Source organism: Dendrobates tinctorius, unplaced genomic scaffold (genome assembly GCF_039654945.1).
Source record: "Dendrobates tinctorius isolate UK_male_01 unplaced genomic scaffold, ASM3965494v1 ptg000427l, whole genome shotgun sequence".
Lineage (NCBI taxonomy): Eukaryota > Metazoa > Chordata > Amphibia > Anura > Dendrobatidae > Dendrobates > Dendrobates tinctorius.
The window spans coordinates 323,246-395,043 of record NW_027362091.1 but is presented as its reverse complement, the minus strand read 5'-3'; the positions used below and the strand labels follow the sequence as shown (position 1 = coordinate 395,043).

General features: G+C 46.8%; 1 protein-coding gene across 3 annotated transcripts; it reads left to right on the top strand.

Annotated features, from left to right (window-relative positions):
- The first annotated feature begins 28,773 nt into the window (after positions 1 to 28,773).
- GTF2H1 (general transcription factor IIH subunit 1) lies at positions 28,774 to 67,125 on the top strand. 3 transcript variants are annotated; one of them, XM_073564093.1, is made up of 16 exons: positions 28,792 to 28,993; positions 31,665 to 31,788; positions 31,890 to 32,062; positions 32,354 to 32,546; positions 33,334 to 33,496; positions 34,163 to 34,256; positions 34,837 to 34,986; positions 35,728 to 35,807; positions 42,846 to 42,973; positions 60,412 to 60,499; positions 60,647 to 60,735; positions 61,003 to 61,120; positions 62,583 to 62,673; positions 63,397 to 63,512; positions 63,762 to 63,854; positions 65,761 to 67,125. In XM_073564093.1, exons 3-16 carry the CDS (start codon positions 31,909 to 31,911, stop codon positions 65,845 to 65,847), a joined length of 1,644 nt encoding a protein of 547 aa, XP_073420194.1. In that variant the 5' UTR covers positions 28,792 to 28,993; positions 31,665 to 31,788; positions 31,890 to 31,908; the 3' UTR covers positions 65,848 to 67,125. The 3 variants fall into 3 exon arrangements, with proteins under 3 accessions (XP_073420196.1, XP_073420194.1, XP_073420193.1); XM_073564095.1 differs by lacking the exon at positions 31,665 to 31,788 and having other exon boundaries at positions 28,774 to 28,913; XM_073564092.1 differs by lacking the exon at positions 31,665 to 31,788 and having other exon boundaries at positions 28,794 to 28,993.
- The last annotated feature ends 4,673 nt before the right edge of the window (positions 67,126 to 71,798 follow it).

Here is a 71,798-nt window from a genome sequence, read left to right as displayed (position 1 = left end):
CTGACCCCCAGCCGCGGCCCCCGCATAGTTACGTTGGGGTCTCGCGGCCGGGGGGGCAGATGGGCCAGCCCTCCTACCACCACTTGTGCCTGCACCCCCATTCGTCCTCCCACTCACTCTCCCATTCACTCTATTATTCCCACTCACCCCAGCATTCACTCCAGCACTTTCAGCCACATTCACTCCCTCATCCATGTCACTCACATCCCCATTCACGTCCACAAACAACTCCTCAAAAATATCAGTCACCCCGCTCTCACATTCACTCACGCACTCCTCATACTCCTCAGCACCAATTTTATTTATATTTACATTTTTATTTACATCAGCATTAACAGTTCCTTTGCCGCAATTTTCCCTCCCACCTGCTGGGGGCCCTAGCTGGCCAGGTGCTCCATGATTGCCTTTACTGGCCAAGAGTGCTGCTGCCCCTTTAAGTGCCTCAGCGCTGATGACATACTGCACATTTCCCTGGCTGTGCCTGGGAGCAGCAGCAGCTCTTGGTTTCTCCAGCACCATTTTTTTTTCTTTTTCAGAGTTTCTTTTGTTTTCCTTGCTCTGGGCAGGGACGGCCTCTGGCACAGCTCCCTGCCCTGCATCCTTCTTCACTTCCTCTGCCGGCTTGCCAGGGGGCGCCAGAGTCCCCGCACCCTCAGATGAAGGTAGGTGGGCTGGGGACCCCGACAACCCCCCGCCAGCTTTTGGGGGCAGCTTGCTTGCACTGCTTGGGTGGGTGGGTGGGACAGAGGGCAGCGGGCCTGCCGTGGCCATGCCCCTCCGCCAGTCACGGCCACCACGGGCAGAGCAGTGACCCCTTGCGAGGCCACGCCCCTCCCAGGTGACGCGGACGTAGCGAGTGGGACAGCGGCCGAAGAGGACACGCCCCCCGCATGCCACAGCCTTTGCAGGCCGGGCAACACTCGGGGAGGCCCCGCCCCCTCACAGACCACCGCCGCCACTCTGTGCCCACCACTCACCACGGGCAGGGCCGGCCACTCCCCCTCGTCGCCCAGTGGCGGCGGAGCCCCCCGCACGGACCCCCTTTTGGGTCGACGTGCCGGAGACCCCGCTCTTACCACGGGCGCCGCCATGGGAGCGACCAGCTCCCTGCACCGCTTCAGTTGTTGTTTGATTTTTTGCTCGCCCTTCCTAGACTTCTGGACCCCCACTAGCGATCCAGACTTAGCGGATCCGTACGTGGGGGATCCAGAAGCCCCAGCACTCGCCGCCGGAGGTGCGGCCCTGGCTGTACCAACTTTACCTGGTGCCAGGCCAGCCCCCCCTGCCACCGAGGGCTGAGCCTGGACACCACCACCAACACCACAACCAGCACCGACCTCCATGTCGCTGCCCTGGTCTGAACTGTCACCAGATGCGACAGTCAGGTCACAACAGTCATCTCTCTCCCCGCTCCCTCGCTGCGGACCCACCACAGGGCCAGAGCCGGGGTGGGTAGCGGGTTCCACACAGCGGGACAGAGGGGCCCCGGGAAGAGGAGCAAAAACCAGTTGTTCCTCCACGCCTTCAGAGGCCTTACGCCTGCGCCTCCTGTTTCTCCTCTTCCCGGTTGCCTCATCCTCCGGGCAGACTTCATCCCCAAACAACAGCGTGCCAAACCGTGCTGGGGATTCCATCTGCCGCACTTGCCTGAGGATGAGGCAGCCCCCCTCGGTATTACTCCCACTCCCTCCATCCTCCCCCTCGCTCCTGCTTTCCTCCGCGTTACTGGAGTCCAGCGGGAGGGCCAATTGCTCAGGGGCTATCCCGCTGCATGTTACCTGACTCCTGCTGGTGTCCGTCAGGTCTTCAGGTGGAGGCGGCCCGGGTGTAGCGTGGGCGCCATCTTGCTCTTCCTTCTCCTCACTTTCCTCCACCTGGGTGGGGCCTCCTGACCCCCCAGGAGACCCACCGGCCATGGCCCTGAACCGGTCCTCGTTCCGCAGCTTCTCCTGGAAGGGGCCGCTGCCAGCCATGATGACACTTCGCCGGCCCTCCAGGGCCCGAATCTCCTCTTCCAGCCGCTGGACTGTGGCGGCGACCTCCGCTTTCTTTGAGGTACGGAGCCTGTTTTTAGATATTATCTTGGCTCCATCCAACTCTCCCCGAAGTCTCCTCAGCTGCTTCCCGGCCTCCTCATATTCGGAGAGGTGGGCATGGATGCGGGAGGCGTAGGTGGTAGCCGGCTCTCCCGCAGCCTTTGAGCCCCAGATGTTAAGGGGGGGCCCCGCCTCACCTCTGCCGGCTGCTGCACCTCCGGGGGAAGGGCCCGCCACAGCCTTCACTTCAGGGGTCCCGGACCCTGGAGCCTTGCGGCCCCTTGGTGTCCGCTTTTTCCCCATCCCTGGGACTGGCTGGCTGTGCCTTGGGCCTCCTGGTGGTGGATGAGGCCCCCCACCCCCAGCTGGCTTGCCGGGGGGTGGGAGGCAGGGGCACAGCCCCGGCGCTCAGTCCCAGGGAGAGTCCTCTTTCCTGGGAAGGGGGCAGATGGAAAGTCCTTGCAGGAAAAAAAACCTCCCTTCCCAGGAGCTTAGCAAAATCCCAGCTTGCAGACGCTCAGCTGCGACGCTCCTCCTCTTCCTGGGCGTGTCCAGAGCTGCACTCACTATTCTGCTGGTGCAGTCACTGTGTACATACATTACATCACTGATCCTGAGTTACATCCTGTATTATACCCCAGAGCTGCACTCACTATTCTGCTGGTGCAGTCACTGTGTACATACATTACTGATCCTGAGTTACATCCTGTATTATACCCCAGAGCTGCACTCACTATTCTGCTGGTGCAGTCACTGTGTACATACATTACATTACTGATCCTGAGTTACATCCTGTATTATACCCCAGTGCTGCACTCACTATTCTGCTGGTGCAGTCACTGGGTACATACATTATATTACTGATCCTGTACTGATCTTGTAGGTGTGGCGCTCTTTCTAGAATAAAGCATGTTTTCCTAATCCGGGACATCCCCTTTAATAGCTATGCTCTGTATCACACTTATGATCTTGTGCCACTCGCAGACTATGTTGCTCTCATACATTATCCACTAAGCCTGGAAGCTCCTCAATAAAACATCATAATATTTCTCAGTAACCTAAACTCAGGCAAACAAGGAGGCTGAAGAGTCTGTAACAAGACCCAACACATCTCCACAAATGCCCCACAGATCCCTCCTCATTTTAGAAGGTTGCTCTGTGACTTCCCTTGTGGAATCGGCAGGTTACCTACTCATGCAGCAGATTTTATTTTTTACATGTCAGCGCCAACAATTTGTACAGAATTTTTGTTCCATGCTGTGGAAATCATATTTACACACGAAATATGCAAGTATAACAAGGATTCATGCTCACAGCCTGAACTGAAATCTTGGTGAAATCTGACGAGTGACTGTAGCGAAGATGTAAAGTAAAAAAAAAAATAACAAAAATAAGGTTTAAAAAAAAAAACAGACTAGACATCTAAAAACCAATTTACTATATAAATTATCTCAGTAAATAAAAAAGTCAGATGTTAGACTACCACAAGCGCAAAGTACAGAAGCATCTGGTCAAAACACTCCATCAAAATCTTATCTTGGCAGCTCAACCATTAAGTGCTCAGGAACAGCGCCACACATTTTGTTGTGGCTGTGTGTGGTACTGCAGCTCAATATAATTCTGCAGCCCTGCTCTACAGCTGCAAGGCAAGCTCTTGGCAAACCTACTTTATATAGTCCTAAATCACAGGAGCAGATAATATATCCTTGCAGGATCGGAGCTGGAATCCTCTGGATCTCACTCAAAATGGGACATGAACTTTGCTCAATCCCAACTACACACGCAAGCAACAAACTCAAAGTTCACTGATTAGCTGACCACGCAATCCAGACATGTAGCGTGTGTGTATATATATATATATACAGCTCTGTCAAAAATTCAGAGACCACTGCACAGTTTTATAAAAATCAGCTTCTTTACATGTCTGACAGTCATTCTGGGTCGCCCTCTCAGGGCTGTGGGGTACTCGGTACCGGGCCGGTGTCAGCGGGATGTGTCATAGCAGCGGTGACCCGGTCCGTGGCACTCGGCGCCCAATTAATAGGGGAAGTTTGAATGGTGCACTGTAGTTAATGGAATAGTTCGTGACGCCACCTGTGGTGTTCGGCAAGGGAGATGTTAAGCCGACGCTGCATGCAGATCCGCTGGGACTGATGGTAGGGTGCAGCAAAGATGTAAAAGCTCCCCACAGGTGAAGCTGTAGACCCAGGGCAGTGTAGATGTGACTTGGTAAGTGGATGTAGCAGTGCTGGAAGGGTAGGAAGCAGACAAAGACACAGCGGGGTGCAATTTCTGTACCTTTACTTGATAAATGCAGTCCAGGGTCCGGATTACAGATGGTACCGGGGCAGGCTAGCCTGGAAGCAGCTCAGGGATTCTCTCTCAGCAGATGGGCTGTGCAGTCTCCTTCTTAGCGCTTATTTGAGTGAAGTACTCCTAGTACTGAGTTACACTGAAGTTCCTCCTAATTCTCTTCTACTAGCACTCCTCATATGGCAGACAGCTGTAGCCGCTATTCCTCTCTTAGCTCACTCCGTGCTGTTTTGCCTCCGAGTCATAGATGGGGGTAGGGCATTTACAGCCTTCTACTCCTCTGGTGTCTGTTGCAGGACCATTAGTATCCGTACAACCGTGGAGACCAGGCTCCAGTTCATGCGCTCTCGCTGTGAGGGAGCTCTCTTTCCTCAGCTAAACCTCCAGCTTCTCTCCACACGTCTACACACGTGGCCCTCCTCACACTAACTTACTCCTTCCTCTTGGCCCTCAGAGAGCACTCCTCCCTTCAATTCCGGTTCAGAGTCCCCCCTGCTGGCCTGGAGTGGAACTGTGTTGCATGTATAGGTTAACTGCGAGAGAGACCCTTCACTGCTTCCAAGCCTGGCATTACCCTCCCTGGAGGAAGGCAAGCCATTGTGGCGGCCATACTCCTGGGGATGCCACAATTCCATTCCACTGTCAATTGAATTCCATCCAGAGTACACCTCATTCTACTTAATGTGCCTCTGATTAGGTGATCACCTGAACCAAATCCTATTTATCAAAGGAAAGTATAAAAAACCCTGCTGTAGTGTTCACAATCCTCTTGCAATAGGACAAGCTGGATGGCAAAACAAGTGCTAGTAATATCCCAAAAGTAATAGGAATGAAAAAATAACTTTTATCCATGCCAAAGGAGTTGAAAGGAAAAGTCTTGAGTGAGGAAAAGAAGGGCTCAATTCTGGCTTTACTAGCAGAAGGATAAAGTGAGCGTTATGTTGCCTCCATCCTTAAAATTTCTAAGACAGGAGTCCATTACAACGAGGTCAAGCAGCAGACATTGGGGACAACAAAGCTACAGATCGGCAGAGGGTGAAAATGATTGTCAACTGACCGGGATGACCGTCATCTTATTCGAATGTCGCTCAGCAACTGCAGGACAAGAACAGTTCGTAACAGGCTCCTAGAGGGCTCAAGTCATGTAAAACTAGAGAAAAGCCTTTCATCAATGCGAAGCAAAGGAGAGCCAGGCTGAAGTTTGCCAAAGACCATAAGGATTGGACCATAGAGGACTGGAGTAAGGTCATCTTCCCTGATGAGTCTAATTTTCAGCTTTGCCCAACAGCTGGTCTAATGGTTAGACGTAGACCTGGAGAGGCGTACAAGCCACAGTGTCTTGCAACCACTGTGAAATTTGGTGGAGGATCGGTGATGATCTGGGGATGCTTCAGCAAGGCTGGAACTGGGCAGGTTCATCTGTGCAAAGGACGTATGAATCAAGCCGCATACAAGGTTATCCTGGAAAAACAGTTGATTCCTTCTGCTCAGGCAATGTTCCCCAACTCTGAGGACTGTTTTTCCAGCAGAACAATGCGCCATGCCACACAGCTAGGTCAATCAGTGTGTGGATGAAGGACCACCAAATCAAATTCCTGTCATGGCCAGCCCGATCTCCAGACCTGAACCCCATTGAAAACCTCTGGAATGTAATCAGGAGGATGATGGATAGTCACAAGCCATCAAACAAAGAAGAACTGCTTACATATGTGTCCCAGGAGTGGCATAAGGTCACCCAAAAGCAGTGTGAAAGACTGGTGGAAAGCAGCCAAGACGCAGGAAAGCTGTGATTAAAAATCATGGTTACTCCACAAAATATTGATTTCTGAACTCTTCCTGAGTTAAAACATTAATATTCTTGTTTCTAAATGATTATGAACTTGTTTTCTTAGCATTATTTGGGGTCTGAAAGCACTGATTTTTTTTTTGTTCTTTTGAACATTTCTCATTTTCTGAAAATAATTACAAAATTTAAAGCTTGGAAATTCGAAGACATGTTGTCAGTAGTTTATAGCATAAAAGAGCAATTTACACTTTACTCAAAAATATAAAGAGAGAAATCAGACAAACTGAAAATTTTGCAGTGGTCTCTTAGTTTTTGCCAGAGCTGTATATGTATATGCAGTATGTGCAGAGGGTATACAGGTTGTCTATATAGTAACAATGTTTCTACACACAGGCAAAAGTTACAAGAAAATCTTTACATTTTTTAGATTGTTATTCTGTTTTTAGTGCATTTTTTTTCCTGGGGAAAGTTGGGTGATAACCCTTGTGGCGACTATTACAAAGGAATGTCACTCAGCTTTCCCAAACTCCTGAATGAGAGATCTATTAAAGTAGTATCAAAGTAAAACGGTTTAAGATTCCAAAGCTGATACTATGTTGCAATCCATGAAACTTGTGCCATAAAAGGTGTGTTAGTTGTAAGTGACCTTTGATTGTGTTTGTGAATTGGATGATCAGGTATCCACCATTTGTGGTGGTTGCCGCCATAGGGAAGGGAAAGCCCACTGGGCTGTCTAATATAATGCTGGTCCCTTTCATCTGGTATGGGTCAGCATTCCCTCTTTATCGTAGACTACTGATGTACAGTAAAAGGGAATATATCTGATATCCAGGTTTTTATCATCAGAATTAGGCCTGGATCACACATGCGAGAAACTCAGACGAGTCTCGCATCTTAATACCTTGCACTGCCGCCGGCACTTGGGAATGGAGCGTGCGGCTGCATCTTTTTCTATGCAGCCGCACGCTTCACTCCTGAGTGCCGGTGGCAGTGCAGGGTATTACGATGCCAGACTCGGCCGAGTTTCTCGCATGTGTGATCCGGGCCTCATACTGCAACTGCTGCCAAATTATGTCAAAACTGCACAATGGAGTAACTCGAAGCTTCAACTCAACGTAAAATCTGTAACAAGCTCCCACCTACCAACACGGGCCATTTATAATACTGGGGTCTGGCGCACTGGTACGGGATGCGATGTTGGACCAGTTGCTGTTGTGCTTGCGATGAGGGGATGCTTGGGGGGTGAAAATAAAGTCTAGTGCCCTTTGTGGCGAAGTAGATTTTGAGTGGCGCGGTGGGAGGGGGCTGGGGTGGATTGGACCTGATATCCGTGGGGGGCGGGGGGGGGGGGCGAAATATGATGCGGAGTGGCGCGGCTGGCGGGGATGGTTTTCCCGCTGAAATGAGGCACTGATGTATAATTTTGATTTTTGTTTATTTGTGGAGCCATGTTGTTTATAGGCTCAATTTTATGCAAATATCTGTGTTTTGAGATTTCTTCTTTTTATTTATTCTTACACAGGAAGAGTTTTACCCTTTAAATAATATCTGCTCTCAATGTAATTTTTACTAGCTATATAAGATGTCATATTCTTTCTGTATTGATTCCTGAATGTTTAATAAAAAAGATCTGATTCATAATACTGGGGTCTTCTTATGTGGTAGAGGGGACCTTGGGTATTTGATATAAGGTTCATACTGAACTGTGACTTTGTATCTGTTCTTGTTAATTCTTAAACACGTTACAAGAATCGTCATTGCTGTTTTCTTGTCCTCATTCTCGGTTGCTCCTCAGCAGATATGGAACCAAATCCCATATTATGAGGTCCAGCATCTGACCCAAGGAATCAGGGGCCGACCTATTCAAATTAGCCATGTGGTGCGCCAGGCCAAGGAGGAGAGGAGCCAGCCCTGAGGTGAGATGATATCAGTCAGTCACTGCTGTGCTGCAGCTGTGGGGGAGGAGAGGAGGAGACAGACTATCTCACTCACTGTGCCTGTGGCCCCAGCCGGATGGTGGCTGCAGCCGCAGGTTAGTCAGTCACTTGTATGTGTATATGAGTGTATGCATGTGTGTATGTCTGTGTGTATGTGTGTGTGCATGTCTGTGTGTGTGTCTGTGTGCGTGTATGTATGTGTGTGTGTCTGTGTGTATGTCTGTGTGTATGTCTGTGTGTGTTTGTATGTATGTCTGTGTGTGTGTATGTATGTGTGTATGTATGTGTGTGTGTCTGTGTGTGTGTGTAGGTGGAGCCTGGCCTTGGAGGAGATGCGGACATGAGGAGAAGACTGTGATGAGGAGAGAAGGCCATGATGCCCGGGGTGATGGGAGAAGGCCATGAGGGGTAATGGGAGAAGGCCATAAGGGCTGATGGAAAGAAGGCATTGATGGGATCATGGGAGTGATGGGGAGAAGGCAATGATGGGAGTGATGGAGAGAAGGGAGTGATGGGGAGAAGGCAATGATGGGAGTGATGGAGAGAAGGGAGTGATGGGGAGAAGGCAATGATGGGAGTGATGGGGTGATGGAGCAGGCAATGATTGGGAGAAGGCAATGATGGGAGTGATGGGGTGATGGAGCAGGCAATGATGGGGGTGATGGAGCAGGCAATGATGGATGTGATGGGGAGAAGGCAATGATAAATCTAGGAGTGATGGGGTGATGGAGCAGGCAATGATGGGAGTAGGCAATGATGGGAGTGATGGGGAGAAGGCAATGATAAGAGTGATGGGGTTGATGGAGCAGGCAATGATGGAAGTGATGGGGAGAAGGCAATGATAAGAGTGATGGGGTGATGGAGCAGGCAATGATGGGAGTAGGCAATGATGGGAGTGATGGGGTGATGGAGCAGGCAAAGATGGGAGTGATGGAGAAGGCAATGATGGGAGTGATGGGGAGAAGGCAATGATGGGGGTGATGGAGAGAAGGCAATGATGGGGTGATGGAGATGGCAATGATGGGGTGGTGAGGGAAAAAGAAATTATGATGGGGTGGTGGGGGAGAATGCACTGGTGGTGGTGGAAAGGGCAATAATGGGGGTGGTGGAGGAGGAAATGATGGAGGTGGTGGAATGGGCAATGATGGGAGTGGTGGGGAGAAAGCAAAGATAGTGGTGGGGGAGAAGAAAATGATGGAGGTGGTGAAGAGGGCAATGATGGGGTGGGGGAGAGGACAATAATGGGATGCAAGGGGAGGAGGACAATGAGGGGTGTGGGGGATTTGGATGTTAAGAAGGGGGACTTATAATGGCCTTAGGAACAGGGGGAGGTGGAGGAAGACGTTATCGCTTATTATGTATAACACAGTCCCTTAGTATATAGTGGACTCACTGATTCTGTATAACACCACCCTTAGTTACAAAGTTTCCTCTTTTATTATGTTTAACACGTCCCTTATTATGTACCATCCTCTCTAGTTATATATGGTGCCGTCCCTTATTATATAGCTTCCTCTGCTGTTATGTATAGTGCTGTCTCTTACATAGTGTATTCTTGTTAATTGTTATTTACAGCGCCCTCTTTTATTACACAGTCCCCTCTCTTGTTAGATATAAAATGACTGCTGATGGAGCAGCCGGTGACCAAACTACCAGTCCATCAGCTCCTCCATTAGAAAGGAAGCTTTCCCATGCTCCATCAGCCATCATTGCATTATACAGCTAACAAGACAGGACGGTATGTAATAAAAAACAGGGCTCTATATAATTCAGTATGTAAGGGACGGTACTGTACATAAGAGAGGGCACTGTGTAAGGGACAGCAATATACATAATAAAGGAGACTATGTAATATATATACATGTATGTGTGTGTGGCTATATAATTTCATATATATATATATATATACACACATGTAGCTTTGACGCCATAAAAGGCGGGGGGGGCCCAGACACATTTCTTGCACAGGGGCCCCAAGCTGTCAGTGTCCGCCCCTGCAAGGAATAGTTAAATTTTGGGGGGTCGTGCTGCGTTCCGGCCCCTCTGTGCGCTCATATAGATGATATGATTTGACACATGGCTGGATATTTTCTCAGCTTCACTTACCAGCTATTTCGCCTTGTTTTTGGAATTTTGATAGGAATGTTTTTTTTATTCCGTCAATGAAGGAGAAGAATAACAAGTGGTGGTGGTGGGGTTTTCGTCCTGCGGGTCTTTGCTTAGCTTGTTGTTAGTCTGCCATCTGATTCTATATTTATGCTGGGACATGGGGCTGGGGGCTTTCAAAATGTCCTATTATATGCCATATAAAGCAACATCATAGACAGAAAAGAAATTGTTAACCTGTTAATGGTCAGGGATTTCCACTATACACCTACCCAACGGATGCCAGAATAACACTAACATGGACAGAGTCTATAGGGCTTTATATTGAGATGTCAGGCAGGACTGTCCAGTTCTAACAATTCTATAGTGTGAAGTTTGGTTGTCCTCTAGTGGTCAAAGAAAAAGCGCACCTGAAAAATTAAAACCAAACACTCCTTGAAATCTGTGAGTTCCAGTGGGCTCCTCTTCACTTCCGATTTTTTGTTATCACCTTCCAACATCAAGAATGTGTTTATCTTTCAGCACATAGAGTTGTATCAGGCATATTTTTTTAGCAAGGCTTGCCGTAGTTTTAATCATTACTATTTTGGAATACCATTCACAACAGATGAGGTCACAGCTCACCTCCTCTTGTACAATGACTGATTTAGAACTTCTATACACAGTAGAAAACTCAGGGTCCACTATTTACAGTAGATGATATCACAGCTCACCTCCTCCTCCCATAGTAATAATAATAATAATCTTTATATAGCGCCAACATATTCCGCAGCGCTTTACAGTTTCAAAACAGTCATAAGTAACAACGTTAGCAATACAATAATTAAAGCAAAATAAGACGACCCTGCTCGTGAGAGCTTACAATCTACAATGAGGTGGGGGAGATACAGAGTACAGGTGTGTATATACATTGGTGTATTTACAATGGTGGTCCAGCCGTCTTGAGGGAGTGAGGGATGGATGGAGATAGTGAATGGGCTACACACGCACAGTTACACATAGAATGACTTTGATTAGTGAACGTGATAGGCCGCTCTGAACAAATGTGTTTTGAGGGAGTGCCTAAAACTGTGCAAATTGTGGATAGTCCTAATTTCTTGAGGTAGAGCATTCCAGAGGATCGGCGCAGCACGGGAAAAGTCTTGGAGTTGTGAGTAGAAGGTGCGGACTAGTGCAGAGGTTAGTCGAAAGTCGTTTGCAGATCACATAGCCCTCCTCCGTATTCATCACTAGTGTGACCCCGGCCTTAGTCGATGTGAAGAACAGGAAGTTCAAGTCTAATATTAGGCCTAGTGGACAATGTGAAAATTGCCAAATTTATTTTTAATATACACTCCTTAACATTTAAATTACAACATCAAAAAGGTGGAAGTTGTAAATCCCAGGAACTGGACATTTCTAATATGAAAATGACGTAAAAATGGAAACAACGTTTTCATAACATCTGGATTTCTTCTGTCTGGAGTCTGAGCCTCGTGCAGAAATCCCAAAACTTCCAGCCTCGGCTGCTATAAGAGAGGGTATTAATGGTCGTCTGAGGAAGGTTCTGCAGCTGAATGAACTCGGGAAATCATCAAGATCCTCTGCTGACAGCTCCTGTGTAATCACCTACTAATGACAGAACTGTATTTCCACCCGTTCTGAAAGCACAGAAGTACCGTGTGTATTATAATAGCAATCAAGTTCCCTAATAAAAGAAAAAAAAAATAAAGTCAAACTGTAAAAAATAAATAAATAAATCTGTTCATTGTTCCTAATACACGTGTTGTTTCCTGAAACCACAGGAAGCTAAAGATTTAAAAAGCTCCTATGGCCAGTGTGAAACTTGCAGAATTTCCATTTATTATATTTTTAATATACAAATTATGATGTGAAAAAACATATTGCCAGAAAACTTGATTTAAACAGCAGGTCCGTTCCTGATGACGCCTTCCCTTGAAAAAGAAAATGACAAAACTGCGTTTCTTTTTATTTAAGAAGTTACATGCACCCCAAAGTGACATCAGGAAAGACGGCAGGTCACCCTGAAAGTCTCCCACAGCCGTCGCCAGAAAAACAACAATAACGACCGGTCTCAGAATGAAATAAAAGCAATAAAAAATATATTAAAATGTTTTTATTGATTAACCCCTTTCCTACATTAGACGTACTGTTCCGTCCATGTGACCTGGGACCTAAGTCCCAAGGATGGAATAGTACGTCTAGCGCGATCAGCTGCGCTCACGGGGGGGAGCGCAGCTGATCGCGGCCGGGTGTCAGCTGATTATCACAGCTGACACCCGGCACTATGTGTCAGGGACGGTCACGGACCGCCCCCGTCATGTTAACCCCTGGCACACTGCGATCAAACACGATCGCAGTGTACCGGGGGTTTAGGGAAGCATCGTCAGGGAGGGGGCTCCCTCCGTGCTTCCCTGAGACCCCCACAGCAGCGCGATGTGCAGCGTTGCTGCGGGGGGCTCCTTCCCTGCAGGTCCCCGGATCCAAAATGGCGGTGGGGACCTTCGGGGGGCCTGCAGGGAGGCGGCTTCCTCATGCCTGCAAAGCGCTGGCATGAGGAAGCCTGCAGCACTGCCTGTGACAGATCGCTGATCTGTCGCAGCGATCTGTGATGTGAGAGATCAGCGATATGACACATGACAGTGATGTCCCCCCTGGGACAATGTAATAAAGTTAAAAAAAAAGTGTAAAAATAATTTATAAAAAATCGCTAAATAAATTTAAAAAAATATTCCCTAATAAATTCATTTTTTGAAAAAAAAAACAATAAAAGTACACATATTTGGTATCGCGACATCCGTAACGACCCGCCCTATAAAACTGTCCCACTAGTTAACCCCTTTATTGAACCCCTTAAAAAATAAAAATAAAAACCGAAGCTAAAAATAATGCTTTATTATCATACCGCCGAACAAAAAGTGCAATAACGCGCGATCAAAAAGACACATATAAATATCCATAGTACCGCTGAAAACGTCATCTTGTCCTGCAAAAAACGAGCCACCACACAGCATCATCAGCGAAAAAATAAAAAAGTTATAGCTCGCAGAATAAAGCAAAGCAAAAATAATTATTTTTTATATAAAATTGTTTTCATTGCATAAAAGCGCCAAAACATAAAAAAAATATAAATGAGGTGTCGCTGTAATCGAACTGACCCGAAGAATAAAACCGCTTTATCAATTTTACCGCACGCGGAACGGTGTAAACGCACCCCCCCCCAAAAGAAATTCATGAAACGCTGGTTTTTGTTCATTCTGCGTCCCAAAAATCGGAATAAAAAGTGATCAAAAAATGTCACGTGCCCGAAAATGGTACCAATGAAAACGTCAACTCGTCCCGCAAAAAATAAGACCTCACATGACTCGGTGGGTCGAAATACGGAAAAATTATAGCTCTCAATATGTGGTGATGCAAAAACTATTTTTACAATAAAAAGCTTCTTTAACCCCTTCCTGACATCCGACGTACTATCCCGTCCATGGGACCCGGGCCCCTATGCCCATGGACGGGATAGTACGTCTACCGCGATCAGCGGCGCCCACGTGGTGAGCGCCGCTGATCGCGGCCGGGTGTCAGCTGATTATCACAGCTGACACCCGGCACAATGTGTCAGGGGCGGTCCGACACGTTAGCCCCTTGCACACCGCGATCAAACATGATCGCGGTGTACCGGGGGTTAAAGCGAAGCATCGGCAGGGAGGGGGCTCCCACCGTGCTTCCCTGAGCCCCCCACGGCAGCGCAATGTGCAGCGCTGCTGCGGGGGGCTCCTTTCCTCCAGGCCCCCGAATCCAAGATGGCGACGGGGGCCTTCGGGGGCCTGCAGGAAGCTGGCTTCCTCAGTGCCTGCAAAGCGCAGGCAAGAGGAAGTCTTCTTCAATGCCTGTGACAGATTGCTGATCTGTCACAGTGATCTGTGATGTGACAGATCAGCGATCTGTCACAAGACAGTGAAGTCCCACCTGGGACTATTTAATAAAGTAAAAAAAAAAAAAAAAGTGTTAAAATAATTAAAAAAAATCGCCAAATAAATTAGAAAAAAAAAAATATTCCCCCCAAATAAATCCATTTATTGGAAATAAAAAAAACAAAACAATAAAAGTACACATATTAGGTATCGCCGCGTCCGTAATGACCCGCCCTATAAAACTGTCCCATTAGTTAACCCCTTTAGCGAACCCCTTAAAAAATAAAAATAAAAAAACAAAGCAAAAAAATAATGATTTATTATCAAACCGCCAAACAAAAAGTGTAATAACGCGCGATCAAAAAGACGCATATAAATATCCATGGTACCGCTGAAAACGTCATCTTGACCCGCAAAAAACGAGCCACCACACAGCATCATCAGCGAAAAAATAAAAAAGTTATAGCTCGCAGAATAAAGCGATGCAAAAATAATTATTTTTTATATAAAATAGTTTTCATTGCAAAAAACCGACAAAACATAAAAAAATGACCTAAATGAGGTATCGCTGTAACCGTACTGACCCGAAGAATAAAAGTGCTTTATCAATTTTACCGCATGCGGAACGGTGTAAACGCAATCCCCCAAAAGAAATTCATGAAAAGCTGGTTTTTGTTCATTCTGTGTCCCAAAAATCGGAATAAAAAGCGATCAAAAAATGTCACGTGCCCGAAAATAGTACCAATAAAAACGTCAACTCGTCCCGCAAAAAATAAGACCTCACATGACTCGGTGGGTCAAAATACGGAAAAATTATAGCTCTCAATATGTTTTTTTACAATAAAAAGCGTCTTTTAGCGTGTGACAGCTGCCAAACATAAAAACCGCCATAAATAGTAAATCAAACCCCCCGTTATCACCCCCTTAGTTAGGGAAAAATAATAAAATAAAAAAAATGTATTTATTTCCATTTTTCCATTAGGGATAGGGCTAGGGTTAGGGTTAGGGTAGGGTTAGGGTTAGGGCTAGGGCTAGGGTTAGGGTTAGGGTTAGGGTTAGGGCTGAGATTAGGGTTAGGGGTGTGTTGGGGTTCGGGTTGGAGTTAGAATTGGGGGTTTCCACTGTTTGGGCACATCAGGGGCTCTCCAAATGCAACATGGCGTCTGATCTCAATTCCAGCCAATTCTGAGTTGAAAAAGTCAAATGGTGCTCCTTCCCTTCCAAGCTCTGCCATGAGCCCAAACAGTGTTTTACCCCCACATGTAGGGTATCAGCCTACTCAGGACAAATTGCAAAACAATTTTTGGGGTCCAATTTCTCCTGTTACCCTTAGGAAAATAAAAAATTGGGGGCAAAAATATCATTTTTGTGGAAAAAAATGATTTTTTTATTTTCACGTCCGAGCGTTATAAACTTCTGTGAAGCACTTGGGGGTTCAAAGTGCTCACGACACATCTAGATAAGTTCCGTGGGGGGTCTAGTGTCCAAAATGGGGTCATTTGTGGGGAGTTTCAATAGTTTAGGTACATCAGGGGCTCTCCAAACGCACATGACACCCGCAGACCATTGCATCAAAGTCTGCATTCCAAAATGTCACTGCTTCCCTTCCGAGCCCCGACGTGTGTCCATACAGTAGTTTTCTCCCACATATGGGGTGTCAGCGTACTCATGACAAATTGGACAACAACTTTTGGGGTCCAATTTCTCCTGTTACCCTTGGGAAAATGAAAAAATTGGGGACTAATTGATCATGTTTGTGGAAAAAATACGATTTTTTTATTTTCATGCCCGGGCATTATAAACTTCTGTGAAGCCCTTGGGGGTTCAAAGTGCTCACCACACATCTAGATAAGTTCCTTAGGGGGTCTCATTTCCAAAATGGGGTCATTTGTGGGGGTTTCCACTGTTTAGGTACATTAGGGGCTCTTCAAAGGCAACATGACACCCGCAGAACATTCCCTCAAAGTCTACATTCCAAAACGTGACTACTTCCCTTCCGAGCCCCGACGTGTGTCCATACAGTAGTTTTCTCCCACATATGGGGAGTCAGCGTACTCAGGACAAATTGGTCAACAACTTTTGGGGTTCAATTTCTCCTGTTACCCTTGAGAAAATAAAAAAATTGGGGACTAATTGATCATGTTTGTCGAAAAAATACGATTTTTTTATTTTCATACCCTGGCATTATAAACTTCTGTGAAGCCCTTGGGGGTTCAAAGTGCTCACCTCACATCTAGATAAGTTCCTTAGGGGGTCTAGTTTTCAAAATGGGGTCATTTGTGGGGGGTTTCCACTGTTTAGGTACATTAGGGGCTCTCCAAAGGCAACATGACACCCGCAGACCATTCCATCAAAGTCTGCATTCCAAAACGTCACTACTTCCCTTCCGAGCCCTGACGTGTGCCCATACAGTAGTTTTCTCCCACATATCGGGTATCAGCATACTCAGGACAAATTGGACAACAACTTTTGGGGTCCAATTTCTCCTGGTACCCTTGGCAAAATAAAAAAATGGTGACTAAAAGATCATGTTTGTGGAAAAAATACAAATTTTTTATTTTCATGCCCGGGCGTTATAAACTTCTGTGAAGCACTGGGGGGTTCAAAGTGCTCACCACACATCTAGATAAGTTCCTTAGGGGGTCTAGTTTTCAAAATGGGGTCATTTGTGGGGGTTTCCACTGTTTAGGTACATTAGGGGCTCTCCAAAGGCAACATGACACCCGCAGAACATTCCCTCAAAGTCTGCATTCCAAAACGTCACTACTTCCCTTCCGAGCCCCGACGTGTGCCCATACAGTAGTTTTCTCCCACATATGGGGTATCAGCATACTCAGGACAAATTGGACAACAACTTTTGGGGTCCAATTTCTCCTGGTACCCTTGGGAAAATAAAAAAATGGTGACTAAAATATCATGTTTGTGGAAAAAATACTAATTATTTTCACGCCCGGGCGTTATAAACTTCTGTGAAGTACTGGGGGGTTCAAAGTGCTCACCACACATCTAGATAAGTTCCTTGGGGGGTCTAGTTTACAAAATGGTGTCATTTGTGGGGGGTTTCCACTGTTTTGGTACATCAGGGGTTTTCCAATCACGACATGGTGTCTGATCTCAATTCCAGCCAAAAACGTCAAATGGCGCTGCTTCCCTTCCGAGCTCTGCCATGCGCCCAAATAGTGGTTTACCCCCACATGTGGGGTATCAGCGTACTCAGGACAAATTGCACAATAACTTTTAGGGTCCTGTTACCCTTGGAAAAATAAGAACTGAGGGTGAAAAGATCATTTTTGTGGAAAAAATATGATTTTTTAATTGTACCGCTGTACGTTATAAACTTCTGTAAAGCCCTTGTGGGTTCAAAGTTCTCACAACATATCTAGATAAGTTCCTTGGGGGGTCTAGTTTCCAAAATGGGGTCACTTGTAGGGGGTTTCCACTGTTTAGGTACATCAGGGACTCTCCAAACGTGACATGGCGTCCGATCTGAATTCCAGCCAATTTTGCATTGAAAAAGTCAAACGGCGCTCCTTCCATTCTGAGCTCTGCCATGCGCCGAAACAGTCGTTCCCCCCCACATATCAGGTATCAGCGTACTCAGGACAAATTGCACAATAACTTTTGCAGTCCAATTTCTCCTGTTACCCTTGGTAAAATAAAAAAAAAATTGAACCTGAAATTTTTTTTTGTGAAAAAAAGTTAGATGTTCATTTTTTTTTTAAATATTGAAAAAAATTCCTGTGACGCACCTAAAGGGTTAATAAACTTCTTGAATGTGGTTTTGAGCAGCTTAAGGGGTGCAGTTTTTAGAATGGTGTCACTTTTGGGTATTTTCTATCATATAGACCCCTCAAAGTGGCTTCAAATGTGATGTGGTCCTAAAAATAAAATGGTGTTGTAAAAATGAGAAATCGCTGGTCAACTTTTAACCCTTATAACTTCCTAACAAAAAAAAATTTTGGTTCCAAAATTGTGCTGATGTAAAATAAACATGTGGGAAATGTTACTTATCAAGTTTTTGTGTGCCGTATCTCTGTGATTTAAGGGCATAAAAATTCAAAGTTGGAAAATTGCGAAATTTTCAGAATTTTCGCCAAATTTCCGCTTTTCTCACAAATAAACGCAAGTTATTTGAATGAAATTTTACCACTAACATGAAGTACAATATGTCATGACAAAAAACAATGTCAGAATCACCGGGATCCATGGAAGCGTTCCAGAGTTATGACCTCATAAAGGTACAGTGGTCAGAATTGTAAAAATTGGCCCGGTCATGAACGTGCAAACCACCCTTGGGGGTGAAGGGGTTAAGCGTATGACAGCTGCCAAACATAAAAACCACCATAAATAGTAAATCAAACCCCCCCCGTTATCACCCCCTTAGGGAAAAATAATAAAATAAAAAAATGTATTTATTTCCATTTTCCCATTAGGGCTAGGGTTAGGGGTGTGTTGGGGTTAGGGTTGGAGTTAGAATTGGGAGGTTTCCACTGTTTTGGCACATCAGGGGCTTTCCAAACTCGACATGGCGTCTTATCTCAATTCCAGCCAAAAAAGTCAAATGGTGCTGCTTCTCTTCAGAGCACTGCCATGCGCCCAAATAGTGGTTTACCCCCACATATGGGGTATCAGCTTACTCAGGACAAATTGCACAATAACTTTTAGGGTCCTGTTACCCTTGGAAAAATAAGAATTGAGGGTGAAAAGATCATTTTTGTGGAAAAAATATGATTTTTTAATTGTACGGCTGTATGTTATAAAGTTCTGTGAAGCCCTTGGGGGTTCAAAGTTCTCACCACACATCTAGATAAGTTCCTTAGGGGGTCTAGTTTCCAAAATGGTGTCATTTGTGGGGGGTTTCCACTGTTTTGGTACATCAGGGGTTTTCCAATCGCGACATGATGTCCGATCTCAATTCCAGCCAAAAACGTCAAATGGCGCTGCTTCCCTTCCAAGCTCTGCCATGCGCCCAAATAGTGGTTTACCCCCACGTGGGGTATCAGCGTACTCAGGACAAATTACACAATAACTTTTAGGGTCCTGTTACCCTTGGGAAAATAAAAATTGGGGTGAAAAGATCATTTTTGTGGAAAAAATATGATTTTTTAATTGTACCGCTGTACGTTATAAACTTCTGTAAAGCCCTTGTGGGTTCAAAGTTCTCACCACATATGTAGATAAGTTCCTTGGGGGGTCTAGTTTCCAAAATGGGGTCACTTGTAGGGGGTTTCCACTGTTTAGGTACATCAGGGACTCTCCAAACGTGACATGGCGTCCGATCTGAATTCCAGCCAATTTTGCATTGAAAAAGTCAAACGGCACTCCTTCCATTCTGAGCTCTGCCATGCGCCGAAAGTCGTTCCCCCCCACATATCAGGTATCAGCGTACTCAGGACAAATTGCACAATAACTTTTGCAGTCCAATTTCTCCTGTTACCCTTGGTAAAATAAAAAAAATTGAACCTTAAATTTTTTTTTGTTTAAAAAAGTTAGATGTTCATTTTTTTTTAAATATTCAAAAAAATTCCTGTGACGCACCTAAAGGGTTAATAAACTTCTTGAATGTGGTTTTGAGCACCTTAAGGGGTTCAGTTTTTAGAATGGTGTCACTTTTGGGTATTTTCTATCATATAGACCCCTCAAAGTGGCTTCAAATGTGATGTGGTCCTAAAAATAAAATGGTGTTGTAAAAATGAGAAATCGCTGGTCAACTTTTAACCCTTATAACTTCCTAACAAAAAAAAATTTTGGTTCCAAAATTGTGCTGATGTAAAATAAACATGTGGGAAATGTTACTTATCAAGTTTTTTGTGTGCTGTATCTCTGTGATTTAAGGGCATAAAAATTCAAAGTTGGAAAATTGCGAAATGTTCAAAATTTTCGCCAAATTTCCGTTTTTCTCACAAATAAACGCAAGTTATTTGAATGAAATTTTACCACTAACATGAAGTACAATATGTCACGAGAAAACAATGTCAGAATCACCGGGATCCATGGAAGCGTTCCAGAGTTATGACCTCATAAAGGTACAGTGGTCAGAATTGTAAAAATTGGCCCGGTCATGAACGTGCAAACCACCCTTGGGGGTGAAGGGGTTAAGCGTATGACAGCTGCCAAACATAAAAACCGCCATAAATAGTAAATCAAACCCCCCGTTATCACCCCCTTAGTTACGGAAAAATAATAAAATAAAAAAAATGTATTTATTTCCATTCTTCCATTAGGGTTAGGGCTAGAGTTAGTGTTAGGGTTAGGGTAGGGTTAGGGTTAGGGCTAGGGTTAGGGTTAGGGCTGAGATTAGGGTTAGGGGTGTCTTGGGGTTCGGGTTGGAGTTAGAATTGGGGGTTTCCCCTGTTTGGGCACATCAGGGGCTCTCCAAATGCAACATGGCGTCTGATCTCAATTCCAGCCAATTCTGAGTTGAAAAAGTCAAATGGTGCTCCTTCCCTTCCAAGCTCTGCCATGAGCCCAAACAGTGTTTTACCCCCACATGTAGGGTATCAGCCTACTCAGGACAAATTGCAAAACAATTTTTGGGGTCCAATTTCTCCTGTTACCCTTAGGAAAATAAAAAATGGGGGCAAAAATATCATTTTTGTGGAAAAAAATGATTTTTTTATTTTCACGTCCGAGCGTTATAAACTTCTGTGAAGCACTTGGGGGTTCAAAGTGCTCACGACACATCTAGATAAGTTCCGTGGGGGGTCTAGTGTCCAAAATGGGGTAATTTGTGGGGAGTTTCAATAGTTTAGGTACATCAGGGGCTCTCCAAACGCACATGACACCCGCAGACCATTGCATCAAAGTCTGCATTCCAAAACGTCACTGCTTCCCTTCCGAGCCCCGACGTGTGTCCATACAGTAGTTTTCTCCCACATATGGGGTGTCAGCGTACTCATGACAAATTGGACAACAACTTTTGGGGTCCAATTTCTCCTGTTACCCTTGGGAAAATGAAAAAATTGGGGACTAATTGATCATGTTTGTGGAAAAAATACGATTTTTTTATTTTCATGCCCGGGCATTATAAACTTCTGTGAAGCCCTTGGGGGTTCAAAGTGCTCACCACACATCTAGATAAGTTCCTTAGGGGGTCTCGTTTCCAAAATGGGGTCATTTGTCGGGGGTTTCCACTGTTTAGGTACATTAGGGGCTCTTCAAAGGCAACATGACACCCGCAGAACATTCCCTCAAAGTCTGCATTCCAAAACGTCACTACTTCCCTTCCGAGCCCCGACGTGTGCCCATACAGTAGTTTTCTCCCACATATGGGGTATCAGCATACTCAGGACAAATTGGACAACAACTTTTTGGGTCCAATATCTCCTGGTACCCTTGGGAAAATAAAAAAATGGTGACTAAAAGATCATGTTTGTGGAAAAAATACGAATTTTTTATTTTCACGCCCGGGCGTTATAAACTTCTGTGAAGCACTGGGGGGGTTCAAAGTGCTCACCACACATCTAGATAAGTTCCTTAGGGGGTCTCGTTTTCAAAATGGGGTCATTTGTGGGGGGTTTCCACTGTTTAGGTACATTAGGGGCTCTCCAAAGGCAACATGACACCCGCAGAACATTCCCTCAAAGTCTGCATTCCAAAACGTGACTACTTCCCTTCCGAGCCCCGACGTGTGTCCATACAGTAGTTTTCTCCCACATATGGGGCGTCAGCGTACTCAGAACAAATTGAACAACAACTTTTGGGGTTCAATTTCTCCTGCTACCCTTGGGAAAAAAAAAAAATGGGGGACTAATTGATCTTGTTTGTGGAAAAAATACGATTTTTTTATTTTCATGCCCTGGCATTATAAACTTCTGTGAAGCCCTTGGGGGTTCAAAGTGCTCACCTCACATCTAGATAAGTTCCTTAGGGGGTCTAGTTTTCAAAATGGGGTCATTTGTGGGGGGTTTCCACTGTTTAGGTACATTAGGGGCTTTCCAAAGGCAACATGACACCTGCAGACCATTCCATCAAAGTCTGCATTCCAAAACGTCACTACTTCCCTTCCGAGCCCCGACGTGGGCCCATACAGTAGTTTTCTCCCACATATGGGGTATCAGCATACTCAGGACAAATTGCACAACAACTTTTGGGGTCCAATTTCTCCTCGTACCCTTGGGAAAATAAAAAAATGGTGACTAAAATATGTTTGTGGAAAAAATACTAATTATTTTCACGCCCGGGCGTTATAAACTTCTGTGAAGCACTGGGGGGTTCAAAGTGCTCACCACACATCTAGATAAGTTCCTTGGGGGGTCTAGTTTACAAAATGGTGTCATTTGTGGGGGGTTTCCACTGTTTTGGTACATCAGGGGTTTTCCAATCGCGACATGATGTCCGATCTCAATTCCAGACAAAAACGTCAAATGGCGCTGCTTCACTTCCGAGCTCTGCCATGCGCCCAAATAGTGGTTTACCCCCACATGTGGGGTATCAGCGTACTCAGGACAAATTACACAATAACTTTTAGGGTCCTGTTACCCTTGGGAAAATAAAAATTGGGGCGAAAAGATCATTTTTGTGGAAAAAATATGATTTTTTAATTGTACCGCTGTACGTTATAAACTTCTGTAAAGCCCTTGTGGGTTCAAAGTTCTCACCACATATCTAGATAAGTTCCTTGGGGGGGGTCTAGTTTCCAAAATGGGGTCACTTGTAGGGGGTTTCCACTGTTTAGGTACATCAGGGACTCTCCAAACGTGACATGGCGTCCGATCTGAATTCCAGCCAATTTTGCATTGAAAAAGTCAAACGGCGCTCCTTCCATTCTGAGCTCTGCCATGCGCCGAAACAGTCGTTCCCCCCCACATATCAGGTATCAGCGTACTCAGGACAAATTGCACAATAACTTTTGCAGTCCAATTTCTCCTGTTACCCTTGGTAAAATAAAAAAAAATTGAACCTGAAATTTTTTTTTGTGAAAAATAGTTAGATGTTCATTTTTTTTAAAATATTCAAAAAAATTCCTGTGACGCACGTAAAGGGTTAATAAACTTCTTGAATGTGGTTTTGAGCACCTTAAGGGGTGCAGTTTTTAGAATGGTGTCACTTTTGGGTATTTTCTATCATATAGACCCCTCAAAGTGGCTTCAAATGTGATGTGGTCCTAAAAATAAAATGGTGTTGTAAAAATGAGAAATCGCTGGTCAACTTTTAACCCTTATAACTTCCTAACAAAAAAAAATTTTGGTTCCAAAATTGTGCTGATGTAAAATAAACATGTGGGAAATGTTACTTATCAAGTTTTTGTGTGCCGTATCTCTGTGATTTAAGGGCATAAAAATTCAAAGTTGGAAAATTGCGAAATTTTCAGAATTTTCGCCAAATTTCCGTTTTTCTCACAAATGAACGCAAGTTATTTGAATTAAATTTTACCACTAACGTGAAGTACAATATGTCACGACAAAAAACAATGTCAGAATCACCGGGATCCATGGAAGCGTTCCAGAGTTGTGACCTCATAAAGGTACAGTGGTCAGAATTGTAAAAATTGTCCCGGTCATGAACGTGCAAACCACCCTTGGGGGTGAAGGGGTTAAGCGTATGACAGCTGCCAAACATAAAAACCACCATAAATAGTAAATCAAACCCCCCCGTTATCACCCCCTTAGGGAAAAATAATAAAATAAAAAAATGTATTTATTTCCATTTTCCCATTAGGGCTAGGGTTAGGGGTGTGTTGGGGTTAGGGTTGGAGTTAGAATTGGGAGGTTTCCACTGTTTTGGCACATCAGGGGCTTTCCAAACTCGACATGGCGTCTTATCTCAATTCCAGCCAAAAAAGTCAAATGGTGCTGCTTCCCTTCAGAGCACTGCCATGCGCCCAAATAGTGGTTTACCCCCACATATGGGGTATCAGCTTACTCAGGACAAATTGCACAATAACTTTTAGGGTCCTGTTACCCTTGGAAAAATAAGAATTGAGGGTGAAAAGATCATTTTTGTGGAAAAAATATGATTTTTTAATTGTACGGCTGTATGTTATAAACTTCTGTGAAGCCCTTGGGGGTTCAAAGTTCTCACCACACATCTAGATAAGTTCCTTAGGGGGTCTAGTTTCCAAAATGGTGTCATTTGTGGGGGGTTTCCACTGTTTTGGTACATCAGGGGTTTTCCAATCGCGACATGATGTCCGATCTCAATTCCAGCCAAAAAGGTCAAATGGCGCTGCTTCCCTTCCGAGCTCTGCCATGCGCCCAAATAGTGGTTTACGCCCACGTGGGATATCAGCGTACTCAGGACAAATTACACAATAACTTTTAGGGTCCTGTTACCCTTGGGAAAATAAAAATTGGGGTGAAAAGATCATTTTTGTGGAAAAAATATGATTTTTTAATTGTACCGCTGTACGTTATAAACTTCTGTAAAGCCCTTGTGGGTTCAAAGTTCTCACCACATATGTAGATAAGTTCCTTGGGGGGTCTAGTTTCCAAAATGGGGTCACTTGTAGGGGGTTTCCACTGTTTAGGTACATCAGGGACTCTCCAAACGTGACATGGCGTCCGATCTGAATTCCAGCCAATTTTGCATTGAAAAAGTCAAACGGCGCTCCTTCCATTCTGAGCTTTGCCATGCGCCGAAAGTCGTTCCCCCCCACATATCAGGTATCAGCGTACTCAGGACAAATTGCACAATAACTTTTGCAGTCCAATTTCTCCTGTTACCCTTGGTAAAATAAAAAAAATTGAACCTTAAATTTTTTTTTGTGAAAAAAAGTTAGATGTTCATTTTTTTTTAAATATTCAAAAAAATTCCTGTGACGCACCTAAAGGGTTAATAAACTTCTTGAATGTGGTTTTGAGCACCTTAAGGGGTGCAGTTTTTAGAATGGTGTCACTTTTGGGTATTTTCTATCATATAGACCCCTCAAAGTGGCTTCAAATGTGATGTGGTCCTAAAAATAAAATGGTGTTGTAAAAATGAGAAATCGCTGGTCAACTTTTAACCCTTATACAGTGCCTACAAGTAGTATTCAACCCCCTGCAGATTTAGCAGGTTTGATAAGATGCAAATAAGTTAGAGCCTTCAAACTTCACACAAGAGCAGGATTTATTAACAGATGCATAAATCTTACAAACCAAAAAGTTATGTTGCTCAGTTAAATTTTAATAAATTTTAAACATAAAAGTGTGGGTCAATTATTATTCAACCCCTAGGTTGAATATTTTGTGGAATAACCCTTGTTTGCAATTACAGCTAATAATCGTCTTTTATAAGACCTGATCAGGCCAGCACAGGTCTCTGGAGTTATCTTGGCCCACTCCTCCATGCAGATCTTCTCCAAGTTATCTAGGTTCTTTTGGTGTCTCATGTGGACTTTAATCTTGAGCTCCTTCCACAAGTTTTCAATTGGGTTAAGGTCAGGAGACTGACTAGGCCACTCCAACACCTTGATTTTTTGCCTCTTGAACCAGGCCTTGGCTTTCTTGGCTGTGTGCTTTGGGTCGTTGTCTTGTTGGAAGATGAAATGACGACCCATCTTAAGATCCTTGATGGAGGAGCGGAGGTTCTTGGCCTAAATCTCCAGGTAGGCCGTGCTATCCATCTTCCCATGGATGCGGACCAGATGGCCAGGCCCCTTGGCTGAGAAACAGCCCCACAGCATGATGCTGCCACCACCATGCTTGACTGTAGGGATGGTATTCTTGGGGTCGTATGCAGTGCCATCCAGTCTCCAAACGTCACGTGTGTGGTTGGCACCAAAGATCTCGATCTTGGTCTCATCAGACCAGGGAACCTTGAACCAGTCTGTCTCAGAGTCCTCCAAGTGATCATGAGCAAACTGTAGACGAGCCTTGACATGACGCATTGAAAGTAAAGGTACCTTACGGGCTCGTCTGGAACGAAGACCATTGCGGTGGAGTACGTTACTTATGGTATTGACTGAAACCAATGTCCCCACTGCCATGAGATCTTCCCGGAGCTCCTTCCTTGTTGTCCTTGGGTTAGCCTTGACTCTTCGGACAAGCCTGGCCTCGGCACGGGAGGAAACTTTCAAAGGCGGTCCAGGCCGTGGAAGGCTAACAGTAGTTCCATAAGTCTTCCACTTCCGGATGATGCTCCCAACAGTGGAGACAGGTAGGCCCAACTCCTTGGAAAGGGTTTTGTACCCCTTGCCAGCCTTGTGACCCTCCACGATCTTGTCTCTGATGGCCTTGGAATGCTCCTTTGTCTTTCCCATGTTGACCATGTATGAGTGCTGTTCACAAGTTTGGGGAGGGTCTTAAATAGTCAGAAAAGGCTGGAAAAAGAGATAATTAATCCAAACATGTGAAGCTCATTGTTCTTTGTGCCTGAAATACTTCTTAATACTTTAGGGGAACCAAACAGAATTCTGGTGGTTTGAGGGGTTGAATAATAAATGACCCTCTGAATAAACTTTTCACAATTTAAAAAAAAATTAAACAAAGAAATAACATTCTTTTTTGCTGCAGTGCATTTCACACTTCCAGGCTGATCTACAGTCCAAATGTCACAATGCCATGTTAATTCCGAATGTGTAAACCTGCTAAATCTGCAGGGGGTTGAATACTACTTGTAGGCACTGTAACTTCCTAACAAAAAAAAATTTTGGTTCCAAAATTGTGCTGATGTAAAATAAACATGTGGGAAATGTTACTTATCAAGTTTTTGTGTGCCGTATCTCTGTGATTTAAGGGCATAAAAATTCAAAGTTGGAAAATTGCGAAATGTTCAAAATTTTCGCCAAATTTCCGTTTTTCTCACAAATAAACGCAAGTTATTTGAATGAAATTTTACCACTAACGTGAGGTACAATATGTCACGACAAAAAACAATGTCAGAATCACCGGGATCCATGGAAGCGTTCCAGAGTTATGACCTCATAAAGGTACAGTGGTCAGAATTGTAAAAATTGGCCCGGTCATGAATGTGCAAACCACCCTTGGGGGTGAAGGGGTTAAGCGTATGACAGCTGCCAAACATAAAAACCACCATAAATAGTAAATCAAACCCCCCGTTATCACCCCCTTAGGGAAAAATAATAAAATAAAAAAATGTATTTATTTCCATTTTCCCATTAGGGCTAGGGTTAGGGGTGTGTTGGGGTCAGGGTTGGAGTTAGAATTGGGAGGTTTCCACTGTTTGGTACATCAGGGGCTTTCCAAACTCGACATGGCGTCTTATCTCAATTCCAGCCAAAAAAGTCAAATGGTGCTGCTTCCCTTCAGAGCACTGCCATGCGCCCAAATAGTGGTTTACCCCCACATATGGGGTATCAGCTTACTCAGGACAAATTGCACAATAACTTTTAGGGTCCTGTTACCCTTGGAAAAATAAGAATTGAGGGTGAAAAGATCATTTTTGTGGAAAAAATATGATTTTTTAATTGTACGGCTATACATTATAAACTTCTGTGAAGCCTTTGGGGGTTCAAAGTGCTCACCACACATCTAGATAAGTTCTTTGGGGGGTCTAGTTTCCAAAATGTGGTCATTTGTGGGGGGTTTCCACTGTTTAGGTACATCAGGGGCTCTCCAAACGTGACATGACGTCCGATCTGAATTCCAGCCAATTTTGCAGTGAAAAAGTCAAACGGCGCTCCTTCCCTTCTGAGCTCAGCCATGCACCGAAACAGTGGTTCCCCCCCACATATCAGGTATCAGCGTACTCAGGACAAACTGCACAATAACTTTTGCAGTCCAATTTCTCCTGTTACCCTTGGGAAAATAAAAAAATTGAACCTGAAGTAATTTTTTTTTGTGAAAAAAAGTTAAATGTTCATTTTTTTTTTAAACATTCAAAAAATTCCTGTGGCGCACCTAAAGGGTTAATAAACTTCTTGAATGTGGGTTTGAACACCTTAAGGGGTGAAGTTTTTAGAATGGTGTCACGTTTGGGTATTTTCTATCATATAGACCCCTCAAAATGGCTCCAAATGTGATGTGGTCCTAAAAATAAAATGGTGTTGCAAAAATGAGAAATCGCTGGTCAACTTTTAACCCTTATAACGTCCTAACAAAAAAAAATGTTGGTTCCCAAATTGTGCTGATGTAAAGTAAACATGTGGGAAATGTTACTTATTAAGTTTTTTGTGTGCCGTATCTCTGTGATTTAAGGGCATAAAAATTCAAAGTTGGAAAATTGTGAAATTTTCAAAATTTTTGCCAAATTTCCATTTTTTTCACAAATAAGCACAAATTATATGAATGAAATTTTACCACTAACATGAAGTACAATATGTCACGAGAAAACAATGTCAGAATCACCGGGATCCATGGAAGCGTTTTCAGAGTTATTACCTCATAAAGGGACAGTGGTCAGAATTGTAAAAATTGGCCCGGTCAAGAACGTGCAAACCACCCTCGGGGGTGAAGGGGTTAAAAGCAGTAAAAAACAAACTAAAAAAAAATCTATATAAATTTAGGTTATCCCGAATTGCACTGACACCCAAGAAACAACTGCAGAACTGGTTGTGACTGCTATATTGGAGAAAAACTGTGATTTTTACCTCACGGTATTTATGTAATTAATGTTAAGAACTAAATATATTCAGTAATGATGTATTTGTGGGGTATAAGGAGGATACAGGCGCCATTGTGTTGGTGGACTTCCTCAACAGCGTCATATTTGCGACACAGGCCATAAGCAAGCGATTAGGAGAGAGGCGTTTGCTTGGTGAATTTTGTCGAGTCCACGAGACCCCAACTAACCAATAGCATAATCAGTTTTCCTACTGACCAATGAGCTTCCATAATCCTCTGGTAGCTGTCGTCGGCGGCCATGTGTTTCTGAGTAGCCAATGAGCGGCCGAGGCTGTTCTGCTGTACAAGGGTAGTTTGGACTGCGCGATGCTCCGTAGTTAGAGGTAAAGGAAGGGAAGTAGAAGCGGCGAGTGGGGCCGCCTGGGAGCATGGAGCTGCTGCCTGTGTGCGCTTAACCGGAGCGGTACGTGTCTCCACATCTCCCCTGCCTGCCGTGTACACACCCAGAGACGCACCGTGTGTACGTGTATCCATAGTGACTGCTGCGTCGTAGGTGCCGATACACAGTGACAGCACCAGGTGCTATTACACTGCGGACTGCCCAGACACCTTTACCTTGTATATGGTAATACAGAGGCCTCATAATGCAGGAGCCCTGCTTATATACTGTGCTACCCCGGCCCCTCTTCCTAGTGACAGCGCTGGGTCCTAGTACTGGGGGTCTTCAGCTCCTCCCCACCATATGTGACGCTGACAGCAATGACAGACGACAATCAGAGCGACTGACAGTGCCAGCCTGTGACAGCTACACCAGTAGGTCCTAGTATCTACATAATGGCAGGTTTTATGCTGTGTTCCCAGCGTGCAGGGGATCCTGTGGGACCATTCCCAGTGCACAGCGGATCGTGTGATGTTCCCGGTGCACAGCGGATCCTGTGTGATGTTCTAGCTGCACAGTCGATCCTCTGGGGTGCTACAAGTGCACAGCGGACCCTCTGGGGTGATACAAGTGCACAGAGGGCCAGAACTGGACCATAGAGAATTTGTGATGGGTCAATGTTTTGCTGGGAAGACTTGGGTCCTTGAATCATGTGGATGTGATCTGTACCCCCTAACATTACACTGACCAAGTGCCTCTGTTGATGGCAGCGTGATTCCCCGGTGGTAGTGGCCTCTTTCAGCAGGTTAGTGCCTCCTGCCACATTGCAAAAACTGATTAGCAACATATTGGAGAGATCAAGGTGATGACTGCACCAGATCTCAGTCTGATCGGTCATCTGTGGAATGTGCTGGAGAAACAAATCTGACCTGCTGCCAATGGCTTTGTGCCAGATCCTACCGGACATTTCCCTAGGTCTGGTGGAGTCTATGCCTCCGAGGGTCAGAGACTTTTTTTTTGGTCACATAAGGGGGAATCTGCAGAATATTAGGCAGGTGATCAGCCTATATACTGATACACGGTACAGCACTGTGTCCTGGGGTACAGCTGAGCCCCCAACCTTACAAATCGTCATACACCTTCCTCTGCACCCGATGACAGTGATGACCTTCCAGGACCTCATGTGCTCGATGACTCCGACATTTACAGAATAACAGCTTCTGACTGTATCACTGAAGTATTCCCATCTGTGGTGACACCAGGCGACGCCATCTGCTCTCTGATAGCACGTTCATTTATACTAGCAGCGATTCCGGCAGGAACACGGCAGCTACTGTGTGCGTCTCATTAGAAAGCCTCCCAATAGCGCAATCCCTAATACTCGGGGAGATGCAGCAAATGTTCCCCTTGGCATTTTACAAGTAAGCGCTCATTCACATGACTAGATTTTCTGTCTGTCTTTTACCACTTATTCTTACACAAGCAGAGATATAGCAAAGATGTAGCCCACCCCCTAGATATGGACACGTCAAAGGAGCCCCCTAAGACTAGAAACGCGCCATAAGTGTATTTACTAGCGATGGGTACAATGCATGAACTGATCCTTTCTACATATGTCTATCTCTACATAAGTATATCTAGCAGCTTAAGTCTCGCAGTATGCTGGGAGTTGTAGTTCAGTAAAAGGCACAGTTTGGGGATCTCTATATTAGGTGCCCTTGGCCAGTACAAACAATCAGGTTCCTGTTTTGCTTTTTTTGAAAGGCTTTATATGAGTGAGAGCTGGAGTCTTCTAATAAGTCTCTCCGGACAGCTCTGACCCTTTATTCCCAGAGGATCCCGGCACCTGTCTCTGTGTGCGCTGTGACATTACTCAGCATTTGCTGCCTGTAAGCTTTCATTGTCATCATCAGTCATTTATTGCATTAGTATAATCACCGAGTCTGAACCGCAGCCAAGAAATGGGACGCGGAGATCAGACTATATTTTACATACAGATAATGGACTTGCATCTCTCACTGATTAATTCACTTTACGTTTCCACCTCTATCCAGTTAGAAAAAAACTACTTTTAGTTAATGAGGTTCTAAATTATTTCTGATCCACAGGAAAGGTGGTAAGTTGCTTATTGTGGGGGTGAACCAGTAACTAGGGTGGCTGTCTTGATTTCTCCATATGAATGGACTGTTGCACCATCCGTCACTTTGGATGCATAGTCCCTTTATATGTGGGGTCTTAGAATTCTGTTCTCCTGATCGCTGGGGGACCAAACGCTGTCATAGGTCAATATCTTGGTATAACCCCTTTAGAGAGGTTACATTTTTTAATGTTAGATGTGTGGGGTCTGACTCATTGCCAAAACACGGGGGAGGATCCCCAGACCGACTTCTCCCAACTAACACATGAACAGATGCAACTGGAAAAAAAAAAAAGCTAATGGCCATTTATATACTTTCCATAGGAGACTGGTGCCCCCCCTATTTTAGTGATCGGCCAGGCCCCCACAGATCTGACACATGGGCAGGTGATGCATCTGAAATGGAGGAATGCAATGCTTTCTTTGAGTCATAAAAAGTTAAATATCCTAGATAATGGGGGATAGAGGATGGGTTTCTGCATAGTGAGCGATTTGCCTTTCAGGAACTTGGGAATGCTGAGTGATGAACCCAGTGAAGTGCTGTAATGATGCGATGAACAGACACAATTAGGCTACTCAGATTTCCTTTTTTCTATTGTCGCTCTCCGGCACCTGTAGGGTTAACAGATACCATCATCCTGTCGTCTTCCACCAATCTCTCCTGTCACTCTCCTGCACCTGGAGAGTTAACAGATACCATCACTCTCATCATTTCTGTCGTCTTCCACTAATCTCCCTCCAGGTCTGACTCCGTTTTTATCCCCAGTCCTTACTGTGATGTGACTCATCAGATTATCCCCTCCACCTGTCACCTGTCTCGTCATTGTAACCTTGTGCCCGCAGCACCCGTGCCGTCTCCACCATGGCTACGTCATCCGAAGAAGTGTTACTGATCGTCAAGAAGGTGCGACAGAAGAAACAAGATGGGGCGCTCTACCTGATGGCCGAAAGGGTTGCCTGGGCCCCCGAAGGGAAGGACCGGTTCACTGTGAGCCACATGTATGGAGACATCAAGTGTGAGTGTGCACCGAGGGAAGATTTTTTTTGTTTTTTTTATTTTTTTAGGCAGACACTTCTACTGATAAACCCACAGCCTGGATACATTGTGGGTTGAACACAAGGCTTAAAGGGATGGTCCAGGTTGCATGTGGTATTGGACTTCATCTCCATTGAAGTGAATTAGCTGCAATACCACAAACAACCTGTAGACAGGTGTGGTGCTGTTTTATTTTTGTTTTTTTTAAGAAAGCAGATAGTTTTCTGATCTCAGTCCCATGTATGACTTGCCTCTTATTTGCTGCTTCCAGGTCAGAAAATTAGCCCAGATGGCAAAGCAAAAGTCCAGCTTCAGCTTGTCCTGCACACGGGAGAGACCACAAACTTCCATTTCTCCAATGACAGCACAGCAATAAAGGAGAGAGATGCCGTGAAAGAGCTGCTTCAGCAGCTGCTCCCAAAGTTCAAGCGGAAGACAAACAAGGAATTGGAGGAAAAGAACAGGTGAAGACTTTGAAATAACCTGCCTGCATAGTGATCGCGGCCTCTTAGAAGGGGTCCTTCAGTCTCTTGTTCAGGATCGTCAGCTTTTGTATTCATCTTTTCAGTATTCTTTGTATTTTTGTTTTCTATGTACCTTCTATATGCACTCTGCAGTTTGTTTCTTGCCTAAATTCAGAGGCTGCAAACCTACCGGTGTAAGTATCAGACTGGACATGCAATAGAAATGCTTTGTTGCTGTTTCCAGCTCATCGAGAATTGCCAGGTCCACATTGTCACAAGGCTGTAACAGCTCTCATGTCGGATCTTTCAGGGATTAGCTTTTCTCTACTCATTGGCTTTCAGCAAGTTAAAATAATAAACTTTCTCTCCTGGTCCAGCCATGTCTCTTTGCTGCCTCTCCGATCTTTGTTGACTTGCTTCAGCAGTTTCTTCACTACTACCGTGCATGTGACCGCTGCAGTCAATCACTGGGTATAGCAGTTCTGCTAGTTATGATTGGCTGCAGCGGTTACTTGCTCTGTAATCATGATATCATCACTTAAGCTTGTTGGCAAACATCAGGTCAGCGGCGCAGAGACAGTGATGGACATGGGGAAAACGTTTGGTGCCTTCTGTATTTATTATTTTTACCTAATGGAAGTCGATAGGGAGTAAAAAGTGAATCCAGGAAACCTTTATAACTTCAGACAAGAACGTTTCCTTACACTGACAGCTCGTGGAAATCTTGAAAATAGAGAATGTAGAAAAGGTTCACAAAAATGTTTTTTTTTCTTTTCTCTCCTTGTAGGATGCTGAAGGACGACCCGGTCTTGTTCCAGCTCTACAAGGATCTTGTAGCCAGTCAGGTGATCAGCGCCGAGGAGTTTTGGGCTAATCGTCTGAGCCTCAACTCCTTGGAGAACAGCCTGTCCAATAACAAGCAAGACGTGGGGATCTCTGCCGCTTTTCTGGTGCGCTTTTAGGATGGATTGTATTGTATATGTATCTAGTGTATTTATTGTATTATTGGAGGGAGTCCTCAGTGGAGATAGCGTAGCGCAGATATCACATCATTGGTAATGGAGAACATTACACCATTCTATTAGACAATACACAATGGGATTGTGTCTGCTGCCAAATCCAACAGAAAATAAGCAGAAGAGGAAGTCCCAGTCTAGAATCTAAATTTATGGCCGGTTCCACTGATTATTGTATATTGAGAAATTTGCCTAACAGCAGGCAATAAAATAAAATCGGCATTGCTCACCTTTTATTCCCTGCTGCTTTAGCACCCATCAGTTCAGTGGTCCCTACCCTTCTTGCTTTGGTTACGTCACGTACATTGTTTGTGACTTCGGGTGACACTGACACTTGACCAATGATTTGATAGGCGAGTAATTTCACGTACAGATATTAATGCAGAGAAACACTTGATTAATCCAACAGTCATTTCCATTCGTGGTCGATGAGAGGAGCAAAAGAGATAATAGTAATTATTCATCACTTCCAATAAAATTGTGACTTCTTGCCAGTATTTTTTTTTTTTTATCCAACCATTGTTGACATTCTTTTATCACAAAATATATCTGGTGCTTTACTTAAATTAAGTTCTAATTTTTTTTTTTTTTTTTTTAAAGGCTGATGTTCGTCCCCAAACTGATGGATGCAATGGTTTGAGATACAACCTGACTCCGGACATCATAGAGTCCATATTCCGCACATATCCTGCAGGTGAGCTTGTAATGGATATTCTGGATGAAAGCGCTTACCCCATCCACATGATAGATGGATTGATTGCATTGCTGGGGGCTTTAATGCTGAGTCTCAATGTCTCTTGTGTGAATGGAGTTGTTCCGAGCATGTGCAACCACTGTTTTATTAAAGGGGTTTCTATTACTCTGACAACTCCCTTCTCAATCCCTATGTTTCATATCAGTAAAATAACACTTAAACTAACCTCTGGTGCTTGAGCAGTTCCAGCGATGTCTACACTGGCTCTCCCCGGCATTCCTGCCTCCAGTTATGTCATGGGAGCCCCGAGAGAGCCAGTGCCAACCTGCTGCCTGGCGCATTCCCCCTGGCCAGTCACAAGAATTTCAGAATATATTACAATCCAGTCCAGCATCTGATAATCCAGAAGTACTCGCCATGTGCAGCTTATATCTGGCTCCGAACTGCAAAATAATCTGAACCAGATTTTGCACACACCTCACATGAAGTTTTGCATTTTCTGGATACTTAGTAAGCATCCCTGGCAGTCATGAATTCATTATTCAAGGACTGATGACCTCCATTTTCCTTTCTCTTCCAGTGAAGCTGAAATACGATGAAAACGTTCCCCACAGCTTAACAGAAAAAGAGTTCTGGACCCGCTTTTTTCAATCTCATTATTTCCATAGAGACAGACTCAACACTGGATCCAAAGACTTGTTTGCAGAGTGCGCCAAACTCGACGATAAAGGTCATTAATTTTGGTTTCTGTTCTTAATATAGCATCATCCTACTCTGCATCTGACACTGATACAGGCATGGTCAAGTGGGTCACAGGGGAGTAAATAGGTTTTTAACACTCTCTATAACATCCGCACTGGTCCTTGTGACTTGTCGTAGCACAGTACCCTGTGGCCACGACAGTCAGTCACCAGGAGTACACTGAGGACCCTGGCGACCAGTGTCTCGGGCGCAGCATCAGCTTGAAATGGAAGCAACTTTGGCAATGGGGCTCTGTCTATTGGAATACATATTCACAGTTTTTGTAAAGGATAATGCACACAGTGACTTCTCCCTGCTGTTATCTGGCCACTCCCGCCAGTAAAGAGAATTATTTGTCTGTGGTTAGGGAATTAAAGCAAGAGCATTATAAGGCTGGCTCTGGTTAGATGCTTATTTTTAAATTAGACTAGAAAAAGTTTTAATAGGTTTATACAGTCATTTGGAAACATATTTTCAAAGCAAGTACACCAGCATCATCAGATCTAAGCTAAGTTAATATATGCAGGTTATATTGTGAAATCTTGCGACAGATGAGTTTTAAACAAGTTATTCTGAGAAGGCATTACATAGTCATTGTTCCAATTCTTACACAGTTTTCTCTTCGCTGAGCTTTGGCACAAGCGATCCTCGGGACTCAGGATCCTCTGGGCTCAGGACACTCTTCATCTATACTTCCATGTAATGAACATGTCTATTGATCTTTTACTAGGTCTGAAGTCCTTAGTTTCCCAAGGGGTAAAAAATCCTATGTTAGATTTGATGTCTCTGGAGGACAAGTGTCTGGATGAGGTAAGGCCATAGATTGTATTGTCATTCTACTGACTATTGAGCTATACGTTTCAGCAGAAGTCACATAATGATGGAGCTCTTGTTCTGGCTCGTGTCCTGCATAGATGGTTATACATGAATCTGGAGCAACTCCGGATTTTGCTGTAGAAAGTCTTCAGGGATCAGTCCCATGTGGACGTAACCTTAGGTTAAGTTCACACATGTATTTTTGGTATTGCAGCACGGAGTAATCTGGTCTCCTTTACGACCTAGTTCAGATAAATAGGCAGCTTCTGCACGCGTCCGCCATGTGTCCAAGCGCACAGAACGACAAATGGAGCCTGTCACATGTGTATGTGACTTGCCCGATTTCTCTTTTGTCTCATTGGGGGACACAGGAACCGTGGGTGTGTGCTGCTGCCTCTAGGAGGTTGACACTAAGTCATGAAAAATGTTAACTCCGCCTCCGCAGTATACACCCCTCCGACCGGCTGTAGGACAATCAGTTTTGCTTAGTGTCAGACAGGAGGTGGACAGGGGTCTCTCGCAGACCCATGCCTACCTCAATGTGCGTCGTTCTTTTTCAGGTAACCATGGAGGGATGCAGAGTAGATCAGCTACATCTGTATTCCCACACCGGGATTATGAGTACGGCATGTACTGCCACCCAGTATCCTCATAAATCCCATTGGCAGGACCCTAGCCCTAACATGGACTCGTGTTTAGGTGATCGTATCTGGTCCTGACCTTCGTCTCTCATCACTCGACCTCCAGAGTCTGATGATCGAGTGAGACGCCCTACAGAAAAGATTTGAAACAGCAATCTTTTCGTCAGGTAACTGCTCCCTGTCACGGGGGGAGCTGAAGGTAAGAGGCTGCAGCATTTTTCATGGAAAAAAAAAAGAAAGGGAAGCTCTTTTTCTTGCATTTATGGAGGGATCACTGTTACCCTGTGCTCCGTGGCTATAACTTATCTTAAAAGCCAGTACCTGCTTCCAAGCACTGCAGGAATGCAGATTGCGACGCAGCCTCCAATCCTTCCTCCCGCAGCGGCATTATGCTCCTGGGCTCCAGCGGTCATCCAGTACGCACGCGTCCGATGTCAGTTCCCTGCTTCCGCGGTAGGCCCAGACCTCCGGGGTCCTCTTCCAGGATTGGCGCCATCTTGGTGCCCCAGGAAGTCCGGGTCTGGGCCACGCCCACCGGTTCCGGGCGGGGCTAGAGGGCGGTTCACCTTTCTCTCTCTCCCCTCTGCCTTCGGGCAGCAGCTGCAGTGGGGACACAGGACGTGGGATGTGAGTACTGCAGTACAGTTTTTGCTCTTTACTCCCGATTGTCCGCAACCATCGTTAAATATTTTGTATGTACCTCAGGAAATAACAAGCTTCCTTCGGGTCAGTTCTCCCCACTCTGCTCAGAACGCAGCAGACCCACTGTATTAGCTATGCTAAAGAGCAGGTGCAGCCCCCCCCCGCCTTTGCTGCCAGGGAGCTGGATGAGGCCATCTTGCCTGCCGCCCAGGCGTCAGCCGTTGCCGCGGGAGACAGGAGTGTCCGGGATGGGCCTCTTCCTTATAGAAATCTGTGGCTAACCTTACCAAGGTATCACAGTACCTGGTAACGGTGCTTCACAGATTGCCACCTCAGACTCCAGTGGACACAGGTGCATCAATGGAGACCTTTTTCTGGACCTTCTAGAGGCCGTAAAAGGTTGAGACAGGACCACCAACCCAGGTCCCCTTCTTACTCCATCTCATTGCCAGAGTTTCTCTGGCTGTCTGCCTCCTCCCGGTCCTCCCCAGAATCGTGTGAGGAATTTTTAGAGACAAGCTCGGAGGAGGGTTTTGAATACGGGCCAGAACAGCCTAGGGCATCAAGGATATGGTCCAGGACCTCATTGCTGCAGTCAGTAAGACCTTAACATTAAGGATGCCACATCGAAGCCTAAAGGTACTGTCACACTAAGCGATATCGCTATAACTTGTGACGTTATAGCGATATTGCTAGCGATATCGCTGTGTCTGATACTTACCTGCGACCCGCTCCCCCGCTGCTTATCGCTGATCGCGCGAGAACGTCCTGGACCGTTTCTCGTCGTCAGCTTCCTGCGGCGCTTCCTGCTGTGACGACGAGCGACACGTGGAGCCGGGCGGGAGGACGCAGGATCGCCTGGTGTGACAGGTAAGTAGCGACCCCCGTCCCCAGCGATGTCGCTAGTGAGATCTGCCTGTGTGGCAGCTCACTAGTGACCACTTAGCGATGTACCAGCGATCCTGACCGCGTCATATCACTGGTCGGGATCGCTGGTACATCGCTAAGTGTGACAGTACCTTTAGGATCAGGCTCTCTCATTTAAGCGGCATAGGTCCCCCTCCAGGGTCTTCGCCACCCACAGGGATATTGAGGAGTTGTTGGCCAAGGATAGGGAAAACCCAACCAGGCGGTTTCAGAGGGGAAGCCATTTTGGGATCTCATATCTAGATCTCACTACCAACTGGACATCCTCCCCTTCAGTGGATTCATCAGTGTCCAGACTCTCTACCAAAACAGTCCCTCCACTCACCAGTGGGGCACTCCTGGAGGATACCAATGATAGGAAGGTAGAATCCCTGGCGAGATCCACCTTTAAGGCAGCAGCCGCTATATTGTGTCCGGCCTTCGCCTCAGCTTGGGTAGCTAAGTCTGTGTTAAGATGGGTCAAACAGCTTAGACAGGGCATATTGGCCGGGGCCCCGCCAGCAGAGCTAGCGGAGTTCGCAGACCGAATTTCTCTAGTCTGGAAGTATATGGTATCAGCAGCTTTGGACGCCGCATCCTGCGCAGCCAAGCATCCAGCAACAGGGTAGCCGTCCGGTGACGGTCTGGCTAAAGGGCCTGGCAGGCTGATTTGTCCCCAAAGAGATCCCTAACCAATCTGCCTTTTCAGAATTCCCGACTTTTTTGGTCCAATGTTAGATGAAATCATTAAAGATGCAGCTGGGGGCAAAAGCTTCCTGCTCCCTCAGGCCAGGTCTCGTCGATAGGCTTTCAAACGAAAGGCCCAATCCTTTCGTCCCTTTCGTTGTGCCCCAGCGGCAGACGCCTATGCTCAGGGCCCACAGAGGTTGCAGGCGCCTAGGGGACAGGAAGAAGGTGTCCTTTCGGGCCTCTCCTTCATGGCGCCCTCGTAGTTCCCACAGCAGAGCTACCATGTCGGGGCCAGGCAGATCCTCTTCAGCCTGACGCCAGCAGGGATTACAGCTCCCTTCCCAGTCCCTCTCCCACACTAGGGGGGCCGCCTTCTCTTCTGCAGAGATGTCTGGTGGAGTTCAGCAATGGATACCTGGGTAAGGGAGGTGGTATCCACAGGATGCAAGATGGACTTCAGCGCGCTTCTGCGTGGCCGTTTTTTCCATCTCAACCACCAAGAGACGCTGCCATGGCCTCAGGTTTTTTTGCGGCAATCAACTCTCTCCTCAGCGCAGGAGTAATCATCCCTGTTCCCGAGCAGGAGCTTTTTACAAGCCTTTACTCAAACCGGTTTGTAATACCAAAAAAAAGGGATGGCTCGGTTCGTCCGATACTAGACCTCAAGAATTCAAACAAATTGGTCCGCCTACGCCACTTCAGGATAGAGTCGATCCGGCCGGTGATTGCCTCTATGGAGGATCAGGAATTCCTATGCTCCATAGATATTTGGGACGCCTACCTGCACGGCCCCATTTTCCAGGGACATCAAGGATTTTTGCGCTGTGCTGTCCAGCAGCAGCATTCCCAGTTGGTGGCCCTACCATTTGGACTGGCAACAGCCCCAGAATTTTTACGAAGATTATAGCAGCAATGGTAGCCATATTAAGGGTCAGAGGTATAGTATTAGTCCCATATCTCGACGATATTCTCGTCAAAGCACCCTCCTTCGATCAGGCTCAGGAAAACCTATCTGCGGTTCTAGTCACGCTGTCCCGGTTTGGTTGGCTCTTCAACAGGGAAAGAATCCCGCCTTACGCCAACACAACGCCTAGAGTTCTTAGGGATGCTAATCGACACCCGCCGCTCAAGGGCCTCTCTTCCTGAAAGGAAGTGGATTACTCTCCGGCAGGGAATTTGCTCTCTGCTAGAATCCCGACTCCTATCTTTTTGCGCTGCCATGAGAGTCCTGGTGGCAGCCTCAGAGGCAATACACTTTGTCCTGTCCCGTTCCATGATACTTCAGAAGGACACCCTCCTTCAGTGGTACAGGTCCATCTCTTCACTGGATCGCCCTTACTCCCTGACAGTCAGGCCAGACAGTCCCTCAAGGGTGACTGACCTTCCCCCCTTGTTTATCTTGCGTGGTCATTTTTCCCCCTGTCCACTGGCAGGTGATAACTATGGATGCCAGCCTCCTTGGCTGGGGTGCGGTATTCCGTCACATGGCGGTCCAGGGGCGATGGTCGAGGCAAGAATCCTCACTGTCGATCGACATTCTAGAACCAACCGGGGTCTTTCCAGCACTCCTACACTGGGAAGGATGCCTCAAGGATCAGCCAGTCCAGATTCAGATGGTCAATACCACTTCTGGCATGCATCGATCACCAGGGGGGAACCAGGAGTCCCCGGGCATCGGCAGAGGCATCAAGAACCTTCAGCCGGGCAGAAGCCGCGATTCCGGCAATATCGGCAGTTTACATTCCCGGCACAGACAACACAGCCGCCGACTTCCTCAGTCGGGAAAGGCTCGCAGCAGGAGAATAGTCCTTAGATCAGTACATGCTCCATCAAATCTGCCGACTATGGGGGACTCCAGATGTGGACCTTTTGGCATCTCGACAGAACAGAAGGGTCCAATAGTTTGTCTCCAGGTGCCGCGATCCTCTGGCAATAGTGGTCGACACACTGGTTATTCCCTGGTCACAGTTCAGACTCCCTTACCTGGTCCCTCCCCTCCCTTTCCTACCCAGGTTACTAAAGGGGATCAGGGCGTAAGGGGTGCCGGTCATATTGGTCGCCCCATACTGGGCCAGGAGGGCCTGGTTCGCAGAAATCTTCTCGCAAGCACCCCCTGGAGACTCCCCGACAGGCCAGATCTCCTGGCTGAGGGGCCGTTTTACCACCCAAATTCTTGGTTGCTCAATTTGACGGCTTGGCCATCTAAACCACAATATTGAGAGCAGCGGGGTTGTTTCGGACTGAAACATTAATACAATGATCCAGGATAGGAAGCCATCTTCTTGAGGGTCTATTATCGAGCCTGGAAGGCTTTTTTTGGCTGGTGTGAGTCTGATCACATCACACCTATACCCTGTTCCCTACCATCTGTCCTAGCCTTCCTCCAGGCAGGATTAGATGCCGGTATTGCCCTAAGTTCCCTGAAAGGCCAAGTATCTGCTCTCTCTAATCTTTTCCAACGGAATTTGGCCTCTCGCCTGCAGGTGTTAAAACCTTTCTTCAAGGGGTGGCATACAGCTCCTCCTTACAGATCCCCAGTGGATCCATGGGATCTTAACCTGGTCTTGGAAGCCTTGACAAATTCACCCTTGGAGCCCCTCCGGGAAGCTCCCATATTCCTTGTGACCTGGAAGGTGGTATTTCTCATAGCCATCACCTCTATCAGGCGGGTTTCAGAGTTGGCGGCCCTGTCCTGTCGCCCTCCATTTTTTGATTATGCACCAAGACAGGGTTATTTTACTGCCTCTTCCTTCCTCCCCAAGGCGGTATCGGCCTTCGACCTGAACGGGGACATAATCCTACTGCCATTTTGCCCCAACTCATTCTCTGGAGCTTTTTTTTTTTTTCAATAAGCTGGACCTGGCCAGGGCAATAAGGGTCTACCTGGCTAGGACGGCTCCTTTCATGGAAACAGACTCGCTCTTTACCATTCCTAAAGGGGTGAGAAGAGGCCTGCCGGCCTCTAAGGCAACAATCGCACGCTGGATCAGAATGGCAATTCTGGAAGCCTACCAGGTGAAGAAAAGGGTGTCCCCTGCTGGGGTCAAGGCTCACTCAACCAGTGCGGTGGGTGCCTCCTGGCGGCACACCATAGGGCATCAGCCATGCAAATGTGCAAGGCAGCCACCTGGTCGTCTGTTCATACCTTTTCAAGGTTCTATAAGATCCATACCTATACTTCAGCGGACGCCAGCCTAGGCAGGAGAATTTTTCAGGCGGCAGTGGTGAGTTCTCCGACCTGAAGGAAGTTTCTGTCTTTTCCCACCCCAGGGACTGCTATTGGATGTCCCACGGTTTCTGTGTCCCCCATTGAGACGAAAGAGAAAACAGGATTTTGGTTGCTTACCGTAAAATCTGTTTCTCAGAGTCTTCATTGGGGGACACAGTGCCCTCCCATGATTTTGTTACTTGTAATGAATATATTATGACTTACATGATAATGTCTCCTCCTACTGCTTTTTCACTAACTGATTGTCCTACAGCCTGGTGGAGGGGTGTATACTGCGGAGGCAGAGTTAACATTTTTTTTCATGGCATAGTGTCAACCTCCTCGTGACAGCAGCACACACCCACGGTTGCGGTGTCCCCCAATGAAGACTCTGAGAAACAGATTTAACGGTAAGCAACCAATATCCTGTTTTTTCACCTGCCTATCTGAGCCCAGCTTTAAAGACACAGATATTATCTGCTTGGGAAATCCTCTTTACTAGGAACCAGTAATTGCTTTATAACTTTTGCCTAGAGCAATATTTTACAAGTAGACGGCAGAATCAGCCATGCGTTGTTGATACGACCACTTTAGCAATGGTGACTGAAACCCCAACTTTTATCATTTCCTCTTATATCAGAGCAAGTTCTGTTAACTGCACATTAAAGGGTTTTCCACTGTCACATTTTGATGACCTATCTGTGAGATAGATCATCAATGCAGGAGCAATGGGGGGTCCGACACCTTTTGCCGCCACTCATCAGCTATTTTCACTGCTGGAGTTGCAAATATTTGTTCGATTGTGGAGTCGGAATGATCCTATATCGATGACCTATTCTAACGACAGGTCCTTAGTATCAGACATGTAGATAACCCCTTAATGCTTCTTTATCCCCGGTGATCTTGTGGCTTCTAAGGTGACTGATTGATCATCTTCTTTTTCAGGGATACGGGATTTCATCTGTGCCATCAACGTCCAATGCAAAATCTGTGAAAGAGAATAGCAATGCTGCCATCATCAAACGATTCAACCACCACAGTGCCATGGTGCTGGCAGCGGGACTCCGAAAAGAGTGAGGCCTTTCTCCTAGATCCCGTATAATACTCATATCTGATATTGCCCATAGACATTTTATTTAACATACCCACACTTTGTTCTTGACAGGACGAGATCTATGAGCTATTTGCTCTATTTTGGCATTATGTAAATGTAATTCTTTCTGGGGTTCTGGGCAAACATCAATTCTGCCGTTACATCTTGGGTTTATTTCTTACAATCTGTTATAAATAACTTTATTCTTGACCTCAGTACAAATTTGTTTTTGTTTTTGTTTTTTTGTAGTTTTGGTCATTTAAAACACTTCAAAGAACCTGTATTTGTGTCTTTATATTTCTAGAACCATAACATGATTATTTTTATCTTGACATCAGCTAAGCTGTATGGGGGTTCTTTATCTGTGAGATGAGTCGTAGTTTTTATTGGTGCCATTTTGGGGTTCGTATAACTTTTTAAACACTTTTGCTTCATTAAGCTTTTTGATTAAGGAGAGAGCAAACTTCAATCTTCACAAAGAAGTAAGGATCTTAAGTCATCAGCTTAAACTTCTTTTTTCTCCTTCGCCTCATTGGGGGACACAGGTACTGTGGGTGTATGTTTCTGCCGCCTGGAGGCTGACACTAAGTGAAAAAAAGGTTAGCTTCTCTGCCGTATACACCCTCGCCCCGATTGCGGGCGGAGACCAGTTCATGCTTAGTGTCCGTTGGAGGCACATGTCTGGTCTGTGTTTTTTTTGTTTTTTTTTTTCTTCCCCCTTTTCTATGATGAGACAGGGGCGACGGACCCTATTGAAAGCGTCTGATCTCCCCAAACCAATAACGGGCGAGCACGTGCGAGTGTCGCCTCCACGTATCCTCTCCTGCAACGTGGGACATGACTGGTCATTTTTCCCAGGCTTTTTTTCTTTTTACTTTCCACGAAGATGAGACAGGCGCTACGGACCCTATTGAAAGGGTCCAATTTCCCCAAATCAACAACGGGCGAGCACGTGCGAGTGTCGCCTATACGTATCCTCTCCGGCAACGTGGGACACGATGCCGGACTTAGCCCTGACCACACTAAGGTATTGAAACCCTAGGCTGTACAGAGGCACAAGCATAGTCCATGCGGCCCCCACTGCTCCACCAATGCTAGACTGTAGTGCTGCAAAGCGGCGGACGGTCCCTCTCCTCACCTTTGGGTTAGATGGAGCTTAGGGTGCCTGCACCGTCTTATTTGTGGCTGGAGCCCTTAGCCTTGTCTTGTCGGGCGACGGTAGTCCCCCCCCCCCCCCCCCATCGCTCACGGCGGCGTGTCCTGACGTCTAGCCACGTATTCTTGGCTGGCGGTTGGTGGCGCCCCCCTGTCGCGGGCAGACGCTGAAAATCCAGCCCGCGGCTTCGGCCGGTACTAGGTCGCAGGCCGAGGTCCCGCCTCCCTTGGCGTCACTTCTGGCGGCCCATGGCCTGGGTGGGCGCCGAAGAAATTGAGCCCCCGGCTTCGGACCAGCGCTAGGCCTCGACCGGAAGTACCGCCCAGGACGCCTCTTCTTCCGACGGCCCGCCCGCAGCTGAGGCGTGCGCTTCTTTGAGTGGACCAACGCCCGGCACTTCCAGGACACGTGGGGGGAACAGACTGGGTAAGTGCTGCACCCCAACCCAAGAGGCCACGCTACAAGTAAACGAGGAGTACCCCCCCCCCCCGCAAGCAGGCTGCAGTACTGATGCCTGGAAGATACAGCATGTCCGGAAAAGCGAAGATTCACACGTTCCTATACGCATCTCGTCGGGCCGCTTTTCCGCGGGCGCAGAGCAGGCGATTATGCGAAGCCTGTGATTCCGTGATTCCAAACGTGCCCAGGAGCCCTCCCCTGCGACCGAGACCAGTGTTCCAAGTCCCCTGGAATGGGCCCCATCGCTGTCGCAGTCTATGGTGTCACTTACAAGAGCAATCGAGTCCCTTTGCCCCCCAGATAGGGGCAGGGATAGTGGCTCATCTGTCTTAAAGGGGGTCCTCCACCTCACACGAGCCTCCGGCCTGCAGGGGCCGCTATTTGTTGTGAGTTCATTTTGTGGTCTACCTGTTGTGAGTTCTCCTACCAGGCTCCCTCTGGTGGTAACAGGAGGTAGTGAGGCTGATTTAATCAGTAGAGATCTGCCACCTGATAATGAGGATGACGATTGGACATCAGGAATCTCAGATTGGATTTAAGACAGCCGACGCCCTACTCTGGTGCTGGTGATTCCTTCTGCTTGTCAGGTCTTGGTTCTCAGCTCTGTTCCAGTCAGCTCAAGCTGTTTCTCTGCTAATGGTCACACTTGATTTTGTTGTTCAGTTTTTTGTGTGGTCAGCCAGCCCCGGCTGGGGCTGTGCTGAATTTCCACTCTTTTTTTATCTGTATTTGCCAATTTGCTTTTTGTCCCTTATTAGATTGGCCTCTTTTTGCTCTGTCTCAGAATATTTCAGAGTGCTGATATAGTGGGAGAAGTCTAGTGACTTCAGGGTTAATTTTGTTATCAGAAGTATTGGACATTATTTTGTAGGGTTTTGGGCAGATTGCAGACAATGTCTTTCCTTTCCTCTCCTTTCTAGTTAGTTTGGGCCCCATCGTTTGCTCAGCCTATTTTCCAGCCTGTGTTTGTGTTTTCATCTTGTTTCACTGTCAATACATGTGTGGGGGCTGTCTATTCCTTTGGGGTCTGCTCTGGGGCAGTTAGTTTTCCCCTTTTCTTGCTTTAGGCTTATTTAGTCCTCCGGCCATGATGAGGCATCTAGGTTCATCGTAGGTACGCTCCACGGCTGCTGCTAGTTGTTGTGGTTAGGATCAGGGATCTGCAATCTGCATAGTTACCAACCTCTGTTTTTTTCTGGGCTTTGCATGTTTAGGTTTTTTCCTCCTCGGTGACCCATTCATAACAGCTCTTACTCCAGGCAGACGCGGGGGAAAAGAACCCACACGGCGTCTCCCGGTCCATCCGGTGCCTCTGCATCCGTGAGTTCTTCTCGCTCTCCCTCATCAGCAGTCAAGAGCGAGCAAAGTTCAGATTATGACTCTGACGAACGCCTGGACCTAGATACCCCGGGGTGTCAAGAAACAGTGGACAGCCTCATCGAAGCCGTCAATCTGACTTTGGGGATTGTGGATGATTCCACCCTGGCTTCAGGCTATAAGGTGTCTTTTAAGCGAGCTAAGCGGCCGCATAGAGTATTTTGCACTCACCCAGAGTTCGAGAACATAGTGTAACGACACAGGGAACGTCTAGACAGGCGTTTCTCAGGCCAGAAGGCGCTGGAAGCGAGGTATCCGTTTGCCCCGGATCTCTGTAAAAAATGTACGGAATCCCCAACGGTGGATCCACCCGTGTCACGCTTGGCCTCTAAAACCCTGTTGTCCGTACCTAGTGGTTCTTCTATTAAGGATCCCACTGGTCGGCTCCTAGAGAGCTTGGCTCGCTCAGTTTTTGAAGCATCAAGATCAGCGCTCTCTCCCTCGTTCATGGCATCGTGGGTAGCCAAGGCCATGATTTCTTGGTCAGAATCATTGAACAGAGCCTTGCAGGATAGGGACCTACCTGCAGAGGTATAAGAGATCGTGAGTCAGATCGCTATGGCTGGGGACTGCTTAATCAATGCTTCTTTGAATGCGGCCAATTGCGCGGCACTGGCTGCCACAAACACAATTGCCATTAGGAGAGCTTTATAGTTAAGGACATGGCGGGCTGATTCAACCTCCAAGAAGTCTTTGACTTCTCTACCTTATCAGTGCGGCCGCCTATTCGGAGAGAAGTTAGACCAGCTCATCTCCGACGCCTCAGGAGGGAAGAGCGGTTTTCTCCCTCAACAAAAGGTCAAACCGCCGTTTCACCACCAGTTTCAGGCACGGTTTCAGGCCTTTTGCAACCCCGGGTGGACTAGAGCGGCCAATTCCACCGCTTCAGGTCACCCCAACCAGGATAGGGATCGACAAGTCTCATATAGAGCCAACCCGTTGAGGAGAATGCGTGCTCGCCAGCCCAGGTCGAGGGGAACCAGGTCCCAAAGATCCTCAGCCAAATGACTCGAGGCATTTTTTAGGCAACATTGCAAAGTAGGTGGCCGCCTACTCTGGTTTCGTCACGTCTGGGTCATCGTCCCGCACGACTAAGGGTACAAGATAGTTTGTCAGGTACCCCCCAAAACGGTTCTTTCTCTCCCATCTTCCCAAAGGGGGGACCCGGGCAAGGGCTTTGCTAGGAGCCATCGAATCACTCCAGCACAACGATGTTATTCCTGTGCCAGAGCACGAGAAGGCTCAGGGCTTCTATTCCAACGTATTCGCGGTCCCCAAGAAAGACTGGATGGTCAGGCCTGTTTTGGACCTAAAGCTCCTGAACAAATTTATCAGGATCAGACATTTCCGGATGGAGTCTCTCTGTTGAGTTTTATCGGCCATGGGGCAGGGAGAATACTTGGCCTCTATCGACGTCCAGGACGCCTACCTGCACATCCCCATTTTCCCTCGGCATCAAAGATTTCTATGCTTCGCCATCAACAGTTTACATTTCCAGTTTGCAGCGCTGCCCTTCGGGCTAGCCACCGCCCCCAGAGTGTTCACAAAGGTCATGGCAGTCGTCATGGTCATCCTGCACTCTCGGGGCATAGTCGTTTTGCCTTACTTAGACGACCTCTTGGTCAAGGGCCCTTCGATTCGGGCATGCGAGGAAAGTGTCAACATCATGCTAGATACTCTTGCCTGCTTAGGATGGTTGGTCAACATGAAGAAATCATCCCTTGTCCCAGCTCAGAGGATTTCCTTTTTAGGGATGATCTTCAACACCTTTCGAGGGTTGGTAATTCTCCCTCGAGACAAAACCGGTCGCCAACCGGTCCCTCACACCATCCGTTTCCGGATGAGGATACTAGGGAAAGTGGTGACAGCGATGGAAGTGATCCCGTTCGCCCAGTTTCATCGTCGCCCCCTGCAGCACGCCCTCTTGTCATCCCGGGACAAGAACCCATTCACACTCGATCACCGGTGGTCCTCTCAGGTCAGACAGTCACTCGAGTGGTGGACAGCCAGTTCCTCACTGCTTCAGGGGAAACCTTTTCCCCCAGACCATTGGTTGGTAGTCAAAACCGATGCCAGCCTCCTCGGCTGGGGAGCGGTTTTTCGCCACCACACGACCCAGGGACAGTGGTCACCGCAGGAGGCACGCCTCCCAATCAACTTGTTGGAAATACGAGCGATCTGGCTGGCTCTGCAACAGTTTCAGCACCTTCTAGCAGGCCGCCCTGTCCGGATTCAGTCGGACAACGCCACGGCGGCGGCTTACATAAATCATCAAGGGGGCACCCGCAGCAGAGCAACCATGCGCGAGGTAGGGCACGTTCTTCACTGGGCCGAAAGGAACCACTCGGTGATATCGGCGATCCACAACCCGGGCATGGGAAACTGGGTGGCGGACTTCCTCAGCCGGCAGGGTCTTGCGTCCAGGGAATGGTCACTGCACGCCGAGGTCTTCCAGCAGATTTGCCAACGGTGGGGAACACCGGATGTGAACCTGATGGCCTCCAAGATGAGCGCCAAGGTGCCCATGTTTGTCGCTCGGTCCCGGGACCCGCAGGCGATCGCCTTGGATGCGTTGGTTCTGCCATGGAACCAGTTTCCCCTCCCATACTTATTCCCCCAACTGCCACTACTTCCGAGGGTCATCAAAAGATCAAAACAGAGGGGGTTCCAGCAATTCTGCTGGCCCTAGACTGGCCCCGTCGAGTGTGGTACGCAGATCTAGTGCAGCTGCTTGCCGACGTTCCTTCCTGCCAGAGCGCCCAGATCTACTGTCCCAGGGCCCAATCTTCCACCCGAGCTCAGGGGCCCTGTGTTTGACGGCATGGCCATTGAATCTTGGATTCTGACCCAGGCGGGGTTTGAGAGCGAGGTGGTGGCTACAATGGTTAGCGCCCGGAAGCCTACCTTGGCAAGAATTTACCATCACACCTGAAAGGTGTTCTTTTCTTGGTGTCGAGTCCGCGGTTATCCTCCGCTGAAATTCTCTGTTCCCAACATCCTGGCCCTTCTACAGTCTGGCCTAGACTCAGGATTGGCCCCGAGCTCTCTCAGGAGACAGATTTCGGCTTTATCCGTCCTGTTCCAGCGCAGAATTGCTGCCAATTTACAGGTAAAGACTTTCATCCAGGGAGTCTCCCACTTGGTACCTCCCTATAGGGCGCCCCTGGACGCCTGGGACCTTAACCTGGTCCTAAGCGTTCTGCAGGAAGCTCCATTTGAACCGCTACAGGATGTCTCCTTGTCATACCTTTCCTGGAAGGTAGTGTTTCTTGTGGCAATAACATCAATCAGGTGGGTCTCGGAGCTGGCAGCTCTATCCTGCCAAGCCCCGTTTTTTAACTTTCCACAAGGATAAGATGGTGCTCAGACCAGCTCCCCCCTTTCTGCCGAAGGTCGTTTCCTCGTTTCACATTAATGAGGATATTGTCTTGCCTTCATTTTGTCCAGCATCGGTACACCGTATGGAAAAGGCTCGTCACACGTTAGACCTGGTAAGAGCCCTCCGGAGGTACGTGTCGCTGACGGCACCCTTATGTCAGGCGGACACGCTGTTCGTGCTCCCTGAAGGGCGCAGGAAGGGACTCGCTGCCTCAAATTCGACCATAGCCAGATGGATTCGTTTGACTATTCAGGAGTCCTACCGCATTAGAGGCACGCCGATCCCAGCAGGGATCAGAGCGCACTCTACTCGGGCAGTGGGCGCCTCTTGGGCGCTTCGGCACCAGGCTTCGACGAAACAGGTTTGCAAGGCAGCAACCTGGTGCAGCCTGCACTCGTTTGCCGAACATTACATTATCCATTCTCGGGCTTCAGCGGATGCGAGCCTAGGTAGAAGGGTTCTCCAAGCAGCGGTGGCGCACCTTTAGACAGGAGATGCAAGTAGCTTGGATCGGTGAGTCAACTTCCCACCCAGGGACTGCTTTAGGACGTCCCACAGTACCTGTGTCCCCCAGTGAGGCGAAGGAGAAAGAGAGGGATTTTTGTGATAAACTCACCGTAAAATCCTTTTCTCCGAGACGCTCATTGGGGGACACAGCACCCACCTTATTAGCCAGTTGGCTTTGTTTTTGTTTAATAAGCATTTATTTTTGTTTCACATTAATGAGGATATTGTCTTGCCTTCATTTTGTCCAGCACCGGTACACCGTATGGAAAAGGCTCTTCACACGTTGGATCTGGTAAGAGCCCTCAGGAGGTATGTGTCATGGATGGCACCCTTTCGGCAGACACACGCTATTCATGCTCCCAAGGGGCGCAGGAAGGGACTCGCTGCCTCAAGGTCGACCATAGACAGATGGATTCGTTCGACTATTCAGGAGTCCTACCCAGGGCTGTGGAGTCGGAGTCGGAGTCGTGGAGTCGGAGTCGGTGCTCATTTTGGTGGAGTCGGAGTTGGAGTCGGTATAAAATGGACCGACTCCGACTCCTAAAATATATAATAAATTGGGTACAGTAATTCAATGCAGGATGTGCTGAATATTTTTTCATAGGAGTTTGGGAAAGTTATGAAATGTCCTATAAATGGCTGTTATATTCCTGATCTAAGGCTACATTCACACACAGCGTTTTTCCTGTGTTTTTTGAGGATACGTTTTTCAGCTGCAAAAGCTGATCATCTTTTTAAAAAACTGCATCACCTGAAAGGTTTTTGAGCTCATAGATAATGTTTTCAATAGCAAAAGCAGATTAGAAATCTGCTCTATCTATCCATTTATCCATATCTGTCTATCCATATCGTATCTGTACCAAACAGAATGAAAACCGGGTAGTACACCAATATATATTCTGTTCTATCTAAATATCTTGATTATTGGATCATAAAAATGATTAAATGTCTGAGGTTCACATTGTACTACAATAAATTTTTCACTTAAATATAAGCAATATGTGTGGGAGTCGGAGTCGTGGAGTCGGAGTCGGAGTTGGAGTCGGAGTCGGTGTAAGGGAAATTGAGGAGTCGGAGTCACAGGTTTGGCTTACCGACTCCACAGCCCTGGTCCTACCGCATCAGAGGTGTGCCGGTTCCAGCAGTGATCAGAGCACACACTACTCGGGCAGTGGGCACCTCTTGGGCGCTTCGGCACCAGGCTTCGACGAAACAGGTTTGCAAGGCAGCAACCTGGTCCAGCCTGCACACGTTTGCTGAACATTACATTATCCATTCTCAGGCTTCAGCGGATGTGAGCCTAGGTAGAAGGATTCTCCAAGCAGCGGTGCGCACCTTTAGACAGGAGGTGCAAGTAGCTTGGATCGGTGAGTCAACTTCCCACCCAGGGACTGCTTTAGGACGTCCCACAGTACCTGTGTCCCCCAATGAGGCGAAGGAGAAAGAGAGGGATTTTTGTGATAAACTCACTGTAAAATCCTTTTCTCAGAGACGCTCATTGGGGGGGACAGCACTCACCCTGATAGCCAGTTGGCTCTTGTTTATTTAATGTGCATTTTCGTTGACATTGAGGCGGTTCTTCTCTAGACATATCGTTACCTGCATTAAGGCTGATTTTGTTGTTCTCCTACTGCTTTTGCACTAAACTGGTTTCCGCCCGCAATCGGGGCGAGGGTGTATACGGCGGAGGAGGAGCTAAGCTTTTTTTTTTTCTCCTTCGCCTCATTGGAGGACACAGATACTGTGGTGTATGCTTCTGCTGCTAGGAGGCTGACACTAAGTGAAAAAAAAGGTTAGCTCCTCCTCCGTCGTATACACCCTCGCCCCTATTGCGGGCGGAACTCAGTTTTTTGCGTGGTGTCCATGGAGGAACACACGTCTGGTTTTGCTCCAGACTTTTTTTTTTTTTTTTTTCCATGAAGATGAGACAGGGGCGACTGATCCTATTGAAAGGGTCCGATCTCCCCAAACCATCAACGGGCGAGCACATGTTGAGTATCATCTCCACGTATCCTCTCCTGCACCGTGGGACTTATCTGGGCCGTTTTCCCCAGACCTTTTTTTATTTTTACCGTCTATGAAGATGAGACAGGGGCAACGGATCCTATTGAAAGGGTCCGATTTCCCCAAACCATCAACGGGCGAGCACGTGCGAGTGTCCCTCCATGTATCCTCTCCAGGACGTGGGACACAATGCCGGACTTAGCCCTGACCACCCCTAGGTATTGAAACCATGGGCTGTACAGAGGCACAAGACTAGTCCGTGCGGCCCCCACTGCTCTACCAATGCTTAGACTCCGGTGTTGCAAGGCGGCGGACGGTCCCTCTTCTTACCCGCTGAAGGGGTTAGATGGAGCTAGGGTGCCTGCACCGTCCTATTTTGTCAAGGCCCCCTCACATACCTGAGCTGGGAAGCTGAAGAGGATCGTCAGTGAGGAGAGGGCCAGGGAGGGCTCCTGCGGCGAAGATCCGGGGCTGGAGCCCTTAACTGTCAGATGCCACCTGCCAGTGGCTGCAGAGTGGTGCGGAGAAGCCCGCGCCAGTAAGTAGCGCCATTTTTCATGGCGCCATGGAGTTCGCGCCCCCCGTCGTGGGCAGGGGATAAATTGAGGCCGCGGCTGTAGCCGAAGCTAGGCCGTGACCGGAAGTTCCGCCCCCCCCAGGCCTTGGCGGCGGTGGATAAATTTAGTCCCTGGCTTCAGAGAGCGGCTAGGCTGCAGACCCGGAAGTACCGCTCCTGGACCGGTTTATATGCTGGCGGTCCGCCCCACAGCTGGTGGCGCGCAATTTTTGTGCGGAGGCGTCCAGGAACGGGCGGGCACAGGACTGGGGTAAGTGCTGCCCGGGAGACCACAGGGAAAACGAGGTGCTACCTCCTTCCCCCCCATCCCCAGCAGCGGACAGATACAGCATGTCCGAAGAAGCAGCATGCATCTCTTGTCAGGCTGCGTTTCCGCGGGCGCAGAGCAAGCGATTATGCAAAGCCGGCGACTCCAAACGCGCCCAGGAGCCCTCCCCTGCGACCGAACCCACAATGCTGGTGTGGGCAGACCGCAGATGACAAGGCTCGGGATTCCCGCTGTGCAGCGCCCGGAACCCGACGCCTAACAGAATCTCAGTGTCCGTCCTCCCCTGCGACCGCGACCAATGTGCCAAGCCCCCCTGAGTGGGCCCTATCACTGTCACAGTGGCTCTCCGGCCTTAGAGGGGACTTCCACCTCACAAGAGCTTCTCGCCTGCAGGGGCCGCTCTCACTCCAGGCAGACCCGAGGGAAACGAATCAACACGATGTCGCCCAGTCCATCCGGTGCCTTGGCATCCGTAAGTTCTGCTTCTCGCTCCACGCAGCATAAGGTGGCGTTTAAGCGAATGAAGTGGCCGCACAGAATTTTTTCCTCTCACCCTGAGTTTGAGGACATAGTGCAGTGACACACAGAACGACCAGACAGGTGTTTCTCTGGTCAAAAGGCACTTGAAGCAAGGTATCCATTTTCCCCGGACCTCCGTAAAAAATGGACGGAATCTCTGACGGTGGATCCACCGATGTCGCGCCTAGCCACTATAACTCTGTTATCCGGGCCTAGCGTTTCCTCCATTAAGGATCCCAAGGATCGCCTCATAGAGAGCTCAGTGTGCTCAGTATATGAGGCGTCAGGATCAGCGCGCTCTCCCTCGTTCGCAGCAACTTGGGTAGCCAAGGCCATGATCTCATGGTCAAAATCATTAAACAAGGTCACGCAGGAGCAAGAGCTACCTGCAGAAAGATCGGAAATCGCGAGTCAGATCGCGATGGCCGGAGATTATGTAATCAATGCGTCTTTGGATGCAGCCAATTGCTCGGCACTTGCGGCCACTAACGCAATTTCTATCAGAAGAGCTCTATAGTTAAGGACCATAGCATGGCCGTGGAATCTTGAAGTTGGATAAACTTACCTCCGACTCCACAGGAGGAAAGAGCGGTTTTCTCCCTCAACAAAAGGTTAAACCGCCTTTTCGCCACACTTTTTAGGCACGTTTTCGGCCTTTCGCAACCCCGGTTGGATCACAGCGGCCAATTCCGCCGCTTCAGGCTGCCCCAACCAGGATAGGGGCGGCAGGTCTCAAAAGAACCAACCCATTGGGGGAGTATGCAAACTCAACAGCCAGATCGAGGGGATCCAGATCCCAAAGATCGTCAGCCAAATGACTCGAGGCGCTTGCCAGACGACAACAGCAAGGTGGGCGGCCGGCTACTCTGGTTTCGCCGCATCTGGTTTAGTGTCGCACACGACGCATGGGTAAAGGAGTTGGTGGCCTCAGGTTACAAAATAGAATTTGTCAGATACCCTCAAAGACGTTTTTTTCTTTCTCGTCTTCCCAGGGTGGATACCCAGGCAAGAGCTCCGTTGGAGCCATCGAATTGCTCCAGCGCAATGGGATCATTGTTCGCGTGCCAGAGCACGAACGGACTCAGGGCTTCTATTCCAACCTGTTCGCGGTTCTCAAAAAGGACGGGTATGTCAGACCGATTTTGGACCTCAAACATCTGAACAAATTCATCAGGATCAGACGTTTCCGGGTGGAGTCTCACCGTTCAGTCATATCAGCCATGGAGCAGGGAGAATACTTGGCCTCGATCAACATCCAGGACGCATATCTGCATAGTCCCATTTTTCCTCCTCAGCAAAGGTTACTGCGTTTTGCCATCAAAGGTCGACATTGTCAGTTCGTGGCGCTTTCTTTCGGGTTAGCCATGGCTCCCAGAGTGTTCACAAAGGTTATGGCAGTTGTCATGGCCATACTGCTTTCTTGAGGCATAGTCGTCTTGTCTTACTTGGACGACCTATTGGTCATAGGCCCTTCAATACGGGCACGCGAGGAAAACGTCAGCATCACGCTAGATACTCTTGTCCGCTTAGGGTGGCTGGTCAATGCGAAGAAGTCATCCCTTGTGCCAGCTCAGAGGATCTCCTTCTTAGGAATGATCTTCGTCAATTGTCGAGGGTTGGTAATTCTTCCTCAGGAAAAAGCCCTAGCTCTCCGGCAGGGAGTCCGGACTCTTAGCCAACCAGTCCCTCATACCATTCATTTCGGGATGAGGATTCTAGGGAAAATGGTGGCAGCAATGGGAGCGGTACCGGTCGCCCAGTTCCATTTTCGCCCCCTGCAGCACCCCCTCTTGGCAGCCTGGGAGAAGAATCCTTTCACACTTAATCGGCGGTGCCGACTGTCCTCTCAAGTCAAGTAGTCGCTCGGATGGCGGATAACCAGTTCCTCTGTGACCCAGGGGAAACCCAAAACCCCCCCCACCCCCCCCCTAGACCATTGGTTGGTGGTAACAACTGTCGCCAGTCTCCTCGGCTGGGGAGCGGTGTTTCGCCACCATACAACCCAGGGACGGTGGTCGCCACAGGAGTCATGTCTCCCGATCAACTTATTGGAGATACGAGCGATTCGGCTGGCTCTGCAGCAGTTTCATCACTTCTTAGCAGGCCGCCCCGTCCGAATTCAATCGGACAACGCCACGGCGGTGGCTTACATAAATCACCAAGGGGGCACCCGCAGCAGAGCAACTATGCGCGAGGTGGGGTACGTTCTTCAGTGGGCCGAAGCAAACCACTCAGTGATTTCGGCAGTCCACATCCCGGGTGTGGAGAACTGGGCGGCAGACTTTCTCAGCCGGCGGGGTCTTGCGTCCGGAGAGTGGTCACTACATTCTGAGGTCTTCCAGCATATTTGTCAACTGTGGGAAACTCCGGATGTGGACTTGATGGCTTCCCGGGTGAACGCCAAGGTACCCACATATGTCGCTTGGGCCAGGGACCCGCAAGCGATCGCTGTGGAGGCGTTGGTTCCGCCATGGAACCAGTTCCGCCTCCCATATCTATTTCCCCCGCTGTCACTACTTCCGAGAGTTATCAAAAAGATCAGGCCGGAAAGGGTTCCGGCGATTCTGCTGGCCCCGGACGGGCCCGTCGTGCGTGGTATGCAGATCTAATGTAGCTGCTCGCCAACGTTCCTTGGCGACTGCCAGAGCGCCCATATCAACTTTCTCAAGGGCCGATCTGCCACCCGAGCTCAGGAGCCCTGTGTTTGACGGCATGGCCCTTGGGTCTTGGATTCTAACCCAGGCAGGGTTCCGGAGCAAGGAGGTCGCTACAATGATTAGCGCCCGGAAGCCGGCTTCAGCACGAATTTGTCACCACACCTGGAAGGTGTTCTTTGCTTGATGTCGAGGCCGCGGTGTTTCTCCGCTGAGATTCTCGATCCCCAACATCTTGGCTTTTCTCCAGTCGGGCCTAGACTCGGGCTTGGCCCCAAGTCCCCTCAGGAGACAAATATTGGCCTTATCCGTCCTGTTCCAGCACAGAATTGCTACCAATTTGCAGGTGAAGATTTTCATCCAGGGAGTCTCCCACTTGGTACCTGCCTATAAGGCGCCTATGGATGCTTGGGACCTTAACCTGGTCCCAAGTGTTCTGCAGGAAGCTCCATTTGAACGGCTTCAGGATATCTCCTTGAGGTACCTTTCCTGGTACCTTTCCTGGAAAGTGGTGTTCCTAGTGGCCATCACTTCTATCAGGCGGGTTTCAGAGCTGGCGGCCCTATCCTGCCGAGCTCCGTTCCTCACTTTCCATAAGGATAAGGTGGTGCTCAGACCAGCCCCTCCTTTTCTGCCGAAAGTCGTGTCCTCATTTCACATTAATGAGGATGTTGTCTTGCCTTCATTTGGTCCAGCACTGGTGCACCGTATGGAAAAGGCTTGTCACACGTTAGACCTGGTAAGAGCCCTCCGGAGGTACGTGTCGCGGATGGCGCCCTTATGTCAGACGGACACGCTGTTCGTGCTCCCTGAAGGGCGCAGGAAAGAACTCGCTGCCTCAAAATCGACCATAGCCAGCTGGATTCGTTTGACTATTCAGGAGTCCTACCGCATTAGAGGCACGCCGATCCCAGCAGGGATCAGATTGCACTCGGGCAGTGGGCGCCTCTTTGGCGCTTCGGCATCAGGCTTCGGCGAAACAGGTTTGCAAAGCAGCAACCTGGTTCAGCCTGCACACATTTGCCAGACATTATAATAGTCATACTCAGGCCTCGGCGGATGCGAGCCTGGGTAGAAGGATTCTCCAAGCAGCGGTGGCGCATCTTTAAACAAGAGGTGCATGTAGCTTGGATCGGTGAGTCAATCTCCCACCCAGGGACTGCTTTAGGACGTCCCACAGTATCTGTGTCCCCCAATGAGGCGAAGAAGAAACATGGATTTTTGTGATAAACTCACTGTAAAATCCTTTTCTCCGAGACGCTCTTTGGGGGACACAGCACCCACCCTATTAGCCAATTGGCTCTGTTTTTGTTTAATTAATACGCATTTATGTGTTATAAGGGTGGTCCTTTTCTGGACATGTTGTACCTGTATTAAGGCTGATTTTGTTGTCGTCCTACTGCTTTGGCACCAAGCTGAGTTCCGCCCGCAATAGGGGCGAGGGTGTATACGACGGAGGAGGAGCTAACCTTTTTTTCACTTAGTGTCAGCCTCCTAGCGGCAGAAGCATACACCCCACAGTATCTGTGTCCCCCAATGAGCGTCTCGGAGAAAAGGATTTTACTGTGAGTTTATCACAAAAATCCATGTTTCACTTAGTGTCAGCCTCCAGGCGGCAGTAGCATACGCCCACAGTACCTGGGTCCCCCAATGAGCGTCTCGGAGAAAAGGATTTTATGGTAAGTTTATCACAAAAATCCCTGTTTCCTTGACAATGTTCTAATTCTGCGACATACACTTCAGTTTATTTATTTATTTTTTACTAAGTGTTGTTCCCGAAATTGTAAGTTAACCGTTTCATATGATAGAGGATAATTTACTGACCACTGGTGGTCCAACTGCTGGGGTCCAAAGTGATCCTGAGAACATGGCTCTTTATCCCAGGAACCAGGACCGTTAGAACCCTGACTTGAATGGATCGAATGTGCGAATCTTACTTTTTTCCATTCATTGTCTATAGGACTGTCGGAGAAAGCAGGTGAACAGCGGCATTGCTCTTTCCAGCAGTCCCATAGACAATAGAGGTTCATCTTGCACACAATCTCCCCATTCAAGACTGGGCTCTGCAGAGATCAAAAGCCCTATTCTCTGGATCATATCCGCAATTGAACCTCTATTGATCAGTAAGTTATCCTCTGTCGTATGTTAAAGGGGATGACGTACGATTTTGTCAATAACCCTTTAACTTTGCCAGCAGCCACCACTAGAGGGAGCTCACTGTAAACGGTTTATACACTCAACCAGGCCAGATGCGCGCTATTCATGCTGCCCGTCGGCACCCCTGTCTCGTGATATTCAGGCACCAAAGGGTTGTCAGGACAGCTGATGATCCTCTTGGCGCAAAAATAAGTCCCTAATCAGCTACAGAGCCCAAAAAATGAAAACTTCTACAGGTCTCGGAAATTGGCGACGTAAGTGAATTTTTTTTTTTCCTTACAAATTTCCAATTTTTTTTCCCCACCACTTAAATTAAAAAAAACAAAAAAAAACAAACCACCTATACATTTTTGGTATTTGCGTACTCCTACTGACATGGCAAGTCATATTACCAGGTCGGTATTACCATATAATGAACATGGTATATAAAAAAAAATCCATTGTGGAATTGCACTTTTTTTTGTAATTTCACTTGGAATTTTTTTTTACTGCTTTCCAGTACATCACAACATAATACACTATTTAAACAGAGTATAACTCCAAGTAAATCAAACTTCTGTGAAATCAAACTGTCCACTTAGGAAGCAACACTGATTGACAATCAATTTCACATGCTGTTGTGCAAATGGAATAGACAACAGATGGAAATTATTGGCAATTATCAAGACACCCTCAATAAAGGAGTGGTTCTGCAGGTGGGGACCACAGACCACATCTCAGTACCAATGCTTTCTGGCTGATGTTTTGGTCACTTTTGAATGTTGGTTGTGCTTTCACACGTGATAGCATGAGACGGACTCTACAACCCACACAAGTGGCTCAGGTAGTGCAGCTCATCCAGGATGGCACATCAATGCGAGCTGTGGCAAGAAGGCTTGCTGTGTCTGTCAGCGTAGTGTCCAGAGGCTGGAGGCGCTACCAGGAGACAGGCCAGTACACCAGAATATGTGGAGGGTGCCGTAGGAGGGAAACAATCCAGCAGCAGGACCGCTACCTCCGCCTTTGTGCTAGGAGGAGCACTGCCAGAGCCCTGCAAAATGACCTCCAGCAAGCCACAAATGTGCATGTGTCTGCACAGTTAGAAACAGACTCCATGAGGATGGTTTCAGTGCCCGACGTCCACAGATGGGGGTTGTGCTCACAGTCCAACACCATGCAGGACGCTTGGCATTTGCCACAGAACACCAGGATTGGCAAATTCGCCACTGGCGCCCTGTGCTCTTCACAGATGAAAGCAGGTTCACACTGAGCACATGTGACAGACATGATAGAGTGTGGAGATGCCGTGGAGAGCGATCTGCTGCCTGCAACATCCTTCAGCATGACCGGTTTGGCAGTGGGTCAGTAATGGGGTGGGGTGGCATTTCTTTGGAGATGTGCTCGCCAGAGGTAGCGTGACTGCCATTAGGTACCTAGATGAGATCCTCAGAACCCTTATGAGACCATATACTGGTGCGGTTGGCCCTGAGTTCCTCCTAATGCAGGACAATGCCAGACCTCATGTGGCTGGAGTGTGTCAGCAGTTCCTGCAAGATGAAGGCATTGAAGCTATGGAGTGGCCCGCATGTTCCCCATACCTGAATCCGATTTGAGCACATCTGGGACATCATGTCTAGCTCCATCCACCAATGTCACGTTGCACCACAGACTGTCCAGGAGTTGGCGGATGCCTTAGTCCATGTCTGGGAGGAGATCCCTCAGGAGACCATCCGCCGCCTCATCAGGAGCATGCCCAGGCGTTGTAGGGAGGTCATACAGGCACGTGGAGGCCACACACAATACTGAGCATCTTTTCCTTGTCATGAGGCATTTCCACTGAAGTTGGAGCAGGCTGTAATTTGATTTTCCACTTTGATTTTGTATCATTCCAAATCCAGACCTCCATGGGATATTCATTTTGATTTATATTGATAATTATGTTTTATTGTTCTGAACACATTCCACTATGCAATGAATAAAAATTTTCAACTGGAATATTTCATTCAGAATTATCTAGGATGTGGTATTTTAGTGTTCCCATTATTTTTTTTAGCAGTGTACAATGAATGATGTAATTCAAAATTACAACTCGTCCTGCAAAAAATCAAGCCCTCGTATGGCAAAAGGGACAGAAAATAAAAAAAATGTTAGCCCTTGGAATAAGGGGAGGAAAACACAAAAGGGTAAAAATGGGAAAATCATCTGGTCATAAAGTGGATTAAAGGGAACGTGGCAACAGGATTTAAGCCCTTGTCCGCAGTGAAGGTGTATGCATTGGCTTCATGATGTTAGACCAACAGCGCCACACATTGGTAGATGGCTGTCACTGCAGGCTTATTGCTGTACACTGTGATTGGCTGAGACTTTATTCTTTTTTTGCAGAGAAGCACAAAATGACCAAAACAGTGAGACGAGCAGCACAGATGGCAATTCCCGGGACTCTGACTTCTTCCAGCCCCCTGTAAAGAAGGTAAGAAATAAGGGCTAGACATTGGCTACCTGGTGCCAGCGAGCCGAGGCTCTTGCATGAGTTGTGTAGTGTCGGCCCCATTAAGTTTCCAATCATAGGTTACTGCAGATCTTCCATATGTATCAGCGCCCTTATCGATTGTTGTAGGTGAAGTTGCAGGAGGCCATAGACTACGAAGACTTAGAAGAACGGAACGGTATCAAACCAATAGCACTAAACCTCAAGAAATCAGATAGGTAAGATGTAAATTCACAAATGGCAGAAAAGAAGGCTCCTTTCTTCTAAAATCAGCTTTGCCCCTGTTCATATGTGGTACACGCCATTCACATAAATGGACCAAAGCTGCAATGTCTGACATGATCTGTGGACAGGAGAAGCCTTGTTCCTGAAAGAAAACAGCAGCGTCTTTTTCATAATGCTGGACGATACCTTTAAAGAGTTAAAACCCGTTTTTGTTTGCCATTTGTGTCTGTGTTGATTGCTCTGTTGTTGTGTTTCTCCAGGTATTACCATGGTCCTACCCCGGTCCAGTCCCAGCAATATACAACCAGTCAGGATATTATTAACTCCTATAATAGTATTAAACAACAAATGGAAAACTATGTACCAAGACTAACTCAGGTTGGTGCAATGTGTGGCCATAGTGACTATTAGATTTAAAATATAAATTAATCATTTTTATCCCAGACAATTTGACAATTTAAGGGATTGTCCAGCATTAATTTTTGTCCCTAAGTCACGACCTGGTATAAAGTAAAAGAGGCATGCTCTCCTCCTGTCACCCATGTACATACAGTGGGTACAGAAAGTGTTCAAACCCCTTTTAAATTTTTCTCTTTGTTTTATTGAAGCCATTTGGTAAATTCAAAAAAGTTCATTTTTTTCTCATTAATGTACACTCTGCACCCATCTTGACTGAAAAAAACAGAAATGTAGACATTCATCCCAGTCTGAAGAAGGTCTGTATTGAAACCGAAATGTTACAATTATTGGGATTAGCATAATAAATACATTTTTAAGCTGTATTTTGGCGTGCCAGATTTTTTCTTTATATTTGATGCTGGGAGTGGTACCCCTTTTCTGTGCACCATAAGTTTTGACGGAATGACATGTTTAATTCATTTTTTACAAATCAAGTCCTATCAGTTTAATTAAACACAGCTGGACTCCAATGAAGGAGTAGGACCATCTCAAGGAGGATCACAGGGAAATGGACAGTATGTGACGTATATATGAGTGTCTGAGCAAAAAGTCTGAATACTTATGACCAGTTTTTCTTTATTTGCAAAAAGTTCTACATTTGTTTTTTTTCAGTCAAGATGGGGTGCAGAGTGTACATTAATGAGAAAAAAAAGAACTTTTTTGAATTTACCAAATGGCTGCAATGAAACAAAGAGTGAATAATTTAAAGGGGTCTGAATACTTTCCGTATCCAATGTACAGCGAAAGCTGCGCCACTGGTCAAGACATGACTACACCGTCCAGTTACACAGGATTGCTAAAACTTGTGATTGGCTGCAACGGTTACGCTTCTGGAACAGAGTATCATCAGAGAGAAACCCAATGATGAGCTGTTCCAGTCATACCTGACCGCTTTGATGGTCCTGGAAATTTTAGGCAGTGCAATCGCTGTTCTGCATCCACAGGGTCGACAGCAGGAGAGTATGCATCCGTTAGTTATTTTATACCAGTCTGTGCCTTCGAACAATAAAAAATGATGCCAGAAAGTCCTTTTAAAGGTAGATTGTAGCCAAAACAGATATACTGTGTTATTCATTTTCTCCAGGTCTGAGGGGGACGGAACAGGACACAGCATTTCAGGAACTACATGATGAATCTTTAAGTCAGATTCACTGATACACTAGACATGTATGGCCACGTGTCTACCCGTGGAGGAGCTGTGTGGCCATGTGCGTAGCCATGTGGAGGAGCTTTATGTATCTTGCTTTGCTGAGTTTTGCACATTGTCCCTCCTGCCCTATTGGGAATATTATATTTAGATCATATTGATCCTATGTTAATGTCACATAGAAAGTAGGTGCAAAAATGAAAAAATAAATTGCTGCTTTTTATTCCAATTTAGGTTCTATCAAACAGCGCTGCTAGTAGTACAATATCTGCTTTATCCCCCGGAGGAGCGTTGATGCAAGGAGGGACTCAGCAAGCCATAAACCGTGAGTTCTGATCCCAATTCCATAGTGCACTAACCACAGCGTCATCCTGGCGGCCAAATGATCATATTACGTACAACTCAGTGTATTAGTTGACACTTTATTAATTAGCATTACACAGAGGCACGGGTTGAGATCCTGCACGAGCTTACAGTCCAGTTGAATTTAGCGTGTAGTGCTTCCTTTGGTCCCTATAGGACCATATCTCTCCTTTGGTTAGGGTATCCATGTGTGATCGCTGGTGACCGGACCCCCCACTCTTCACTGCAGTACATGACACACCAACGGATGCTGGTCCTGGTCCCATTTATCTGTTTGTTTTTTATGTCAAGTGCCAAAGTCCAACCTTGTCGGAAGTTTTAAGGGAACTGAGACCCACAATCACATTTCAAAGACGGAAAATATTCCAAGATTCCATAAATCTTCATTTAAAGAAATTGATCATATTATGATAAAACCCAGTGGACCTCGTCTATTCTCTAGACGATCTAGTGCTGACTTTCCAGCGGTTCTCAGTGTTTGCTTACGTGCCTGTAGTCATCTTCTGTACTACTGACCTCATCGCTGAATGATGGGAGTCATGATTCCAGTAATAATGCACAGGCCATAGCTGCTTAAAAAGAGGCTTTAAAGTGCTTTACGCACCATTTCTGTAATGATTCCATAGTGCCAGGAGAACACGCAGCCTCTATAGGCGCTGAATAAAAGTATCGCTGTCCTTTTTAGAGATGGTGCCAAACGACGTGCAGTCTGAGCTGAAGCACTTGTATGTGGCGGTGGGGGAGCTTTTACGCCATTTCTGGTCCTGTTTCCCTGTCAATACTCCCTTCTTAGAAGAAAAGGTAAGTGTCGATGTGTACATATTCGTTCTGGGAGCTGTACTGTTGGCGCACTAGTTTAACACTTTATTCCCAGCCCCACTTGTTTTAAAGGCCCCTCTATTAATGACTAAGGGGGACCCCAGGGTAAGGTCTACCAAGCGAGAGCTTTCCTCTTAGGTATTTAGCCCTGGTTATCAACCACTGCGGAGATTTTAGCAGCCACGTGTGATTCTCTGGATTTTTATTATTTGTCAAGTTTTTTTTTTCCAGCTCATTAAGATGAGAAGTAACTTGGAAAGATTCCAGGTGACTAAACTGTGTCCATTCCAGGAGAAGGTGAAGAAGCTCTACCTTAGCACAAATGTAAGTCAGGTATGAGGTCTGGTTATTAGTCCAGCATATGAGAGGGAACCATGCTGTCCTTTGTAATCTACAAGGACCTGGAAGGATTACAGTTGGTGCAAATCGATTGGCAGGACCGATCCATCAGTGGGAGCCCAGAGAACCACCTGACGGCATCCACGGCTCTTCTTTTGATTTGATTCACTGGTCTGGCATTGTCATTATCACATGACACCATGTTGTCTAATCAAGAGAAGAGACGCAGATGCCACCAGGTAAGGTGTGGTCCTCCGGACTCCCGTCCAGCGATCAGATTACTGCCCTTGCCGATGGGCTGAGGTCCTGACAGTCTGTTCACACCAACTCTAAACCCCCGAGGAGTCCATTATTCCAGTTAAGAGTGTGAATGAGTCTCAGTCTTTGATGATTCACAGGGGATTCCTCCTCTAACATAAATGGGAGATGTTATAATCTGCAATATACTAGGCTTGTACAGTCGCTTAATGTAGCTGCACCCGAATTACTTTCAGTAAGGGCCAGAGGCTGCTGCCCCCCCCTCTGTGCACGTTACATAAACACCATAATGCCTGCATTGGAAACAGCCATTAATTATGCAAAGCCTGTGCACAGAAAACAATCTCCAGAATGAAAATCGCCAGCTCAAGCTTGGTGAAAACCCTGAACAAGCAGGAAAAGTTGAGAGAATTTAACTCTGAAGTCAGCAGAACACTGAGCGCTGCTCTGGAGTATTATGCAGGATCTCATATAGGGTCGGTACTTTAGAATTCATGTAATTTATGTACATAGTGACCCCATCGGCAGAATAGTGAGTGCAGCTCTGGAGTGTAATACAGGATGTAACCCAGGATCAGTAATGTAATGTATGTACACAGTGACTGCACCAGCAGAATAGTGAGTGCAGCTCTGGAGTATAATACAGGATGTAATTCAGGATTAGTAATTTAATGTATGTACACAGTGACTGCACCAATAGAATAATGAGTGCAGCTCTGGGGTATAATATTGGATGTAACTCAGGATCAGTAATGTATGTACACAGTGACTCCACCAGCAGAATAGTGATTGCAGCTCTGGAGTATAATACAGGATGTAACCCAGGATCAGTAATCTAATGTATATACACAGTGACTCCACCAGCAGAATTGTGAGTGCATCTCTGGGGTATAATACAGGATGTAACTCAGGATCAGTACAGGATCAGTAATCTAATGTATATACACAGTGACTCCACCAGCAGAATTGTGAGTGCATCTCTGGGGTATAATACAGGATGTAACTCAGGATCAGTACAGGATCAGTAATGTAATGTATGTACACAGTGACTCCACCAGCAGAATTGTGAGTGCATCTCTGGGGTATAATACAGGATGTAACTCAGGATCAGTACAGGATCAGTAATGTAATGTATGTACACAGTGACTGCACCAGCAGAATAGTGAGTGCAGCTCTGGAGTATAATACAGAATGTAACTCAGGATCAGTAATGTAATGTATGTACACAGTGACCGCACCAGCAGAATAGTGAGTGCAGCTCTGGGGTATAATACAGGATGTAATTCAGGATCAGTAATGTAATGTATGTACACAGTGACTGCACCAGTAGAATAGTGAGTGCAGCTCTGGAGTATAATACAGGATGTAACTCAGGATCAGTAATGTATGAACACAGTGACTTCCCCAGCAGAATAGTGAGTGCAGCTCTGGGGTATAATACAGGATGTAACTCAGGATCAGTAATGTAATGTATGTACACAGTGACTGCACCAGCAGAACAGTGAGTGCAGCTCTGACATGTAAGCTGTAACAGCCAGCAGATACTGAACAGTTTATTCTCCACATTGTGTTTCTGTTCTACATTTGTAGTGTGTCTCTGGTGCTCAATTCTGTAATATTTTTTTCCTTGCAGCTCACTAATCACTTAGAAGAAATGCTTCAAACAGCCTACAACAAGTTTCAGATGTGGCAGTCCCGCCGGATGTTAAAGAAAACGTGAGGTTTTCTTTCTAGGACTTAAAAAAAAAAAAAAAAAATTAAAAACAAAATAACATGTGTCTCGCAAATTGCGACAGGTAAGCCCATATAGAAAAAACAGATCTTAATCGTAACACCTGGCAGACGTGTGAGGCACGTGGTGTTGTGCTGCAGAGGAGCCTCACACAGTCGGCGGTGCTGATCCGCAGCAGCAGGAGAAACGACGACAAAGTAGAATCATAAAGCAACCAAAAGTTTTCTATTCAAGCGGCCAAAAACAAAAAGGAGGTGCGGACGTCACATGAACCTATTCTGTGCGGTCACTCAGGAAGACGGGATCCAAATCCTCTCCAAGAAACTGTTCTGGAAAAGTCGCTTTTTTTCCCCTCTTATTCCTGAATATTCTACTGACCGTTTGATACAATTTTGGTTTCTTTGCAGTTCCCAATGACAGCTACACGGCACAGGGGGCGGGGTCCAGCTCTTGGTTTTCCATGGATTTTATTTCACGTTTGTACCTGTTTATACTATTGGTAATTTCTCTTTTTGAAAGTTTAAAAAAACTTTGCAAAAGTGATAAAACTTTCACCCCCCTCGTCCCCAAAACAGGAGAATCCGTTGCACTGCCGGTTTAGCTTCATGCAATTCATATATGCAAATTCTTACGTATGCTGTTCCTATTTGTCAGAATGGCCGAAGAGCGAGGCAAAATTAAAAATTTCAATATTTTTCACTCCAATCCCGGGATATTGGGGAGGCTCATCCTCTCCTCATGACTGTTAAGGTACAGTCGGCGACTGATAATCATTGGCCACTGGGGAACGTGACCGAAATTGGCAGGTCTGTGCTTCACGCTAAGCCCGTGCCATAAAACATTATTTCATTTTTGGAATTTGCTCATCATCGGGCGACGTGTTGTTATAGGAGATGTTTTCTACATGCAAAGCGGTTTCTATGTCTTATTCTCTCTGACAACATTATCTATGCAGATGGGACGATGACGGGGGAGGGCAAACTTGTTTATTTTCCCCCACTTTGCTTTAGAGCAAGGTGTATTCAGTCGTTGGCATGTCATTTCTTTCCACCCTTTCCCCAGATATTGAACCCACCATGATGAGAACTATAGTTTTGTTTTTTTTTAAACTGTGGGTGCGTCTGAAATGAACATTGTGTCACTGGACTATTTTGAGCCACAATCTGTCACTTGTAGTGTTGCAAATGGATTCCTTGTTCTGCAGCCAATATTAAACAGATTTTCCACTTTTTTTTTCTTTTTATAAATAAAATAAAAAATTCCTAATTTCTTGTGGTGTGGTAATCTAACTGAATGGGGTAACAAAAGCCAAAAACTGCAGGTTCACCGTTAATTTCATATTCGGATAAATTGTGAGTGCAGAGCCGGAGTTAATCTCTGGATCAGTGCAGGTTAAGTAATGTATGTAGACAGTGACTGCACCAGCAGAATAGTGAGTGCAGCTCTGGAGTATAATACAGGATGTAACTCAGGATCAGTAATGTAATGTCTGTACGCAGTGACTGCACCAGCAGAATAGTGAGTGCAGCTCTGGGGTATAATACTGGATATAACTCAGGATCAGTAATGTAATGTCTGTACACAGTGACTGCACCAGCAGAATAGTGAGTGCAGCTCTGGAGTATAATACAGGATGTAACTCAGGATCAGTAATGTAATGTATGTACACAGTGACTGCACCAGCAGAATAGTGAGTGCATCTCTGGAGTATAATACAGGATGTAACTCAGGATCAGTAATGTATGTACACAGTGACTGCACCAGCAGAATAGTGAGTGCAGATCTGGGGTATAATACAGGATGTAACTCAGGATCAGTAATGTATGTACACAGTGACTGCACCAGCAGAATAGTGAGTGCAGCTCTGCAGTATAATACAGGATGTAACTCAGGATCAGTAATGTAATGTATGTACACAGTGACTGCACCAGCAGAATAGTGAGTGCAGCGCTGGAGTATAACACAGGATGTAACTCAGGATCAGTAATGTAATGTACAGGGGTTGGGCAAAATAATGGAAACGCCTAACGTTTTGGCATCATAATCTTCGAACATGCTATAAACATGCAAACCGTGGCATATGGTAATGTTTTGTAGCTGATTATTTGTGTTATGTGATGTGTATGTAAATTAACTGTTTTGCAGAATGGTAAGAACATTGATGTGAACCTGATACCAATGGCAGACCTCTCGGATTTTCAAAGAGGCCAAATTGTTGGTGCTCGTATGGCAGGCGCTAGTGTAACAGAAAGTGCCCGTATGCTTGTCGCGTCAAGAGGTACTGTCTCCAAAGTAATGACTGCTTTTGAAAGAGAAGGAAAAACGTCCGAAGCAAAGCACAGGTCCGGCCGAAAGTCGAAGTTGACAGAGAGACCGTCTGACTCTAAAGCTTATTGTGAGAGAGGATCGCAAGACCACGGCTCCGAAAATCACTGCTGAGCTCAATGAACACCTACAGAACCCAGTTTCCACGGAAACTGTTTGTCGGGAGATGCACAAATCTGGATTCCAAGGAAGAGCTGCAATTCGAAAACCGCTGCTCTCAATGACAAATGTTTCCAAGCGTTTAGAGTGGTGTAGAGACCTCCAGAATTGGTCCCTCGAGCAGTGGAAACCTGTGATATTCTCAGACGAATCATCGTTTACCCTATTTCCGACCTCCGGCCGAGTGTACGTTTGGAGACAGCCGAAAGAAGCATTCCATCCAGACTGCCTTCTCCCAACCGTAAAACATGGCGGAGGTTCTGTGATGATCTGGGGTGCTATTTCGTGGAGATCCGCCGGGCCAATGATATTCCTTCATGGAAGAATTAACAGCCGAGATTATTTAGGCATTTTGGGCGACCAAGTGCATCCTATGGTTCAAGCACTGTTCCCGGAGGGGAACGCCATCTTTCAGGATGATAATGCACCAATTCATACAGCTAGAGTCATTAAAGCATGGCACGAGGAACATTCTAATGAAGTTGAGCATCTTATCTGGCCCCCACAATCCCCAGACCTCAACATTATTGAGCATTTATGGTCGATTTTAGAGATTCAAGTCGGACGTTGATTTCCGCCGCCATCGTCGCTCAAAGAACTGGGGGGTGTTTTCACTGAAGAATGGGCTACAATTCCTTTGGAAACAATTCACACCTTGTATGAATCCATACCTCGGAGAATTGAGGCTCTAATTGCCGCAAAAGGTGGACCTACACCATATTAAACTAACTTTTGTTGATGTTTCCAGGTGTTTCCATTATTCTGTCCAACCCTTGTATATACACAGTGACTGCACCAGCAGAATAGTGAGTGCAGCTTTGGAGTATAATACAGGATGTAACTCAGGATCAGTCATGTAATGTATGTACACAGTGACTGCACCAGCAGAATAGTGAGTGCAGCTCTGGAGTATAATACAGGATGTGTTTCAGGATTAGTAATGTAATGTATGTACACAGTGACTGCACCAGCAGAATAGTGAGTGCAGCTCTGGAGTATACAGGATGTAACTCAGGATAAGTATAGCCTATCATATTTTTTTTTTTACTTTTCTTGCTAAATAAATACAGTTATAAAATTTCTAATTTCATTGGTTTGTTGGATTTTTTTTTCTTGATATGCCTGCTCACAGATCTAAGGTTTTAGACAGTGAATGTACAGAATAAACCATAAAAAGCAAAGCTATAAAAACTCGCGCTGTAGTGTATAACTAAGGGTTAAATTCCACCAAACCAGTTTTTATATGCCAAGGCTAATGTCTCAAACTAGACTGAGATAAAGGATGTGTTACCTTTCAGGCAGGCACTGGCATAATGGCGCTGGAATTCCAAGAACGATGTTTAGCAGACAGGGAGTCAGAAGGTCCTTCTCATGAAAATTCCACAGTGAGATAAAATTAACAATCTTGGATCAAAGGTGAGCAAGGTGTTGAAAGAAGACGTAAGACGTAGTCCCGGCCGGTGACTATCGTCTATCTGTGGATCTGTAGCAGCCGTCTGCATAGAGTACAGAGGCCGGGTTAGGAAAGCCTGCAAGGTGCAGAGATGCTGAGGAAGGAATCCGAGATTCTGAAACGCGTAGGATTAGTAATCTAGCCCCCTGAGCGCTCTGTAGTGCTCCTTAGCCTGTCACGTGATTTATCACGTGTCTGTGACGTCACACAAGGTCCTGCAGCATCTCTGCACCTTGCAGGCTTTCCTAACCCGGCCTCTGTACTCTATGCAGACGGCTGTTACAGATCCACAGATAGACTCCCTGTCTGCTAAACACCGTTCTTGGAATTCCAGCGCCATTATGCCAGTGCCTACCTGAAAGGTAACACATCCTTTATCTCAGTCTAGTTTGAGACATTAGTCTTGGCATATAAAAACTGGTTTGGAATTTAACCCTTAGTTATACACTACAGCGCGAGTTTTTATAGCTTTGCTTTTTATGGTTTATTATATTGGACAAATCGAGTGGTTTTGTCCTTAAAACTTGCTGCTTGTGTGTGATATATGTAAAGCGTAGCGCCGATTGTTTTTACTATTGAATGTACAGAATAGCTTAATATCTTGTGCAATCACAAGATTGCAGTACACTGGTTAGTACAGTACTATATATAGGCGGCACAGTAGCTCAGTGGTTAGTACAGTATCATATTTAGGGCAGTGTGGTGGTTCAGTGGATAATACAGTACTATATACAGTTAGGTCCATATATATTTTGACAGACAACATTTTTCTAATTTTCGTTCTAGACATTACCACAATGAATTTTAAACAAAACAATTCAGACGCAGTTGAAGTTCAGACTTTCAGCTTTCATTTGAGGTTATCCACATTAAAATTGGATGAAGGGTTTAGGAGTTTCAGCTCCTTAACATGTGCCACCCTCTGCCAAAAATTAAGAGACCACTTTCAAATGTTCAGTTTGTCTGATTTTTCTCTTTATAGGTATATTTTAGAGTAAAATATAAATTGCTCTTTTATTCCATAAACTTCTGACAACATGTCTCCGAATTTCCAAGCACTAAATTTTGTATTTCTCGTTCGCCTTATTGGGGGACACAGAGACCATGGGTGTATGCTGCTGCCACTAGGAGGCTTACATTATGCACAAAAAAAGGTTAGCTCCTCCTCCGCAGTGTACACCCCACCGACCGGCAGGGAGTTCCTCAGTTTAGCTTGGTGTCAGTAGGAGGTGGACATGAGTCTTTAATTAGACCCATATCTACCTCGATGTGCGTCGTTCCTCTTCAGGTTTTCCCGGAGGGATACAGTGTGAATGGTCACATCTGTACTTCCACAAGGAGTCTGAGTATGGCGTGTACTGCCACCCCGTATCCTCACAGTTCTCCGTAGCAGGACCACCAGCCTTCCAGGCGTACGCCAACACGAAGATGTGTCAGCGATCCAGAGGGTCCTCGTCGCCAGTCTCCCACCCACTCGCCTACCAGAGCCTGTCGGTTGGTTGAGACGCAGACTCTTCATGTACAGGTACTTTCCCGGGACGGGTAAGTATGGGGACCCTTTGGCCTGCAGCATTCCTCCCCGAGGGCATGTTTGCAGCGTCTTCCCTGGAGCAGGGATGCGGTGGCGCTGCGAACTCCTGCGTCCATCCTGCTCCCACAGCCAGCCCCTTCACCGCCCTCGTCTATCCCGACTCTCCGATACGGTATTTCAGGGTCCTCTCGCGGCGGCGCTCACTCTGCGGCACCTCCGCGCCGACCCCGTGCTGACAGGCGGCTGCCGCTACTAATTTAGGCCCCGGCTTCTGTCGGGCCTACCTTAGCGTCGCGGCCATGCCCCCCGCCCCTTTCTTCTAAGCGGGCTTCTCCCCCGCCCTTTCCAGGCCTTCCCACCGCCCTTCTCAGCCTGTTCCTGGCCAGGGGGGCGTTTTTCCCGGTTTCATCTCAGGCGGTCGCAATCTTTGCAGCTGCACAGCCGGACGCCCCTGTCAGACGGATATCGCTC

Bases quoted from the DNA above. Each gene is read 5' to 3' on its own strand.
- GTF2H1 (XM_073564095.1), top strand. From the start codon at position 31,909: ATGGCTACGTCATCCGAAGAAGTGTTACTGATCGTCAAGAAGGTGCGA. The intron at 32,063-32,353 runs GTGAGTGTGCAC...TGCTGCTTCCAG, and splicing joins CATGTATGGAGACATCAAGT to GTCAGAAAATTAGCCCAGAT. The intron at 32,547-33,333 runs GTGAAGACTTTG...CTCTCCTTGTAG, and splicing joins GAATTGGAGGAAAAGAACAG to GATGCTGAAGGACGACCCGG.